We start from the raw sequence: 72089 nt of genomic DNA, 5'->3' as shown, positions 1-72089 counted from the left end.
TGAGACTGGTTTGTAGTTCATTGCTCATTCCCAGTCTCTTTTCTTACCTGTAAGTATGATATTTGCCCTTTGCCATTTCCCTGGTACTTTTCCTCTCTCCAGTGACATCTTGAACAGTAATTCATTTGGTTTATCTAGTGTATTTGCACACATCTTTAGCAAATATGTTGAAATCTCATCAGGACCATGAGCCTTGTATGGGTTGATATCTCAGATACTTCCCAAGCATCATCCCCATTCCATCTCACTGGTGTTGAGGCTATAGTATTTTCCACTGTAAAGGCACTTTTGAACTTGGTATTCAGATCCTCACATATCCTTACATCACTGTTTACAAATTTTCCCTCTGAAGCCTTTAGCCTGATTAGCTTCTCCTTAACTGACGACTGACTCCGGATCATTTTATGGAATGGTTTTGGGTTTTCACCTGCCTTGTCCACTGGTCCACTGTAGTCTTATCAAAGTTTCTCTTTTCCTCCTTTCTTATACTTCTGTAATCATTTTATGCTGTCTTTTCTTTCTTACACTGCTGTAATCATTTCATGTTCTATTATACCTTGCAAATGTAACCTGGCTAGAATGCAGTCTATATCTTTACCACTGAACATCTCATATTAAACCATTCTTTCCTCTTTCTTACCATTTCCTCTAAATCTGAAACTCGAGACACCCATTCTCTCCTCCTTCATTGTAAATTTCACAGATCCTCTCACCACAAAGCCCTGGTTCTTGCTATTGAACCCCTTTTCCCAATCTACTGTGATTATATCTCCTCTTTATGTCCTGTCTCACCTCTGTGCTTTAAATGTACTTATTTCCCATTGAGTCAAATATAAGCATTTTATTATTACTTTTTCTAATTGGTGTATCATACATAATGTTCCAAATATCCATGCTAGTATATGTGAAGATAAGATCTAGCAATAATGGTGTATCAGTCCTTCTCATACCAGTAGTGTGCTCCCTGACATGCAAGTATAGGAAATTTAATTGTGTACACTCTAATGTGTCTCCATGACTACCTGTTGTCTTGAGAATCCAAAGTCCCCTAATCTCTCTCTTTATAATTATAATCCCCCATCATCAGTACCATCTCTAATAGGAATTGAGTGTTTCACCGCATCATGTACTATCCTAATTGTTTCTTCATAGTTATCATTGTATGTTTACTCTGAATTGTTGCAGTTCTTTGGAGAATTATATAACAGTAACACCCATATGCACTTTTTCCCTGCAGTTACTCATCCCTTTATGTATTGCTTGAATGACACATCTTTCACTGTTTCTTAAAACATCAGGCTATCTTTTATCAAAAGGGCTAATCCTCCCCATCCTTCGCCTTCTCTTTCCATTCTTGCTATCATGTACTTCTCTGGGCAGAACAAGTGAGATTTTATCCCTTTAGTAAGCTTGGTTTCCACAGCTCTCAACAACATTAGATCCACTTTCCCTTACATGACCCTTGAATTCCAGCTCTTTACCACTGACTAAATAATCTGTCAACATTTGATTACATTATATTGTCTGACACCGATGCATTTTCCCTTATTTGATCCTTGAATTCCAGATCTTTACCACTAAATATCAATCCATCAACATAACTCTCAGTCTGACATTACCATCTTTTAACAGTCTTACTCTCTCTGCACTGCTAGTAGGACTGCTCCATTCTCTTGCCACATGTGGTACCTTCAGTTCTTTTGTCTTCTGACAGTATTGTATGATTTATCCCTCTCTTCCTTTGATTTACCACATTTGATGAATATCACACTAAATTCCACCTTGTTTTTAATTTCATAACTTTCTTAGTACTTTCTGGCTTGATGACTGCAAGTCGGACATAACTGTAAATGGTTGCCCCTTATATATTTATTTATTTTGCTTTGTCGCTGTCTCCCGCGTTTGCGAGGTAGCACAAGGAAACAGACGAAAGAAATGGCCCAACCCACCCCCATACACATGTATATACACACACGTCCACACACGCAAATATACATACCTATACATCACAATGTACACATATATATACACACACAGACACATACATATATACCCATGCACACAATTCACACTGTCTGCCTTTATTCATTCCCATCGCCACCTCACCACACATGGAATACCATCCCCATCCCCCCTCATGTGTGCGGGGTAGCGCTGGGAAAAGACAACAAAGGCCTCATTCGTTCACACTCAGTCTCTAACTGTCATGCAATAATGCCCGAAACCACAGCTCCCTTTCCACATCCAGGCCCCACACAGCTTTCCATAGTTTACCCCAGACGCTTCACATGCCCTGATTCAATCCACTGACAGCACGTCAACCCCGGTATACCACATCGATCCAATTCACTCTATTCCTTGCCTGCCTTTCACCCTCCTGCATGTTCAGGCCCCGATCACTCAAAATCTTTTTCACTCCATCTTTCCACCTCCAATTTGGTCTCCCACTTCTCCTCGTTCCCTCCACCTCCGACACATATATCCTCTTGGTCAATCTTTCCTCACTCATTCTCTCCATGTGCCCAAACCATTTCAAAACACCCTCTTCTGCTCTCTCAACCACGCTCTTTTTATTTCCACACATCTCTCTTACCCTTACATTGCTTACTCGATCAAACCACCTCACACCACACATTGTCCTCAAACATCTCATTTCCAGCACATCCATCCTCCTGCGCACAACTCTATCCATAGCCCACGCCTCGCAACCATACAACATTGTTGGAACCACTATTCCTTCAAACATACCCATTTTTGCTTTCCGAGATAATGTTCTCAACTTCCACACATTCTTCAAGGCTCCCAGGATTTTCGCCCCCTCCCCCACCCTATGATTCACTTCCGCTTCCATGGTTCCATCCGCTGCCAGATCCACTCCCAGATATCTAAAACACTTTACTTCCTCCAGTTTTTCTCCATTCAACCTTACCTCCCAATTGACTTGACCCTCAACCCTACTGTACCTAATAACCTTGCTCTTATGCACATTTACTCTAACTTTCTTCTTTCACACACTTTACCAAACTCAGTCACCAGCTTCTGCAGTTTCTCACATGAATCAGCCACCAGCACTGTATCATCAGCGAACAACAACTGACTCACTTCCCAAGCTCTCTCATCCACAACAGACTGCATTCTTGCCCCTCTTTCCAAAACTCTTGCATTCACCTCCCTAACAACCCCATCCATAAACAAATTAAACAACCATGGAGACATCACACACCCCTGCCGCAAACCTACATTCACTGAGAACCAATCACTTTCCTCTCTTCCTACACGTACACATGCCTTACATCCTCGATAAAAACTTTTCACTGCTTCTAACAACTTGCCACCCACACCATATATTCTTAATACCTTCCACAGAGCATCTCTATCAACTCTATCATATGCCTTCTCCAGATCCATAAATGCTACATAGAAATCCATTTGCTTTTCTAAGTATTTCTCACATACATTCTTCAAAGCAAACACCTGATCCACACATCCTCTACCACTTCTGAAACCACACTGCTCTTCCCCAATCTGATGCTCTGTACATGCCTTCACCCTCTCAATCAATACCCTCCCATATAATTTACCAGGAATACTCAACAAACTTATACCTCTGTAATTTGAGCACTCACTCTTATCCCTTTTGCCTTTGTACAATGGCACTATGCACGCATTCCGCCAATCCTCAGGCACCTCACCATGAGTCATACATACATTAAATAACCTTACCAACCAGTCAACAATACAGTCACCCCCTTTTTTAATAAATTCCACTGCAATACCATCCAAACTTGCTGCCTTGCCCCTTATGTCTTGGCTATATACAACAATTCTCCTTTCCTTTATCTGGAAATTGCATCTAGCAATCCCATAGCCCTAACAATCTTTTAATATGCATTTCCTCCTTTCCCCTTTCCTCCTCATCTGGTGCATGATCTTTTTCAAAGCCAAAACAGTTAGTGATATACCTCTTTCAACCTCATTCTTTACTAATCTGTAATTTTGGTTCCACCCAATTTCTTCATGTTAGATCCCTCAATTTAAAAGTCTGGTTTTGTATCTCCTAAATCCCCTCCACTAAATTTTGTCTGCATGTTTTTTAGCACCATAGCTCTATGATGATGACAGCTAGAAACTTGAAACTTTGTATGCCTGCTAAGGGGACCTCAAAGGTGTGCATCTTAGTATGATTTTTTTTTCTACATTTTTTGTGTGTAATTACCTATTTGTACTGCATGGGGAGGGAGTGGTACAGTCAACTCTTGAACATTCTCTACTATCATACAACATTTTAAACTTTTGTATGCTTTCCCCATTAACCACTTCCCCTTTCGGTTTATTCTATTCCTTTCATACTCCAATTCTCTAAAAGTACTTTTTTTACATCTTTTTTTAAAAAATTTCTAGCTTTTATTTCATGGTATGTCCTCTGGTTGTCCTATTCCTACATCTCTCAAAGAACTTTTTCATGTCTTGATCATCAGTCTGGTATAGAATGTAAAAATTGTAATCAGGTTGACCCTCTCTCTTCTCCCTTCCATGTTGGGCAGTTTTATGGCTTCTAGCCTTCCCATGTAATTTAGATCTCTTGATCTTGGAACCTTCTTTGTTATATTCCTCTGGAATTTTTCTGTTAGCACTTTGTGCTTCTTTAGTGCAGTGACCAAACTTAAGAAGCATATACTAGTTTCAGCCTTATGCAAGACATGAATAGCTTGCTAAATATTTCTTTATCTGTATACTTGAATGCTATTTTAGTATTTGCCAGCAGGCCATTTGTCTCCTTTACTGTTCTTGTAATGTGGGACTCTGGCAACAGGTTAGGGTTGTTGTTAACTCCCAGGTTCCACATCCACAAAGAATCTTGTACCTTATTTCCTGCTTGGTAATTATCATACTGAGGCCTTTCTTTGCATCTCATCCTCATTACATTTGCTCAGGATGAATTTTATCAATCTTGTATTAGCCCAGCTCTTGAGTGTGTTTAGGTTCCCATTTAAGGTGATGCAATCCTGTTTGCCTTTCACTTCTTTCATGACCTTAGCATCATACGTATGTATACTAAGGGGACCCCAAGAGTGTGCACTTGAGTATGATTCTTTAGATTTGGTATCTTTGTAATTAATTACCTATTTGTAATTACCAATTTGTACTGTACAATGAGGGAGTTTTACACTTACGGGGCCAAAAAAACCTCTCAATTACAGTCTTATATAAGGCCAGACAGGAAAAGCAGTTACAGAGAGGTGTTACTGGCACTATCTTTCACTATGCAGGGATGACCACAAAAATGTTATCGCTAAACATTGTCATGAAAATGGTCACCTCATAGATCTTGAAAATTCCATTATTCTATACCCCTCTCCTGATTATGCCACATATATCGTCATTGAGTCTGTCTAAATTGCTAATATTAAGAACTTTCATTTGTCCCCAGGCAATTTTAAAGCCCATCCAGGCATTAATCAGATCATTAAGAGAGAATTGACAAAACACGAAAACATAAAAAAAAGTTGTTCAAGAAATGCCCAGCTACCCAGGTCAACCCCTGCCACGTGACCCCCCCTTAATCACTCTCCCTTACAATGGTTACTACCAGACAAAGCATTCTATACAGATTGGTGTTGGAGGGTGGGAATCAAGTGTCATGTTGGGATTTAAACAACTTTGTTAAGTACTTGCACCTGATGAGGTGGATTTTCTCCACGAAATATGTCGTGCCATGTATAGAAAAATTAAGATTTCAAATAATTTTGTATGAACTCCTACTGAAGTGCAATTTCCCCTTCATATATATATATATATATATATATATATATATTTTTTTTTTTTTTTTTTTTTTTTTTTTTTTTTTTTTTTTTTTGCTGCTGTCTCCCGCGTTTGCGAGGTAGCGCAAGGAAACAGACGAAAGAAATGGCCCAACCCCCCCATACACATGTATATGCATACGTCCACACACGCAAATATACATACCTACACAGCTTTCCATGGTTTACCCCAGACGCTTCACATGCCTTGATTCAATCCACTGACAGCACGTCAACCCCGGTATACCACATCGCTCCAATTCACTCTATTCCTTGCCCTCCTTTCACCCTCCTGCATGTTTAGGCCCCGATCACACAAAATCTTTTTCACTCCATCTTTCCACCTCCAATTTGGTCTCCCTCTTCTCCTCGTTCCCTCCACCTCCGACACATATATCCTCTTGGTCAATCTTTCCTCACTCATTCTCTCCATGTGCCCAAACCACTTCAAAACACCCTCTTCTGCTCTCTCAACCACGCTCTTTTTATTTCCACACATCTCTCTTACCCTTACGTTACTCACTCGATCAAACCACCTCACACCACACATTGTCCTCAAACATCTCATTTCCAGCACATCCATCCTCTTGCGCACAACTCTATCCATAGCCCACGCCTCGCAACCATACAACATTGTTGGAACCACTATTCCTTCAAACATACCCATTTTTGCTTTCCGAGATAATGTTCTCGACTTCCACACATTCTTCAAGGCCCCCAGAATTTTCGCCCCCTCCCCCACTCTATGATCCACTTCCGCTTCCATGGTTCCATCCGCTGCCAGATCCACTCCCAGATATCTAAAACACTTCACTTCCTCCAGTTTTTCTCCATTCAAACTCACCTCCCAATTGACTTAACCCTCAACGCTACTGTACCTAATAACCTTGCTCTTATTCACATTTACTCTTAACTTTCTTCTTCCACACACTTTACCAAACTCAGTCACCAGCTTCTGCAGTTTCTCACATGAATCAGCCACCAGCGCTGTATCATCAGCGAACAACAACTGACTCACTTCCCAAGCTCTCTCATCCCCAACAGACTTCATACTTGCCCCTCTTTCCAAAACTCTTGCATTCACCTCCCTAACAACCCCATCCATAAACAAATTAAACAACCATGGAGACATCACACACCCCTGCCGCAAACCTACATTCACTGAGAACCAATCACTTTCCTCTCTTCCTACACGTACACATGCCTTACATCCTCGATAAAAACTTTTCACTGCTTCTAACAACTTGCCTCCCACACCATACATTCTTAATACCTTCCACAGAGCATCTCTATCAACTCTATCATATGCCTTCTCCAGATCCATAAATGCTACATACAAATCCATTTGCTTTTCTAAGTATTTCTCACATACATTCTTCAAAGCAAACACCTGATCCACACATCCTCTACCACTTCTGAAACCACACTGCTCTTCCCCAATCTGATGCTCTGTACATGCCTTCACCCTCTCAATCAATACCCTCCCATATAATTTACCAGGAATACTCAACAAACTTATACCTCTGTAATTTGAGCACTCACTCTTATCCCCTTTGCCTTTGTACAATGGCACTATGCACGCATTCCGCCAATCCTCAGGCACCTCACCATGAGTCATACATACATTAAATAACCTTACCAACCAGTCAACAATACAGTCACCCCCTTTTTTAATAAAGTCCACTGCAATACCATCCAAACCTGCTGCCTTGCCGGCTTTCATCTTCCGCAAAGCTTTTACTACCTCTTCTCTGTGTACCAACTCATTTTCCCTAACCCTCGCACTTTGCACACCACCTTGACCAAAACACCCTATATCTGCCACTCTATCATCAAACACATTCAACAAACCTTCAAAATACTCACTCCATCTCCTTCTCACATCACCACTACTTGTTATCACCTCCCCATTTGCGCCCTTCACTGAAGTTCCCATTTGCTCCCTTGTCTTACGCACTTTATTTACCTCCTTCCAGAACATCTTTTTATTCTCCCTAAAATTTAATGATACTCTCTCACCCCAACTCTCATTTGCCCTTTTTTTCACCTCTTGCACCTTTCTCTTGACCTCCTGTCTCTTTCTTTTATACATCTCCCACTCAATTGCATTTTTTCCCTGCAAAAATCGTCCAAATGCCTTCCTCTTCTCTTTCACTAATACTCTTACTTCTTCATCCCACCACTCACTACCCTTTCTAATCAACCCACCTCCCACTCTTCTCATGCCACAAGCATCTTTTGTGCAATCCATCACTGATTCCCTAAATACATCCCATTCCTCCCCCACTCCCCTTACTTCCATTGTTCTCACCTTTTTCCATTCTGTACTCAGTCTCTCCTGGTACTTCCTCACACAGGTCTCCTTCCCAAGCTCACTTACTCTCACCACCCTCTTCACCCCATCATTCACTCTTCTTTTCTGAAAACCCATACAAATCTTCACCTTAGCCTCCACAAGATAATGATCAGACATCCCTCCAGTTGCACCTCTCAGCACATTTACATCCAAAAGTCTCTCTTTCGCACGCCTGTCAATTAACACGTAATCCAATAACGCTCTCTGGCCATCTCTCCTACTTACATAAGTATACTTATGTATATCTCGCTTTTTAAACCAGGTATTCCCAATCATCAGTCCTTTTTCAGCACATAAATCTACAAGCTCTTCACCATTTCCATTTACAACACTGAACACCCCATGTATACCAATTATTCCCTCAACTGCCACATTACTCACCTTTGCATTCAAATCACCCATCACTATAACCCGGTCTCGTGCATCAAAACCACTAACACACTCATTCAGCTGCTCCCAAAACACTTGCTTCTCATGATCTTTCTTCTCATGCCCAGGTGCATATGCACCAATAATCACCCACCTCTCTCCATCAACTTTCAGTTTTACCCATATTAATCGAGAATTTACTTTCTTACATTCTATCACATACTCCCACAACTCCTGTTTCAGGAGTATTGCTACTCCTTCCCTTGCTCTTGTCCTCTCACTAACCCCTGACTTTACTCCCCAGACATTCCCAAACCACTCTTCCCCTTTACACTTATATATATATATATATATATATATATATATATATATATATATATATATATATATATATATATATATATATATATATATATATTTTTCTTTTTTCTTTTAAACTATTTGCCATTTCCCGCGTTAGCGAGGTAGCATTAAGAACAGACGACTGGGCCTTTGAGGGAATACCCTCACCTGGCCCAATTCTCTGTTCCTTCTTTTGGAAAAAAAAAAAAAAATATATATATATATATATATATATATATATATATATATATATATATATATATATTTTTTTTTTTTTTCCAAACTATTTGCCATTTCCCGCGTTAGCGAGGTAGCGTTAAGAACAGAGGACTGGGCCTTTTTTGGAATATCCTCACCTGGCCCCCTCTGTTCCTTCTTTTGGAAAATTAAAAAAAAAACGAGAGGGGAGGATTTCCAGCCCCCCGCTCCCTCCCCTTTTAGTCGCCTTCTACGACACGCAGGGAATACGTGGGAAGTATTCTTAATCCCCTATCCCCAGGGATATATATATATATATATATATATATATATATATATATATATATATATATATATATATATATATATGTTCTGGAAGGAGGTAAATAAAGTGCGTAAGACAAGGGAGCAAATGGGAACTTCAGTGAAGGGTGCAAATGGGGAGGTGATAACAAGTAGTGGTGATGTGAGAAGGAGATGGAGTGAGTATTTTGAAGGTTTGTTGAATGTGTTTGATGATAGAGTGGCAGATATAGGGTGTTTTGGTCGAGGTGGTGTGCAAAGTGCGAGGGTTAGGGAAAATGAGTTGGTACACAGAGAAGAGGTAGTAAAAGCTTTGCGGAAGATGAAAGCCGGCAAGGCAGCAGGTTTGGATGGTATTGCAGTGGAATTTATTAAAAAAGGGGGTGACTGTATTGTTGACTGGTTGGTAAGGTTATTTAATGTATGTATGACTCATGGTGAGGTGCCTGAGGATTGGCGGAATGCGTGCATAGTGCCATTGTACAAAGGCAAAGGGGATAAGAGTGAGTGCTCAAATTACAGAGGTATAAGATTGTTGAGTATTCCTGGTAAATTATATGGGAGGGTATTGATTGAGAGGGTGAAGGCATGTACAGAGCATCAGATTGGGGAAGAGCAGTGTGGTTTCAGAAGTGGTAGAGGATGTGTGGATCAGGTGTTTGCTTTGAAGAATGTATGTGAGAAATACTTAGAAAAGCAAATGGATTTGTATGTAGCATTTATGGATCTGGAGAAGGCATATGATAGAGTTGATAGAGATGCTCTGTGGAAGGTAGTAAGAATATATGGTGTGGGAGGCAAGTTGTTAGAAGCAGTGAAAAGTTTTTATCGAGGATGTAAGGCATGTGTACGTGTAGGAAGAGAGGAAAGTGATTGGTTCTCAGTGAATGTAGGTTTGCGGCAGGGGTGTGTGATGTCTCCATGGTTGTTTAATTTGTTTATGGATGGGGTTGTTAGGGAGGTGAATGCAAGAGTTTTGGAAAGAGGGGCAAGTATGAAGTCTGTTGGGGATGAGAGAGCTTGGGAAGTGAGTCAGTTGTTGTTCGCTGATGATACAGTGCTGGTGGCTGATTCATGTGAGAAACTGCAGAAGCTGGTGACTGAGTTTGGTAAAGTGTGTGAAAGAAGAAAGTTAAGAGTAAATGTGAATAAGAGCAAGGTTATTAGGTACAGTAGGGTTGAGGGTCAATTCAATTGGGAGTTGAGTTTGAATGGAGAAAAACTGGAGGAAGTGAAGTGTTTTAGATATCTGGGAGTGGATCTGGCAGCGGATGGAACCATGGAAGCGGAAGTGGATCATAGGGTGGGGGAGGGGGCGAAAATTCTGGGAGCCTTGAAAAATGTGTGGAAGTCTAGGACAATAACTTCGAAAGCAAAAATGGGTATGTTTGAAGGAATAGTGGTTCCAACAATGTTGTATGGTTGCGAGGCGTGGACTATGGATAGAGTTGTGCTAGAAATGAGATGTTTGGGGACAATGTGTGGTGTGAGGTGGTTTGATCGAGTAAGTAACGTAAGGGTAAGAGAGATGTGTGGAAATAAAAAGAGCGTGGTTGAGAGAGCAGAAGAGGGTGTTTTGAAATGGTTTGGTCACATGGAGAGAATGAGTGAGGAAAGATTGACCAAGAGGATATATGTTTCGGAGGTGGAGGGAACGAGGAGAAGAGGGAGACCAAATTGGAGGTGGAAAGATGGAGTGAAAAAGATTTTGTTTGATCGGGGCCTGAACATGCAGGAGGGTGAAAGGAGGGCAAAGAATAGAGTGAATTGGATCGATGTGGTATACCGGGGTTGACGTGCTGTCAGTGGATTGAATCAAGGCATGTGTATGGGGGTGGGTTGGGCCGTTTCTTTCGTCTGTTTCCTTGCGCTACCTCGCAAACGCGGGTGACAGCGACAAAGCAAAAAAAAAAAAATATATATATATATATATATATATTTTTTTTTTTTTGCTTTGTCGCTGTCTCCCGCATTTGCGAGGCAGCGCAAGGAAACAGACGAAAGAAATGGCCAAACCCTCCCCCATACACATGTATATACACACACGTCCACACACACAAATATACATACCTATACATCTCAATATACACATATATATACACACACAGACACATACATATATACCCATGCACACAATTTACGCTGTCTGCCTTTATTCATTTCCATCGCCACCTCGCCACACATGGAATACCATCCCCCTCCCCCCTCATGTGTGCGGGGTAGCGCTAGGAAAAGACAACAAAGGCCTCATTCGTTCACACTCAGACTCTAGCTGTCATGCAATAATGCCCGAAACCACAGCTCCCTTTCCACATCCAGGCCCCACACAGCTTTCCATGGTTTACCCCAGACGCTTCACATGCCCTGATTCAATCCACTGACAGCACGTCAACCCCGGTATACCACATCGATCCTATTCACTCTATTCCTTGCCCTCCTTTCACCCTCCTGCATGTTCAGGCCCCGATCACTCAAAATCATTTTCACTCCATCTTTCCACCTCCAATTTGGTCTCCCACTTCTCCTCGTTCCCTCCACCTCCGACACATATATCCTCTTGGTCAATCTTTCCTCACTCATTCTCTCCATGTGCCCAAACCATTTCAAAACACCCTTTTCTGCTCTCTCAACCACGCTCTTTTTATTTCCACACATCTCTCTTACCCTTACATTACTTACTCAATCAAACCACCTCACACCACACATTGTCCTCAAACATCTCATTTCCAGCACATCCACCCTCCTGCGCACAACTCTATCCATAGCCCACGCCTCGCAACCATACAACATTGTTGGAACCACTATTCCTTCAAACATACCCATTTTTGCTTTCCGAGATAATGTTCTCGACTTCCAAACATTCTTTAAGGCTCCCAGGATTTTCGCCCCCTCCCCCACCCTATGATCCACTTCCGCTTCCATGGTTCCATCCGCTGCCAGATCCACTCCCAGATATCTAAAACACTTTACTTCCTCCAGTTTTTCTCCATTCAAACTTACCTCCCAACTGACTTGACCCTCAACCCTACTGTACCTAAATACCTTGCTCTTATTCACATTTACTCTTAACTTTCTTCTTTCACACACTTTACCAAACTCAGTCACCAGTTTCTGCAGTTTCTCACATGAATCAGCCACCAGCGCTGTATCATCAGCGAACAACAACTGACTCACTTCCCAAGCTCTCTCCTCCACAACAGACTTCATACTTGCCCCTCTTTCCAAAACTCTTGCATTCACCTCCCTAACAACCCCATCCATAAACAAATTAAACAACCATGGAGACATCACACACCCCTGCCGCAAACCTACATTCACGGAGAACCAATCACTTTCGACAAAAAAAAAAAAATATATATATATATATATATATATATATATATATATATATATATATATATATATATATATATATATATATATATATATATATATTTTTTTTTTTTGCTTTGTCGCTTATATATATATATATATATATATATATATATATATATATATATATATATATATATATATATATATATATATATGTATATATATATATATATCTTTTTTTTTCTTTCATACTATCCGCCATTTCCCGCATTAGCGAGGTAGCGTTAAGAACAGAGGACTGGGCCTTAAGAGGGAATATCCTCACCTGGCCCCCTTCTCTGTTCCTTCTTTTTGGGGAAAAAAAAAAAAAAAAAAAAACGAGAGGGGAGGATTTCCAGCCACCCGCTCCCTCCCCTTTTAGTTGCCTTCTACGACACGCAGGGAATACGTGGGAAGTATTCTTTCTCCCCTATCCCCAGGGAGAATATATATATATATATATATATATATATATATATATATATATATATATATATATATATATATATATATATATATATTTTATCCCTGGGGATAGGGGATTAAGAATACTTCCCACGTATTCCCTGCGTGTCGTAGAAGGCGACTAAAAGGGGAGGGAGCGGGGGGCTGGAAATCCTCCCCTCTCGTTTTTTTTTAATTTTCCAAAAAGAAGGAACAGAGGGGGCCAGGTGAGGATATTCCAAAAAAGGCCCAGTCCTCTGTTCTTAGCGCTACCTCGCTAACGCGGGAAATGGCGAATAGTTTAAAAAAAAGAAGGAAAAAAAAGATTTTTTTTTTTTTTTTTTTTTTTATACTTTGTCGCTGTCTCCCGCGTTTGCGAGGTAGCGCAAGGAAACAGACGAAAGAAATGGCCCAACCCCCCCCCCCCCCGTACACATGTACATACACACGTCCACACACGCAAATATACATACCTACACAGCCTTCCATGGTTTACCCCAGACGCTTCACATGCCTTGCTTCAATCCACTGACAGCACGTCAACCCCTGTATACCACATGACTCCAATTCACTCTATTTCTTGCCCTCCTTTCACCCTCCTGCATGTTCAGGCCCCGATCACACAAAATCCTTTTCACTCCATCTTTCCACCTCCAATTTGGTCTCCCTCTTCTCCTCGTTCCCTCCACCTCCGACACATATATCCTCTTGGTCAATCTCTCCTCACTCATTCTCTCCATGTGCCCAAACCATTTCAAAACACCCTCTTCTGCTCTCTCAACCACGCTCTTTTTATTTCCACACATCTCTCTTACCCTTACGTTACTTACTCGATCAAACCACCTCACACCACACGTCCTCAAACATCTCATTTCCAGCACATCCATCTTCCTGCGCACAACTCTATCCATAGCCCACGCCTCGCAACCATACAACATTGTTGGATCCACTATTCCTTCAAACATACCCATTTTTGCTTTCTGAGATAATGTTCTCGACTTCCAAGCATTCTTCAAGGCTCCCAGGATTTTCGCCCCCTCCCCCTCCCTATGATCCACTTCTGCTTTCATGGTTCCATCCACTGCCAGATCCACTCCCAGATATCTAAAACACTTTACTTCCTCCAGTTTTTCTCCATTCAAACTTACCTCCCAGTTGACTTGACCCTCAACCCTACTGTACCTAATAACCTTGCTCTTATTCACATTTACTCTTAACTTTATTCTTTCACACACTTTACCAAACTCAGTCACCAGCTTCTGCAGTTTCTCACATGAATCAACCACCAGCGCTGTATCATCAGCGAACAACAACTGACTCACTTCCCAAGCTCTCTCATCCCCAACAGACTTCATACTTGCCCCTCTTTCCAAAACTCTTGCATTCACCTCCCTAACAACCCCATCCATAAACAAATTAAACAACCATGGAGACATCACACACCCCTGCCGCAAACCTACATTCACTGAGAACCAATCACTTTCCTCTCTTCCTACACGCACACATGCCTTACATCCTCGATAAAAACTTTTCACTGCTTCTAACAACTTATATATATATATATATATATATATATATATATATATATATATATATATCCCTGGGATAGGGGAGCAAGAATACTTCCCACGTATTCCCTGCGTGTCGTAGAAGGCGACTAAAAGGGGAGGGAGCGGGGGGCTGGAAATCCTCCCCTCTCGTTTTTTTTTTTTTTTTTTTTTTTTTTTTTTTTTTTTTCCAAAAGAAGGAACAGAGAATTGGGCCAGGTGAGGGTAGTCCCTCAAAGGCTCAGTCCTCTGTTCTTAACGCTACCTCGCTAATGCGGGAAATGGCGAATAGTTTGAAAGAAAAAAGAAAGAAAATATATATATATAAAAAGGGGAAACAGAAGAAGGAGTTAAGCAGAAAGTGTTCATCCTCCTCAAAGGCTCAGTTTGGGGTGTCTGAATGTGTGTGGATGTGAACAAGATGAGAAGAGAGAGAAGTAGTATGTTTGAGGAAAGGAACCTAGATATTTTGGCTCTGAGTGAAATGAAGCTCAAGGGTAAAGGGGAAGAGTGGTTCGGGAACGTCTTAGGAATAAAGGTAGGGCTTGGTGAGAGGACAAGAAGAAAGGAAGGGGTAGCGCTTCTCCTGAAACAGAAGTTGTGGGAGTTTGTGATAGGACTTAAGAAAGTAAATTCTAGATTGATGTGGGTGAAACTGAAAGTGGATGTAGAGAGATGATTATTGTTGCCTATGCACCTGGTCATGAGAGGAAAGATCATGAGAGGCAAGTTTTTGGGAGCAGATGAGTGAGTGCGTTAGCAGCTTTGATGCACAAGACCAGGTTATAGTGATGGGTGATTTGAATGCGAAGGTGAGTAATGTGGCAGTTGAGGGTTAATTGGTGTACATGGGGTGTTCAGTGTTGTAAATGGAAATGGTGAAAAGCTTGTGGATTTGTGCACTGAAAAAGGACCGGTGATTGGGAATACCTGGTTTAAAAAGAGAGATATACATAAGTATACATGAGTAGGAGAGATGGTCAAAGGGTGTTATTGGATATTGTGTTAATTGACAGGAGTGTAAAAGAGAGACCTTTGGATGTTAATGTTCTGAGGCATGACTGATTACTATCTTGTGGAGGCAAAGGTGAAGATTTGTAGAGGTTTTCAGAAAAGAAGAGAGAATGTTGGGGAGAAGTGAGTGGTAAGAGTAAGTGAGCCTAGAAAGGAGACTTGTGTGAGGAAGTACCAGGAGAGATTTAGAGTAGAATGGCAAAAGGTGAGAGCAAATGATGTGAGGGGAGTGGGGGAGGGATGGGATGCATTTAAGGAAGCAGTGATAGCTTGCTCAAAAGATCCATGTGGAAACAATGCTCAGCTTATATAAATATAAGTCTGGAGATGTTAAGAGGTTAAAAGACCATGGCGACACCACGACTTGACACAAATCCACCTTCACCCAATAACCAATCTTCTTTCTCCACACTTAATCATTCACATGCCTAATTGTCTTAGTAAAAACTCCTCACTACATTTAGTAACATTCTGTTTGCCCCGTATATTCATTGTACCTTCCATAAGGTCGATGTCAGCCTTCTAAAAAATTTTCCCTGATCTGTGTATGGAACATACAGTTCACTCTCTTTCTCCAAGTATTTCTCACACAGATTCCTCATAGTGAACATCTGGTCCATACATACTCTGCCTCCCTTGAAGCCACCACTGCTCCTTCCCATCAGCTATTCTGTGCATGCCACCACCCTCTCAAATGCCTCTCACCTCTATAATCAACAGACTTATACCTCTGTCATTCAAGCACTCATTGTTGACCCTCTTGCCTTTATATCAGGGCACCATACATGCATTCTGCTAATCTTCAGGCTTTTTGCTTTGGGCCATACAGTTACTGAATAGCCAGGCTAACAAGTCAAAAACACTGTCACCACTTTTCTTGAGAAACTCATTAGCAATCCCATCCATCCCTGCTGCTTTACCACAATTTACCTTGTGTAAGGCTTTGTAACTTCCTCCTTCCTTTTCACCAAACAATTTAGCAGAACTCTCTCCTTAATACAAAGCTTTGGTATAAACAAACAACTATACATCTTTGTACTCAGTAAAAGCATGCAGCCACAACTTCTAGCTCACCATAATGACATATGAAACACTACTTGCAGGGAAGTAGTGCAAATGATTGGGAGATATATAAAAGAAAGTGGCAGGAGGTCAAGAGAAAGGTGGAAGAGGTGAAAAAGAGGGCAAATGAGAGCTGGGGTGAGAGAGCATCATTAAATTTTTAGGGAGAATAAAAAAATGTTTTGGAAGGAGGTAAATATAGTGCGTAAGACATGAGAACAAATGGGAACATTGGTAAAGGGGACAAATGGGGAAGTAATAACAAAAAGTGATGAAGTGAGAAGGAGATGGAATGAATATTTCATAGGTTTGTTGTATGTGTTTGTGGATAGAGTGGCAGATATAGGGTGTTTTGGTTAGGGTGGAGTGCGAAGTGAGAAGGTCAGGGAGAATGGTTTGGTGAACAGAGAAGAGGTAGTGAAAGCTTTGCTGAAGATGAAAGCCGGCAAGGCTTGGATGGTATTGCAGTGGAATCTATTAAAAAAGGGGGTGACTTTATTGTTGACTGGTTTGTAAGGATATTCATTGTATGTATAGCTCATGGTGAAGTGCCTGAGGATTGGCAGAATGCATGCATAGTGCCATTGTACAAAGGCAAAGGGGATAAAGATGAGTGTTCAAATTACAGAGGCATAAGTTTGTTGAGTATTCCTGGGAAAATATATGGGAGGGTATTGATTGAGAGGGTAAAGGCATGTACAGAGCATCAGATTGGGGAAGAGCAGTGTGGATCAGGTGTTTGCTTTGAAGAATGTATGTGAGAAATACTTAGAAAAACAAATGTATTTGTATGTAGCATTTATGGATTTGGAGAAGGCATATGATAGGGTGGATAGAGATGCTTTGTGGAAGGTTTTAAGAATATATGGTGTAGGAGGTAAGTTGCTATAAGCCATGAAAAGTTTTTACCAAGGATGTAAGGCATGTGTATGAGTAGGAAGAGAGAAAAGTGTTTAGTTCCCAGTGAATGTTGGTTTGCGGCAGAGGTGCATGATGTCTCCATGGTTGTTTAATTTGTTTACGGATGGGGTGGTTTGGGAGGTGAAATCAAGAATTTTGGAGAGAGGGGCAAGTATGCAGTCTGTTGGGGATGAGAGGGCTTGGGAAGTGAGTCAGTTGTTGTTCGCTGATGATATAGCACTGCTGGGTGATTCAGGTGAGAAACTGCAGAAGTTGGTGACTGAGTTTGGTAAAGTGTGTGAAAGAAGAAAGTTGAGAGTGAATGTGAATAAGAGCGAGGTTATTAGGTTCAGTAGGGTTGAAGGACAAGGTAATTTGGAAGTAAGTTTGAATGGAGAAAAACTGGAAGAAGTGAAGTGTTTTAGATATGTGGGAGTGGATTTAGCAGTGGATGGAACCATGGAAGTGAGTCACAGGGTGGGGGAGGGGGTGAAGGTTCTAAGAGCACTGAAGAATGTGTGGAAGGTGAGAACATTATCTCAGTGAGCAAAAATAGGTATGTTTGAAGGAATAGTGGTTCCAACAATGTTATATGGTTGCGAAGCATGGACTATAGATAGGGTTGTGCAGAGGAGGGTGAATGTGTTGAAAATGAAATGATTGAGGACAATATGTGGTGTGAGATGGTTTGATCGAGCAAGTAATGAAAGGGTAAGAGAGTGTGGTAATAAAAAGAGGCGTGGTTGAGAGGGCAGAAGAGGGTGTATTGAAATGGTTTGGACACATGGAGAGAATGAGTGAGGAAAGATTGTCAAAGAGGATATATATGTCAGAGGTGGAGGGAACAAGGAGATGCGGGAAACCAAACTGGAGGTGGATGGATGGAGTGAAAAAGATTTTGAGCAATCAAGGCCTGAACATACAAGAGGGTGAAAGGCGTGCAAGGAATAGAGTGAATTGGAACGATGTGGTACACTGGAGTTGAAGTGCTGTCATTGGATTGAACTAAGGCATGTGAAGCGTCTAGGGTAAACCATGGAAAGGTCTGTGGGGCCTGGATGTGGAAGGGGAGCTGTGGTTTTGGTGCATTACACATGACAGCTAGAGACTGAGTGTGATTGAATGAGGCCTTTTCTTCTCTGTTCTTGGTGCTACCTCGCTGGAGGGGATGCTATTTCATGTGTGGCGTGGTGGGGATTGGAATGGATGGAGACAGCAAGTATAAATATGTACATGTGTATATATATTCCTAAGAGTCCACGGGGAAAATGAAACATGATAAGTTCCAAGTGCACTTTCTTGTAATAATCACATCATCAGGGGAGACACAAGAGAGAAATATAAGTCACTTGATATACAATGAAGAGACGTAGCTAGGATGTCATTTGGTAAACCAAATGGCATCCTAGTTACGTCTCTTCGTTGTATATCAACTGACTGTTATATTACTCTCTTGTGTCTCTCCTGATGATGTGATTATTACATGAAAGTGCACCTGGGAACTTATTGTGTTTCATTTTCCCCGTGGACTCTTAGGAATATACTTGATCACACGCAAAATTGTGATCCTTTCTAAAATGTGTATATATGTATATATCTGTGTATATATATGTGCGTGTGTGGGCATTTATGTACGTACATGTGTATGTTGATGGGTTTGGCCATTCCTCGTCTTGTTTCTTTGTGCTACCTCACTAACACGGGAGACAGCGGTTAAGTATAATAATTAATGAAAAAATACTTCATTATTAAGAAAATATTCTTTTAGACATTTGGAATATGTAGATCACTTTTTCCAGTCTTTCACAAGTCGAAGCATAATAGGTCAGTACAATGCACCCAATTCTAAAGTGTTGTAAGTCTGGAACATTTCTTGAAGGCTTGCAATAATCATGATAATGGCTATAGATAAGTAAGTATCAAAAAGTGCAGTCAGATGTTTTGCAGATGACATAAGAGTATGTAAAGCAGAGGAAAACGGGAGAGGCCAAGAAAAACTGAAAAAAGACTGATAATATTTACAAATAGGGAGGAAACCTAATGGAATCTGATGAAGTGAAATTTGAACGATTAACTAATAGGGCACCTAATAGTTGTAAATCTTACATAAAGATGCCCTATAGGAAAAGACAGAGAACAGAGTACACACCAAGGATTTGGAAATTATTATAATTGAAAAACTTAAATTCAAGTAGCACACCAATAAGACAGTGCTCTTATGCCAAATTATGAAGGGAATGATTTTGAAAACATTTGTAAAAAGAGAAAGAACGCTAATGATGAAATGTTTAATGTATACATACATATGAAGCAAGACTGAAAACTACTGTGTTGAATAGTTGCAAGTAAAGCAGACAGAAATGGACAAGATAGAGGAGGTTGCAATTATTTTTGTGGTATAATGTTTGTCAGATTCTATGAGCCTGTAATATAAAGAGCTTTAATAATAGATTATTTTATTAGTTTTAGCCATAGATAACATTTATTTTGAGTCAGAGAATATTCTGAATGACCAGGAAAGTACATATATTATCAGTACTACCCACTAGGGCATCTGGAGATCAGTAATGGCTGCGTAGTGAGCCAGCACTTCAGTGGTTGTCAAGTTGCACTCTTCTGACTTAGGTAACTGTCTTTTATTTCTGCCTAACCCACACGTGGACTACTGGCATTCTGTCCACAAACATGTACTCTCTCCTAATCATACATAACACTTGAACTCACACAGCTCGTTCTTCATTACTCTAGATCTTCCTACAGTGAGCACTATACACCAACCTTGCCTTTTGGCAAAATGGTAGGAGCAGTAGATAAAGTTGGTATGTAGGAACATTTAGGCAGAGGAATTAGGTAGAAGTAGTTGGTAGGAGCAGTCAGTAGGAACATCATTTAGGAGTCTCAGCAAACACTGTGCTAATGACAGAGACTGAGCGAGAAACATGGTAATTCATGTCTGGCAACAAATAGAAAGCATAAAAACAATGTTTTAAATCAGAAAGCAACCCAGGAGGGAAAGTACAGAATTAGAAAGTGTCTTTCCTGGAAATACACCAAAAAGATATCAGAAAAAATAAAATACAAAATTGAGGAAGCTGGAATGATTATCTAATGCAAAACCTGGTAAACTGAGGAACATACCTGGAGTGACTACATAAACTATCAAAAGAAGATAAGACTTGGTTGAAAACAAAATTGAATGAACTTTGAAATGAGAGCTACACCAAAGGAGTTGCTGCAGAAATAAATAGGATTATACAAAAAGCAAGAGAAGTAATGAAAAGAAGAGAGGTGGTTGAGAAAAGCAGCACTGTTCAACATTTAAGTGGTGAGTGCTCAACACAAACCCTGTCATCATGGCAAAATCTCATTATAGGTACCTGTAGGTAGGCACACTTTGGGTCCTAACTTCTCCTATACACGCCAGCTCTGCTGTCTTATCATGTAACATATTCATCATATACCCTTTACAATATTCAAAACAACAAGTTCAGTTTAAATTAGATGTAGAAAGTATATCTACTTATTTCCCATGGCAAGCCTTCATACATTCATTATAGGTGAATTAAAAAAACACTGCAACACAAATTTTATTTTTAACAGAAAAATTATAATATATTTTCATTGCACAATTTAATGTTTTTCAATCTAATTAGATCAAACTGACTACTTCTAGTAAGCTGTTATTTTTCATTTGAAAAATGATTACCCGTATATTAATTTCTCAAAACAATAATTAGGCATGTGAATTATCACATAACTTTCTTGCATCTGACAACAAAATAACAAACATATCCAGAACTCTTCAGGCTGGTTAGAAATTTTCTTGGGTAGAGTATCTGCTTTCTCCTGCACTACAGGAATTTGTTTAGCATATGGAGAAAATAAGAATCACATGAAACCAAATCAAGCAGTCTGTAGTACTAGATAAGCAAGAACTTTTTATTAGTGTTACTCACAGTGCACCCAATTGTCTACTCTATTTCTTCATGTTCCACACAGTCCTTCTGAGAATACCATTTTCCATCTTTTACTGAATCCCTTTACCTGTACTTTAATTTTCCAGTTTTCTTATTACTCTTCTTTGGCCCATGTGCATCATAACTGAGGGAATTCATGATTTATGTCATCTTTATTTCACAGTGCAAGTATCTGATGAATTCTTCACTCTTTGGATGACCAAACCAGCAAGCTAAATTTTTTGTTTTAAGTTTTGAGCACTCCTTTTTGTCTTTCAACACTTGAAAGCATGACATAGAAGCTAAAGTACTGCATTCATAGAAGAGACTACATGCACCACTCTGATCCATATAGGGGGAAATGGCAACAAAGTATGAAAAAGAAAAGAAGAGCTAAACAATTATATAGTTTTAAACATTATCTCCATACTATACTGAGAGCATTTTTATTATGTTGAAGAACAGCTTGATAGAATGCTATGCCAACAAACAAAGAGGTAGCTACATATCTTCTGTGGATTTTGTCAGTTGAAAAGTATAATTCTTGAACATTTTCTTCCATCAGCAAGGGTGGGAGCCATTTTAACTCTTGTCCACCTTCCATTAACCTGTCTGCAAGGTTCAGGCCAGAAATTCTCTCTTCACCTATCTGTATGACGAAAAAGAAAGATAAAGAGAAGGTTTTTTACTGTTACTGTGCAATGCATTCCTCCTCCTTCAAACAAAATTTTAGCATCAGTAATTTTAAGATGGGTGATAACAAGTAAGAGTACACATTTGCTAAGTTCAAAAAAGTAATCATGAAATATAAAACATTTTTCTCTGAGTTATCCTAAAGAGAGCCTGAAAATGAAATATCGTATATCTCATCAGACTTTTGGACAACCTCACAATGTCACTACTGGTTAGCCTTTAACATCAAGAACTTTGTTCATGAATAGTTGTTTGAAAAAAAAAAAGTAGGATTAAAAGACTGAAAAACCTTTTCTTTCGAAGGTGGTGTCCCCTGAGTAAAAGAGACATTCCCTGTGTTTGCAGAAATATCAGGGATAGAAACTTCAAAGCCTCAGTTTTTTTATGGGGAATCACTGGTTTTCTCTACCAGTTGCTGTCTTCCCAATTAGAAAGCAGCAACTTGCTTGTTCGGGGCTCGCCCTTGGCCAAAGGCTACCATAATGATAATGTCATTGACCCACCTCAAAAAGAAAAAGTTTTCCAATTTTTAAGAACCTTCATTTCTCTCCTTTGTGATCTGTTTCATGAGCATAAGAGCATATATACTCACTTTGAAAGAGGAAGGTTTAGAGGAGAACTTTCAAAAAAGAAGACTAAAACCAAAGATAGAAGTATTTTAAAAGGTGATTCAGTAACACAACTAAAACCTGTCTATTATGAGTGAGGGAATCGACAGGGTCTCAAGTGGTGGATCCACAATGTCTCCATTAAGGTACTGTCTGACAAAGGTGGTAGATGAATGCCGAATACCACTTTTTGTTAATTTTTCCAACAAAGCATTTCTGATGGTTAACTCAGAAACCAATACCTTCACATCATGTGTCCTGGGTGAGGCAATGAAATGAGTTTCTTAATCAATGTAGAGCTATTCCTTGCCAAAAGGGGTTTCAGGGTTCAAAGGGACACAAATAATGTTCCCCTTGATAATCTTTTGAGTAGTTCAAAAGTCTTGGTAAGATTTAACTGGATTTTGATTTACAATAACCCATATGATGTTATTAAAAAAAAAAAAGCAGCTCCCATTTGGGTTGTAACATAAACAACTAGTCTCCTAAGATGTGTGGTGGGGTGGCGACGGGAATGGATGAAGGCAGCAAGTATGAATATGTAAATGTGTTTATATGTATATGTCTGTGTATGTATATGTTGAAATGTATAGGTAGGTATATGTGGGTGTGTATGTATATACATGTGTATGTGGGTGGGTTTGGCCATTCTTTCATCTGTTTCCTTGCGCTGCCTTGCTAACGTGAGAGACAGCGACAAAGTATAATAATAATATAATAAATGTTTTTTTTCTAAAAACACTATCCTTTTCCTGCATTAGTGAAATAGGATAGGTTATAGACATCTGAGCCTTTGAGAAAAAACCCTCCCTTGGCTCCGTCAATTCCTACTTTCAGAAACTGGTGATACAAAAGATGGGAATTTCCAGCCCCTTGCTTCCATTCCTCTTAGTCACCTTCGACACACAAAATGTATGGGTAGTATTTTTTCTCCCCTAACCTCAGAGAAAAAAATAAGAAAAAAAATATATTGTGGATTTACCTGAAGCTTGAATAATTTGGACACTAAAATATCTCGTACATGGATGAGCCTGCTACCTTCATCTTCATGTCGGGAATTTAATAAGGCAGTCAATATTCCTTTTATCTGTAAAGAAAAGAATTAAATGGTTAGGATGAAGCAGTAAACAAACACTCATTCAGTGTATGCACTTTTATGTTGACTGGCACACCTTTCACATTTCTTTGCCTTTTGTTGCTCCACCCTACTTTAACATTTCTCATTTTTTCTTTTTCCTTTGTATATTCTTACAGAGATAATTTACTCCTTTGTATATTCTTACAGAGATAATTTACTGTACACTTCTATTTTTTTGTGCAAGCCTGGCAGGTGGCAAATGTCTATTATCTGACAGTTAAGCCAACATGCAAAACCCATCAATAGATGTTTTAAGCACTGCATTTTGGTGTTTAACTCTTTGAAATATCTAGTAAAAATTTTGTAAGGGCCATCCTTCTGTGAATACAAGATATTCATAGAACAACTAAAAGATGTACCTCTGTACTTAGAATTAAGAGACCTGAGCTACATTGAGAGGCTGTGGGCTACAAATCTGGCCACCATGGAAGATGAGATGCCAAAGTAACCTGAGGCTTCGACAAGAAGCTTGGCAAAAAGCATGTTAGAAAGAATGTGAAGTACTGTGATTGCTGGTAGTATGATAGAGTTTAAAAGTCTACTTGATGGTAAAGAAAGGTCAAGATAGGGCCCCACAAGTGTAGTCTTCCAGAACTGTGCAAACAGGTAATTACAAGACAGCTGTTTACTGAAGATATTTGCTATCAGTAAGCTGTCTTTTATCAGGTGGGGAACAAATATTATTAGAAAATCAGACTTCTAGATCAAAATAGCTATTCCCTTTTTAGTTGATCATCTTTGAGATTATGCCAGGAGGAAAGACAATTACACCAAATTCAGCCAGCTGCAAGCTACTGAAGGTTCAGGTGACCTAACATTAGTTAACAGTGCACACAATTATCATTGTTCCCTCTGCCCAAACAGTACCTGATTAACCTAGGTTATTATGACATTTATATTCAAGATGTGGTTTTCGGTGCATTACACGTGGCAGCTAGAGATTGGATATGAGCAGATCCTACCTCACTAAAATGGGAAATGGCAATCAAGTATGAAAGAAAGAAATATTCAAGATAAAAATATTCATATACACCTGATGAGTGGAATGGCAGCTTTGTATTTGTGCACCTGCCTGTTTTTTGGAACAGATATGAGTCACATGCACACAACTGCTATGTTTTTACTTGAAGACCACTACATATATTTGTTAGAATTATGCATTAAGATAGTATCCCCTAGAAAGCTGGCCATTTATTTTTTTTATATAGCCAATTACAATCTTTGTAAACAAAAGATGGACAGGAAAATAAAATTTGGACCATCATCTAGTCACCTAGGTAACTGATTCACCCAGCCAAATTTATAAATCATACGGAATGGCTCCTAATAAAACAAGCTTCTTCAAACTGCATGCAATGATGACCATTTTCATGATTGAAAAAAATACAGTGATTTAAATCCTACATTTTTTTATAAGTGAGGCTAATTTTCAATCTCCACAAATTATAGATGATGTTTAAAAACAAAGATGCACATTAATCTGGTTATCAGATGAAAACATGAGCTTAAAAGGCACACCTTATAATCTATAGCTATTCAAGAGCTGAAGAGTAACCAAATCAAAGCATAAATGACTGTGAATCCTGTCACTGTTATATCTTTGATGATCTATTGTTCTTCACATGTACTTTTCTGAAAGTCTGATGTAAAAAGCGGCTTCTCTGAATCATATTTATTCATTTATTATACTTTGTCGCTGTCTCCCATGTAAGCGAGGCAGCGCAAGGAAACAGACGAAAGAATGGCCCAACCCGCCCACATACACATGCATATACATACACGTCCACACACGCACATATGCATACCTATACATCTCAACGTACATATATATATATATATATATATATATATATATATATATATATATATATATATATATATATATTTTTTTTTATTTATTTATTATGCACACACACTCAGATATAGACATATATACACATGTAAATAATTCATACTGTCTGCCCTCATTCATTCCCATCACCACCCCGCTACACATGAAATGATAGCCCCTACCCCCTCATGTGCGCGAGGTAGCACTAGGAAAAGACAACAAAGGCCACATTTGTTCACACTCAGTCTCTAGCTGTCATGTATAATGCACTGAAACCACAACGCCCTTTCCTCAACTAGGCCCCGCAAAACTTTCTATGGTTTACCCCAGACGCTTCACATGCCCTGGTTCAATCCATTGACAGCACGTCGACCCCAGTATACCACATTGTTCCAATTCACTCTGTTCCTTGCACGCCTTTCAACCTCATGCATGTTCAGGCCCCGATCACTCAAAATCTTTTTCACTCCATCTTTCTACCTCCAATTTGGTCTCCCACTTCTCATTCCCTCCACCTCTGTGACACATATATCCTGTTTGTCAATCTTTCCTCACTCATTCTCTCCATGTGACCAAACCATTTCAACACACCCTCTTCTGCTCTCTCAACCACACTCTTTTTATTACCACACATCTTTCTTACCCTTTCATTACTTACTCGATCAAACCACCTCACACCACATATTGTCCTCAAACCTCTCATTTCCAGCACATCTACCCTCCTCCACACAACTCTATCTATAGCCCATGCCTCGCAACCATACAACATTGTTGGAACCACTATTCCTTCAAACATACCCATTTTTGATTTCCAAGATTACATTCTCCACTTCCACACATTCTTCAACGCTCCCAGAACTTTCGCCCCCTCCCCCACCCTATGATTCACTTCTGCTTCCATGTTTCCATCCGCTGCCAGATCCACTCCCAGATATCTAAAACACTTTACTTCCTATTTTCCTTCATTCAAACTTACCTCCCAGTTGACTTGTCCCTCAACCCTACTGTACTTAATAACCTTGCTCTTATTCACATTTACTCTCAGCTTTCTTCTTTCACACACTTTACCATCTCAGTCACCAGCTTCTGCAATTTCTCACCCGAATCAGCCACCAGCGCTGTATCATCAGCGAACAACAACTGACTCACCTCCCAAGCTCTCTAATCCACAACAGACTGAATACTTGCCCCTCTTTCCAAAACTCTAGCATTCACCTCCCTAGCTACCCCATCCATAAACAAATTAAACAACCATGGAGACATCACACACCTGCTGCAAACCAACATTCACTGAGAACCAATCACTTTCCTCTCTTCCTTCACATACACATGCCTTGCATCCTCGATAAAAACTTTTCACTGCTTCTAACAACTTGCCTCCCACACCGTATATTCTTAATACCTTCCACAGAGCATCTCTATTAACTCTATCATATGCCTTCTCCAGATCCATAAATGCTACATACAAATCCATTTGCTTTTCTAAGTATTTCTCACATACATTCTTCAGAGCAAACACCCGATCCACACATCCTTTACCACTTCTGAAACCACATTGCTCTTCCCCAATCTGATGCTCTGTACATGCCTTCACCCTTTCAATCAGTACCCTCCCATATAATTTCCCAGGAATGCTCAACAAACTTATACCTCTGTAATTTGAGCACTCACTTTTATCCCCTTTGCCTTTGTACAATGGAACTATGCAAGCATTCCACAAATCCTCAGGCACCTCACCATGAATCATACATACATTAAATAACCTTGCCAACCAGTCAACAATACATTCACCCCCTTTTTTAATAAATTCCACTGCAATAACATCCAGACTCGCTGCCTTGCCAGCTTTCATCTTCTGCAAAGCTTTTACTACCTCTTCTCTGTTTACCAAATCATTTTCCCTAACCCTCTCACTTTGCACACCACCTCAACCAAAACACCCTATATCTGCCACTCTATCATCAAACACATTCAACAAACCTTCAAAATACTCACTCCATCTCCTTCTCACATCACCACTACTTGTTATCACCTCCCCATTAGCCCCCTTCACTGATGTTCCCGTTTGTTCCCTTGTCTTACGCACTTTATTTACCTCCTTCCAGAACTTCTTTTTAATCTTCCTAAAATTCAATGATACTCTCTCACCCCAACTCTCATTTGCCCTCTTTTTCAACTCTTGCACCTTTCTCTTGACCTCCTGCCTCTCTCTTTTTTTATACATCTCCCAGTCATTTGCATTATTTCCCTGCAAAAATCGTCCAAATGCCTCTCTCTTTTCTTTCACTAATAATCTTACTTCTTCATCCCACCACTCACTACCCTTTCTAATCTGCCCACCTCCCATGCTTCTCATGCCACAAGCATCTTTTGCGCAAGCCATCACTGCTTCCCTAAATACATCCCATTCCTCCCCCACTCCCCTTACGTCCTTTGTTCTCACCTTTTTCCATTCTGCTCTCAGTCCCTCCTGGTACTTCCTCACACAACTCTCCTTCCCAAGCTCACTTACTCTCACCACTCTCTTCACTCCAACATTCTCTCTTCTTTTCTGAAAACCTCTACAAATCTTCACCTTCACCTCCACAAGATAATGATCAGACATCCCTCCAGTTGCACCTCTCAGCACATTAACATCCAAAAGTCTCTCTTTCGTGTGCCTATCAATTAACACGTAATCCACTAACGCTCTCTGGCCATCTCTCCTATTTACATATGTATACTTATGTATATCTCTCTTCTTAAACCAGGTATTTCCAATCACCAGTCCTTTTTCAGCACATAAATCTACAAGCTCTTCACCATTTCCATTTACAGCACTGAACACCCCATGTACCCTAATTATTCCCTCAACTGCCACATTACTCACCTTTGCATTCAAATCACCCATCACTATAACCCGGTTTCGTGCATCAAAACTGCTAACACACTCACTCGGCTGCTCCCAAAACACATGCCTCTCATGATCTTTCTTCTCATGCCCAGGTGCATAAGCACCAATAATCACCCAACTCTCTCCATCCACTTTCAGTTTTACCCATAGCAATCTAGAGTTTACTTTCTTACACTCTATCACATACTCCCACCACTCCTGTTTCAGGAGTAGTGCTACTCCTTCCCTTGCTCTTGTCCTCTCACTAACCCTTGACTTTACTCCCAAGACATTCCCAAACTACTCTTCCCCTTTACCCTTGAGCTTTGTTTCACTCAGAGCCAAAACATCTAGGTTCCTTTCCTCAAACATACTACCTATCTCTCCTTTTTTCTCATCTTCTCTACATCCACACACATTTAGACACCCCAGTCTGAGCCTTTGAGGAGGATGAGCACTCCCCGCATGACTCCTTCTTCTGTTTCCCCTTTTAGAAAGTTAAGATACAAGGAGGGAAGGGTTTCTAGCCCCTGCTCCCGTCCCCTTTAGTCGCCTTCTACGACACATGAGGAATGCGTGGGAAGTATTCTTTCTCCCCTATCCCCAGGGATAGGGGAGAAATCTGAATCATTAATGGTAAAATAAAATAAAATAAAATATGATATGGCAAATACTCTACATCCATTCCTTGATCTGGATCCTGTTATACAAAACAAAAAGATTTCTTGATCTAGTTACTTTAAAGCATATGAAGATACACATATATGTTAAGAGTCCTCCTTCCTGAAGTTACTAATAACAAAAGAACCTTTGTGTTAGTTTTTCAGAATTAATGTATTCGAATTTAAATTACCCAAAAGCTGTCACAGGAAAATATCAGGCTTTAATAGGGGCACTATAGTTAAAGTTTTCCTTTCATCCATTTTTTTGAAGGGACTGATGTTGCTTCCAGGGAAGGGTCTACTTTACTGCACTGTATATTATTTTTTTTCTTAAGATTACAGAACTGGGGACATGAATGCAAATAGTGATTATTAATTGAAATACAGACTTCATACAAAAAAAATGCTACTGAAAGACATGTCACTGCAGACAGCAAATTAAGTGATGGTAGATATGTTAGACTTGTACAGTCAGTGTAGTAATTATACCTTAGAAAGCTGTTGTTCCTTATAACTTTTTCTCATACTTACACCTACCACTTTGGCGAAGTAGAATCAAGAAAGAAGGAACAATGACCTCATCTGATCTACATACATTTGCTCTCTAGCTGTTATGTATCATGCATTGAAACCAGGACCAACCATCCACAGTGAAGCCCCACAAACTATTCTATGGTTTACCTTGACATCATGTCACCCTCATATATTACTTTGTTCCAGTTAATTTTATCCTGTGCATACCTCTTGCCCTCCTGAATATTCAGATCCTAACATCCCAAAGCTTCTATCACACTATTTTCCATCTCCTCTTTGGCCTCTTCTGTTAAAAGCAAACATACCTAAGCTGCAATCCATGCAAAACAAGGCTTACTAAAAGATCACTGGCTGCCTTGCAACCACAAACAATTAGCTCCTACTCAGTGAACTAAAAATTCTTCCAATACAGTCTCACTTCAATAGGTGACTTTTTCAGTCATGGTGTAACTTCATGCAGGCAGTCTGATGACACCTGAAAAATATATACACACAGTAATGACTTGCAGACACCAAACATTGCTGGCAGAGCAAAGTTTTAAACTGTGTTGGAAGGACAGTAATTAAATGTTTAGTGAGATAACATATACACACTGCAATGCTTCAACAAATGCTAAACAGCCACCCTGCCAACCCAGTCTTAAACTTTGCTCTACCAGACATATCTGAAACTATACTTCCTTGAGTTATATTTTTTCACATGTGTTGTAGACACTACCCATATCTTCATCATTACAGATAGCATTTCAGCATATTGCAAAACTTCTCATGCCCAAGATGCAACTTCCTTGTTGAAGAAATTAAATAAGCATTACTCCTCAGTTCTCTTGCACTTGCCTTACACAGACATACACATATGGTCAAATTCTTACCTGGGGTACTACTCACTGGACATGGCCACCTTCCTGGATGCTGTGGAAGCCCCATAACTAGGGTTTCTTTGGCAGGGAAGTAAACTTAAGTGTTTTCCTAAGTAGGGGGCCAACAACAAGGAAGGCACTACTGCCAGAGCATCAGGATGGTTAGGGATGGCATGGCAGTTAGCCAACAGGTAAAATACTTTCAAGTTCCTCACCTTGGTCCTGGTTGTTGTACAGCATTTTCTCTCTGCCTCACCCCCATGTGGGTTGCTGGCATTCTTTCCATAAACACACACACACTCCATCAACCAAATAATATTTGACAAAATACAACAACATACGGCATTATTTTCAACTCTAAATTTTTGCTTAGTAAGCACAGAGTGCTGACCCTGCCTTCGGAAAAAATCTTGTCATTGGTTTTTCTTGATATGCTTGCTCCCTTCACTTCTGATATATAGAGCCTTTAAGTCAGCCTTTCTTTGCTCATTCTTTCCATATGTCCAAACCATTTCTGTACAAAAAGGTCAGCCCTCTTCAACTGTGCATATTACCACACCTGTCTTACACTGTCATTCCTTACATGATCAACCTGCATCACATCAAACAAGGCATTTCATTTCCAACACAACCATCCTCTTAATTTCTATTAATTCAGGATAAGCTTAATATGGTAGGTCTAGCAACTACCTTACATGGTAATAAATTGCTCTCTGGTGAACTTGTACCGCACCACTGATAGATCAAATAGTTCTTGTAAATCAGTATTTACCTCCCTTTTCTCTTGAAAATATTAGTGATTTTCTGCTCAAATAGCTCTTGTAAATCCATTTTTACCTCCTTTTCTCTTGAAGACATTACAGTGATTTTCTGCTCAAATATCTCTTGTAAATCCATATTTACCTCCCCTTTCTCTTGACAACATTACAGTGATTTTCTGCTAACACAACCATACTTTTGTTTCATCTTATTCTTTACCAGGTGTTTTTACCTTTCACTTACCCCATGACCCTTCCTGCAGTACAGTACTGTAAGATCCAAATGGAACAAAACTAATATCCCTCTCTTTAGAAACTAATAAAGCACATGCATGAGATGATAAATCTCCATTCCCCCTTTATATATCCTACGAGACTGTGCCTAAAACTTTGCACCTGTACTTGTTTTGTCAGTTTCATCTTGGCCTAAATATCAGTACTTTCCTTCCATTTGAAAACTTGCTCTAGTTCAGCCCATCCCAAAATTAAGAGAATGGCTCTTATTCTTTGATCATCTTACAGTTTTCACTTCACCTACAGTAGGTTTTTGCTTTGAAGAAATTTTGAGATATACTTGGAGAAAGTGAAATGCATTAGGTGTAGGAGAGGTCAGCATTTCATCAGGGAATGATGAATATCTTTGAAGATACAGTAGTCCTGACACTGTTGGACAGAAGTAAGTCTTGTACCTTTACTGCAAAACGAAGAATGAGGGTAGACATGTTGGAAATTAAATGTCTGAGGACAATATGTTTTGTGAGGGGTTGATTGTGTCATGAATAACAGCATAAAGCAGAGGTAGTAGTAAGCATTTTCAGACTGAAAGAGCTGACCAAAGTCAAATGACATGTTTCAAACATATTAAGAGGATAAGAACAGACTGCCTACTTATCAAGATTTACTTTCTAAAGATGGGGGGGAACATGGGGAATAAGAAAATCAAGATGAAGAAGAGATAGAAAGAAGGAAGCTTTGGGTTGTCAAGGCTTGAACATTCATGAAAGTGACAGGTATGCATGGAACAAAATATACTATACTGGTGTGGTGTATGGGGGGGTAATGTGTGTTAGTTATAGGCTGAACTATGGCATATACAGGTCAATTTGGGGCCTGGCTTTGGGTGGTAGGTGTTGATGTGAGTACTTATAAATGATAGCTAGAGAGCAGATGTTTGAGAATGAGACCATTGTTCATTTGTTGCGGATGCTTCCTTACTAGAGCAGAAGAAACGCTTATGTATAAAAAGGAATGAGAAATCTTCGAACCTCTTCTTGATTCCGTCTTTCTCAAGCATATCTCATCTTATTTATCATCACTGATTTATATTGGGTGAGATCTGTTAATGAAATCCTTTCCTGATGTATATCTTGTCATCTGGGGAAATTTTATAGCACAACTACTGACATTTTAAAACTCCTGGCAGGGTCTGGCATAAACCTCCTATTTCTAAATTTACATCCTTTAAAATTTTGTTTGGCTCTGTAATCTAGTTTCCAATTTTATTTCCAAGAGATTCATCACTGTAAATGCTGACAAATTAATAATTTGTTCCTTTCGTAACACCAGTAGAGTAGATGTCACATGTAGAAAAAGATAAAAGGACAAAAAATTGCATGCAGCATTCATGGATCTGAAAATGTCATAAGCAGGTAGAATGGGATTCACAGATGCAGCTTAAATCAGGTCAAAGGATGTACTTTTCTAATAAAAAAAAAATATCCCAGATATTACTTCATGGACTAGTTCCATAACTTAAGTACATGGTCCAGTCTGACAACATTACATTTACAACTCAAAAGAACATGCTTTATTCCTGGATGACAACCAGGTTATTGTACATGTTAAGAGAAAGATAATCCTTCTTGCCACGAAAGGTAACATTCCAGATATTTGAAAACAACAATTAGATCTTTCTTCTTTTCATTCAAAGGTTAGTTTTAAGTATGGTAAGATTTAAAATTATCAGAACTAAGTATGGTAAGATTTAAAATTATCAGAACTATTACTGAAACCTTACTTGAGCCAACTGCAGAGAAATGATGATAACACCAAGTGAAGCTTTATGCAGATGTCCATGGCTATTTTTATCTTCCCACACATAAAGATCAGCCAGAGGAATCCTTTTTGCCACTCCAGCTACCTATTAATTTTTTATCTATTAGTATTTGTGCATTAAAGATAATCTATTTGAAAACTTTTTTTTATCAAGCTAGTCTAGTTATTTATTGTGATTACTAAGATACAGTCATTAACAGAGTATATGAATACCTTGGAACCTAGAGATGTCCAGATAATAAAAGTTTAGACACCAGAATGATGCCCAGGTACAGCACAGTTGTATCCAGAAAAAAAGGATCTACTTTTACCAAAATTTTACTGACACAAATTAGCCTAATACTTTAGCATCATATACTCATTTAAAAAGATGCAGAGGTGCCCCTTCCCATGAAGTGTGGTAGTATTAGTAATAAGATTTTCCCACCTTAGCAGTGCTAAAACATGAAGATCACTCCATGTCTTGACTGATGAATAATACTGTTCCGCTCTGTTGCCACCTGCATTACATCTACCCATTTCAGGTTCATTTGGGTCTTAATTTCAACCAAGGACTGATTTCTTTTAAATGTACTTGTAGTTGTTCAATGCCTGTTTCTTATTGCTCCTGGAAAAATACTGATAGTCATTTTAGCTTCCTGGTTCTTTAGTATCCTTGGAGATTCAGTATCTCTATTCTTCCTTGTTTAAATGCTTTTAGATTTAAAATATTTTCCTTTATACCTTCAATTTTTTTTGCCAAGAATACATTATCATACATCTTCTCTTCTTTCCAGGCTATAAAGTTCCAGTTATTTCTGCCTTATAAGGTAAGTCATATGTGCCATCCTCTCACTCTAGTTCATTAAGTGCTTCTGAATGCTCCAATTTGTTCATGTCTTATTGTTTTGTTTGTGAACATATGATACAGCAGTATTCAGTTTTGCATTTTATGTAAACAGTAAACATTTTCATTAATATTTAATTTTCTGTCACATAGTAAAAGACCTCAAAATGATACCACTCATTACTTGGGTCAGTAGTGCTATATTCTCAACATCATCACTGAATTTAAGTTTCTCACTTATAATGAAAGCCAGATCTTTTACATATCTCTTACTTCATGTTCCTTTCTGTGTTGGGCATTGAAACAGCATCACCAAAATATTATTTGTTCTATAATTTATTTGCTCAACCTTGAACCTTACATTGCTCAAGTTTATCTGTTAAATTCCAACAAGTTCACTTTCCCATTTGTATAATGTCTAAGACTTTCCATTTCCATCTGATTAGCTTCTGATACAATCATTTTGCTTACTCTAGTGTTATTAGCAAAGCTTCTTAGTCTGTTTTCTTTTACTTCAATGCCAGTGTCTATCAGTCTTTATGAATAACACTTGTGACAACAGTGTTTCATGAGGTACCCTTGATAGAATATCATTTAACAAAGCTCTGTTTGCTGTTACTTTGAACACTCTTTTAGGTAAGAACTTTTTCATCAATCTTCTTATTTTACCCTAAATGTTAAAGTAACTATTTTCTATAGTAAAATTCTATGATTTATTATGTCAAATGCCTTTGTAAAATCAAGAAAAACTGTATTCATTCTTTTTCCTTATATTTCATTTTCATTTATGTCACTGTAAGGAGCCAACAAATGGGTTTATACTTTGCTTGATACTACTCTGTGTTGCCCTTAATTTATGTGGCTGCTTTTGACCAGATGTTGTAATATAAATAATTCCATCACTTTTTCAAAGACTTTTATTACATGCTAAGCTAACTGGTCTGTACTGAATAGATATCAGCTTGAACCTTCCTGTATGTGGTAGTGTTGTATATATCATATTGTGAATGTCTGCAAATTTGCTTTCATCCAGACAGTGAATTGACTCATTAGTAAATTAGAAAAAGAAAGAGATGGCTGGAATTACATCAGACCATAAAACTGAATTTTCTCTGAGCTCATCAACCATCCAATAAAGTCATTTTCTGATATGTCAGTACTTATGAATACATTTTCATCATGTTGGTTGAACACTTCATAATATTTAATTTATTGTTGCAATTTTTGCAGAAAACCAGTTTCTGTTGTTCAGTTAATCTCCTGCATACTTCTCCCACTTTAAAGGGTCCAGTATTTGACTTATTCTTTTTTGCTTTGTTCATGTGTGTGAATAGTAATTTGGGGGTTACTTTCCATGTTTTGTGTAACTTTCTCTTCAGTCAATTTTGTTCACTTTGATGGAATTTTATTAATTCTGCATATGCAATCTTTATCTTCTCATCAGGCTGCTTGCTTCTCTCAATGCTAATATTTTCATTTCTATTATGTTCTTCTATGCATCCAATGTTTTCTTTCTCTTGATATCTTCCCTTTTGCATTATCTTTTTTATTAATTATTTTCTTATAGGATACCCTTCAGGTGTTATAAACCTCAAAAGTCTCTTTCCAATTCATGTCTAAAATCCTTTCAATAATCACTTTCATGTCTGACTTTTCATTGTGAAAATTCATGTGTCTATTTGTTGTTAATCTCATTTCTCTGATACTGTGACCTGTTAGACTTGTTCACATTGGATGATTTAGTCATTTCTCTGATACTGTGACCTGATAGACCTGTATTATTCTTTTCTTTATCTTAAAGTAATTTCATATCGTTTGTAAAGATGCAATCTACTGTGTCACTCTCTCTTGTTGGTCTGTTACTTTCACAGTACACAGTTGAATGATTCACATAGATTTAATAACTTTTGGAACTACCTTCTTTCTTCTGCTGCTCCATTACTTCATTTCCTGTATCTGTATCATCATCTATATTCTACTTCTTCTTGCCATTAAATAAAGGGAAAGTAAAGTCCATATATTTATCTCTAATCCTTTCAATATTTCTTCAACTTTTGTTAGTATTTCTTTAAAGTCATTTACCTTGCTTTCTGGTGGTCTGTTTGATAAATGATATATTGTAATTATGGCTAGGATGCTCATTATAGTCATTTCACATTTATTGTGGCTTATCTTCATTATCTGTTTTCCCTCTAGCTTATTATGAAAATACAACGCTCCATCACCTTGTTTGAGCTTGGTTTGGGAAAGGGAGGGAAGCTATAGTATGGTGATGCCAGTAGTGATGGGCATGGGGAAGTGAGAGGAAGTATGCATAAGGACAAGGGATTTGGGGAGAAGAGAGGTTTTGCCCTTTCTCTAGTCTCTTTCAGAAATATGCCTAGGATTCCATCTGGCCTTGGTGCTGAGTTCTCATGTAGGTGATCAATTGCCTCAATTATGTTTCCTTCAGTTAAACTTATAACTGTTCATAATGGTCATCAAATACTTTTTTGTAAATTTTTTCATGCTTGCACTAAATACTGACTTTTATTGATTGATTAATATTTAGTATATATTCTTGGATCGTTTGCATAACTGTCACCTGCTTTAAAAGGTCCAGTCTCTGATCATTTTGTCCTTTTCTTTGTATTTCTGTCCATGTTCTAAATTATTTTTTTGTCATTTAATATTTGTTCATTTTTAAGTGACATTTTAGTGTCACATTTATTGTTTTTTTCTTCAAGTTGTTTTACTGTTTCTCTGGTTGTTCAGTATCTTAACTTTTTCTACTATTCTCTTTTTCTATTCATCCACTGTTTTCTATTTATTTATTTATTTTGCTTTGTCGCTGTCTCCCGCGTTAGCGAGGTAGCGCAAGGAAACAGACGAAAGAATGGCCCAACCCGCCCACATACACATGTATATACATACATGTCCACACACGCACAATATACATACCTATACATCTCAATGTACACATATATATACACACACAGACATATACATATATACACATGTACATAATTCATACTGTCTGCCTTTATTTGTTCCCATCGCCACCTCGCCACACATGGAATAGCAACCCCCTCCCCCCTCATGTGTGCGAGATAGTGCTAGGAAAAACACCAAAGGCCCCATTCGTTCACGCTAAGTCTCTAGCTGTCATGTAATAATGCACCGAAACCACAGCCCCCTTTCCACATCCAGGCCCCACACACTTTGCATGGTTTACCCCAGACGCTTCACATGCCCTGGTTCAATCCATTGACAGCACGTCGACCCCGGTATACCACATCGTTCCAATTCACTCTATTCCTTGCACGCCTTTCACCCTCCAGCATGTTCAGGCCCCGATCACTCAAAATCTTTTTCACTCCATCTTTCCACCTCCAATTTGGTCTCCCACTTCTCCTCGTTCCCTCCACCTTCGACACATATATCCTCTTGGTCAATCTTTCCTCAATCATTCTCTCCATGTGATCAAACCATTTCAAAACACCCTCTTCTGCTCTCTCAACCACACTCTTTTTATTTCCACACATCTCTCTCACCCTTACATTACTTACTCGATCAAACCACCTCACACCACATATTGTCCTCAAACATCTCATTTCCAGCACATCCACCCTCCTGCGCACAACTCTATCCATAGCCCACGCCTCGCAACCATACAACATTGTTGGAACCACTATTCCTTCAAACATACCCATTTTTGCTTTCCGAGATAATGTTCTCGACTTCCACACATTCTTCAAGGCTCCCAGAATTTTCGCCCCCTCCCCCACCCTATGATTCACTTCCGCTTCCATGCTTCCATCCACTGCCAGATCCACTCCCAGATATCTAAAACACTTCACTTCCTCCAGCTTTTCTCCATTCAAACTTACCTCCCAATTGACTTGACCCTCAACCCTATTGTACCTAATAACCTTGCTCTTATTCACATTTACTCTTAACTTTCTTCTTTCGCACACTTTACCAAACTCAGTCACCAGCTTCTGCAGTTTCTTACATGAATCAGCCACCAGCGCTGTATCATCAGCGAACAACAACTGACTCACTTCCCAAGCTCTCTCATCCACAACAGACTGCATACTTGCCCCTCTTTCCAAAACTCTTGCATTCACCTCCCTAACAACCCCATCCATAAACAAATTAAACAACCATGGAGACATCACACACCCCTGCCGCAAACCTACATTCACTGAGAACCAATCACTTTCCTCTCTTCCTACACGTACACATGCCTTACATCCTCGATAAAAACTTTTCACTGCTTCTAACAACTTGCCTCCCACACCATATATTCTTAATACCTTCCACAGAGCATCTCTATCAACTCTCTCATATGCCTTCTCCAGATCCATAAATGCTACATACAAATCCATTTGCTTTTCTAAGTATTTCTCACATACATTCTTCAAAGCAAACGCCTGATCCACACATCCTCTACCACTTCTGAAACCACACTGCTCTTCCCCAATCTGATGCTCTGTACGTGCCTTCACCCTCTCAATCAATACCCTCCCATATAATTTACCAGGAATACTCAACAAACTTATACCTCTGTAATTTGAGCACTCACTCTTATCCCCTTTGCCTTTGTACAATGGCACTATGCAAGCATTCCGCCAATCCTCAGGCACCTCACCATGAATCATACATACATTAAATAACCTTACCAACCAGTCAACAATACAGTCACCCCCTTTTTTAATAAATTCCACTGCAATGCCATCCAAACCTGCTGCTTTGCCGGCTTTCATCTTCCGTAAAGCTTTTACTACCTCTTCTCTATTTACCAAATCATTTTCCCCAACCCTCTCACTTTGCACACCACCTCGACCAAGACACCCTATACCCTATATCTGCCACTCTATCATCAAACACATTCAACAAACCTTCAAAATACTCACTCCATCTCCTTCTCACATCACCACTACTTGTTATCACCTCCCCATTAGCCCCCTTCACTGAAGTTCCCATTTGCTCCCTAGTCTTACGCACTTTATTTACCTCCTTCCAAAACATCTTTTTATTCTCCCTGAAATTTAATGATGCTCTCTCACCCCAACTCTCATTTGCCCTCTTTTTCACCTCTTGCAGCTTCCTCTTGACCTCCTGCCTCTTTCTTTTATACCTCTCCCACTCATTTGCATTTTTTCCCTGCAAAAATCGTTCAAATGCCTCTCTCTTCTCTTTCACTAACAATCTTACTTCTTCATTCCACCACTCACTACCTTTTCTAATCAACCCACCTCCCATGCTTCTCATGCCACACGCATCTTTTGCGCAAGCCATCACTGCTTCCCGTAATACATCCCATTCCTCCCCCACTCCCCTTACCTCCTTTGTTCTCACCTTTTTCCATTCTGTACTCAGTCTCTCCTGGTACTTCCTCACACAAGTCTCCTTCCCAAGCTCACTTACTCTCACCACCCTCTTCACCCCAACATTCTCTCTTCTTTTCTGAAAACCCCCACAAATCTTCACCTTCACCTCCACAAGATAATGATCAGACATCCCTCCAGTTGCACCTCTCAGCACATTAACATCTAAAAGTCTCTCTTTCGTGCGTCTATCAATTAACACGTAATCCAATAACGCTCTCTGGCCATCTCTCCTACTTACATACGTATACTTATGTATATCTCGCTTTTTAAACCAGGTATTCCCAATCACCAGTCCTTTTTCAGCACATAAATCTACAAGCTCTTCACCATTTCCATTTACAACACTGAACACTCCATGTATACCAATTATTCCCTCAACTGCCACATTACTCACCTTTGCATTCAAATCACCCATCACTATAACCCAGTCTTGTGCATCAAAACACTTGCCTCTCATGATCTTTCTTCTCATGCCCAGGTGCATATGCACCAATAATCACCCATCTCTCTCCATCCACTTTCAGTTTTACCCATAGCAATCTAGAATTTACTTTCTTACACTCTATCACATACTCCCACAACTCCTGATTCAGGAGTAGTGCTACTCCTTCCCTTGCTCTTGTCCTCTCACTAACCTCTGACTTTACTCCCAAGACATTCCCAAACCACTCTTCCCCTTTACCCTTTAGCTTCGTTTCACTCAGAGCCAAAACATCCAGGTTCCTTTCCTCAAACATACTACCTATCTCTCCTTTTTTCTCATCTTGGTTACATCCACACACATTTAGACACCCCAATCTGAGCCTTCAAGGAGGATGAGCACCCCTCGCGTGACTCCTTCTTCTGTTTCCCCTTTTAGAAAGTTAAAATACAAGGAGGGGAGGGTTTCTGGCTCCCCGCTCCCGTCCCCTTTAGTCGCCTTCTACGACACGTGAGGAATGCGTGGAAAAGATACTGTTTTCTATCTTTTAGTATTTCTCTCTTCTCATTACTAGATTTTCTTCTGTGAGCATCAATTCTGTTATCATTTGATTTATCTTCCGGTAGAAAGCAACTGTGTTTTTTGCAATTCTTTAAATTAAGAAACTCATTCAAGGGTTGTTCTCTGTTTTACAGTTTGCATTGTTCCATTCTGTTCTGCCTGAGTAAAAACTAAAACTGTTCCTAAAAATTTTCTTTCATTACATTCTTACTGTCTTTATTTCTGCTTCATAATTTGTAGACACTTTTATTATGTCATGATCTGAGATACTCATTTTGGATACTTCGTGATATATCCTTTTTAAACATTAAATCAATGGTGGTATTATAAATCAATGATGTATGCATAAACTGAATCAATTTATATGCCTCATATATAGCCCATAGCTTGTTTAACTGTTTTGTTGCATCTGCTAATGCCTTGTGATCTTGTATGAATTCAATTCTGCACCTTTTTCCATTCTGTGAAACCAAAATTGAAATTACTGAACCAAACGATTATTGATTTTGGTATGTTTGTGTTTTTCAGTATCTCAATTTCTGTTACTAAACTGTGGGAGTATGTGATAGAGTGTAAGAAAGTAAACTCTAGGATGATATGAGTACAACTGAAAGTGGATGGAGAGAGATGGACGATTATTGGTGCCTATACACCTGGGCATGAGAAGAAAGATCATGAGAGGCAAGTGTTTTGGGAGCAGCTGAGTGACTGTGTTAGCAGTTTTGATGCACGGGACCGGGTTATAGTGATGGGTGATTTGAATGAAAAGGTGAGTAATGTGGCAGTTGAGGGTATAATTGGTGTACATGGGGTGTTCAGTGTTGTAAATGGAAATGGTGAAGAGCTTATGGATTTGTGTGCTGAAAAGGGACTGGTGATTGGGAATACCTGGTTTAAAAAGAGAGATATAGACAAGTATACATATGTGAGTAGGATAGATGGCTAGAGAGCATTATTGGATTACATGTTAATTGATAGGTGTGTAAAAGAGAGACTTTTGGATGTTAATGTGCTGAGAGGGATAGCTGGAGGGATGTCTAATCACTATCTTGTGGAGGTGAAGGTGAAGATTTATAGAGGTTTTCAGAAAAGAAGAGAGAATGTTGGGGAGAAGAGAGTGGTGAGAGTAAGTGAGCTTAGAAAGGAGACTTGTGTGAGGAAGTACCAAGGGAGATTGAGTGCAGAATGGCAAAACGGGAGAGCAAATGATGTAAGGGGAGTAGGGGAGGAAAGGGATGTATTTAGGGAAGCAGTGATGGCTCGCACAAAAGATGCATGTTGCATGAGAAAGGTGGGAGGTGGGCAGATTAGAAAGGGTAATGAGTGGTAGGATGAAGAAGTGAGATTGTTAGTGAAAGAGAAGAGAGAGGCATTTGGACAATTTTTGGAGCGAAGTAGTGCAGATGATTGGTATATGTATAAAAGAAAGAGGCAGGAGGTCAAGAGAAAGGTGCAAGAGGTGAAAAAGAGGGCAAATGAGAGTTGGAGGGAGAGAGTATCATTAAATTTTAGGGAGAATAAAGAGACGTTTTGGAAAGAGGTAAATAAAGTGTGTAAGACGAGAACAAATGGGAACATTGGTGAAGGGGGCAAATCGGGAGGAAATAACAAGGAGTGATGAAGTGAGAAGGAGATGGAGTGAGTATTTTGAAGGTTTTGTTGAATGTGTTTGATGATAGAGTGGCAGATGTGGGGTGTTTTGGTTGGGGTGGTGTGCGAAGTGAGAGGGTCAGGAAGAATGGTTTGGTAAACAGAGAAGAGGTAGTGAAAGCTTTGTGGAAGATGATGTTGGTAAGGCGGCAGGTTTGGATGGTATTGCTGTGGAACTTATAAAAAAAAAAATGGGGTGACTGTGTTGTTGATTGGTTGGTAAGGATATTCACTGTATGTATGAATCATGGTAAAGTGCCTGAGGATTGGCAGAATGCATGCATAGTGCTATTGTACAAAGGCCAAGGGGATAAAGGTGAGTGTTTAAATTACACAGGCATAAGTTTGTTGAGTATTCCTGGGAAATTATATGGTAGGGTATTGATTGAGAGGGTAAAGGAATGTACAGATCATCAGATTGGGGAAGAGCAGTGTGGTTTCAGAAGTGGTAGAGGATGTGTGGATCAGGTGTTTGCTTTGAAGAATGTATGTGAGAAATATTTAGAAAAACAGATGGATGTGTACCTAGCATTTATGGATCTGGAGAAGGCATATGATAGGGTTAATAGAGATGCTTTGTGGAAGGTTTTAAGAATATATGGCATGGGAGGTAAGTCGCTAGAAGCAGTGAAAAGTTTTTACCAAGGATGTAAGGCATATGTATGAGTATGAGGAGAGGAAAATGATTTGTCCCAGTGAATGTCTGTTTGCTGCAGGGGTGTGTGATGTCTCCATGGTTGTTTAATTTGTTTATGGATAGGGTGGTTAGGGAGGTGAATTTAAGAGTTTTGGAGAGAGGAGTAAGTATGAAGTCTGTTGTGGATGAGAGGGCTTGGGAAGTGGGTTAGCTGTTGTTTGCTCATGCTACAGCGCTGGTGGCTGATTCGAGTGAAACTGCAAAAGTTGGTGACTGCGTTTGGTAAAGTGTGTGAATGGAGAAAGTTGATAGTAAATATGAATAAGAACAAGGTTATTAGATTCAGTAGGGTTGAGGGACAAGTTAATTGGGAGGTAAGTTTGAATAGAGAAAAACTGGAGGAAGTGAAGTATTTTAGATATCTGGGAGTGGACTTAGCAGTGGATGGAACCATGGAAGCAGAAGTGAATCACAGGGTGGGGGAGGGAGCAAAGGTTCTGGGAGCATTGAAGAATGTGGAAGGCGAGTTGTTATCTCAGAGAGCAAAAATGGGTATTTTCGAAGGAATAGCGGTTCCAACAAATTTATGTGTTTGTGAGGCATATGCTATTGATAGGGTTGTGCAGAGGAGGGTGGATGTGTTGGAAATGAAATATTTGAAGGCAATATGTGGTGTGAGGTGGTTTGATCAAGTAAGTAATGAAAAGGTAAGAGAGGTGTGTGGTAATAAAAAGAGTGTGGTTGATAGAGCAGAAGAGGGTGTGTCATAGTTTGGACATGAAGAGAATGAGTGAGAAAAGCTTGACAAAGAGGATGTATGTGTCAGAGGTGGAGGGAAGACGGAGAAGCAGATCAAATTGGAGGTGGAAGGATGGGCCTGAACATACAGGAGGGTGAAAGGCATGCAAGGAATAGAGAATTGGAATGATGTGGTATTCCAGGGTCAATGTGCTGTCAATGGATTGAACCAGGGTTTGTGAAGCATCTGGGGCAAACCATGGAAAGGTCTGTGAGGCCTGGATGTGGAAAGGGAGGTGTGGTTTCAGTGCATTACACATGACAGCTACAGACTGAGCATGAATGAATGTGGCTTTTTTTTTTCTTTTCTTGGTGCTACTTCGCTGGTGGTGGTGGTGGTGGTGTGTGTGTGTGTGCGTAGTGGTGTGGCTATGGGAATTAATGAAGGCAGCAAGAATGAATATGTACATGTGTGTATATATGTATATGTCTGTGTATGTATATGTTATGTATTGATTGAAATGTATATGTATATATACATGCATGTATGGGCGTTTATGTACATTCATGTGTACGTGGGTGGGTTGGGCCATTCCTCAACGTTGTTTCCTTGCGCTACCTTGCTGATGCGGGAGACGGTGATTAAGTATAAAAAAATGAAATAAAATTGATTTCTGCCATTTTTGAGTGGTCTATAAGTTACAATGGTAGTTGTGTTAAGAGTTGAGATTTTTACTGCTAGGGTTTCACATTTCTTGCGAGTCTCAATGTTAAATTTACCTCTAACTTTCTCTTAGCATAATTTACTACACCTTTGGAGATATGAAATGATGGTTAAAATTGCAGCCAAGTCAAGGCAAAAGCAGGTGTTGGTTGAAACATGGCTTTCTTCACAAGCTGAATGCCAGTGGAAGGGATATTTACCCAAAGATTTTGAAGTAATGTCATTATAAAGTGCACAACAGGTAAAATTAATAATACAATATCTTGATATACAGTATTATTAAAGAAATTAATATTTTTAGCACTATAGATATGAAAAAATTCAGTTTTGCCATAAGGATATGGGTTTCAAGACATTAAACGAATTTTTCCCTTAATTATAAAATATCCTAGGTGCAGATTGTTTCTCTGTGAGACATTGTTATAAGAGGGATGGGTATAGTACTATCCTCATAGGAGGAAAGTGACACAGAACAGCAGCAATATGTGTGTGAGAAGGAAGGAGAAAAGGATGTAACAGTGCAGCATGAAGCAGTAGTGATGTGTGTGGGGAGGAGGAAAGGAGGTGATAGTGAGATGGGAGTGGTACCGATATGTGTGGGGTTGGGGGAACAGGCAAAGCTATGGTAAGTAACTGTAGCAATGTTCATAAGAAGGAAAGAGGGAGGGAGGGAGGCAACAGTGTGATGGATATCAATAGTGATGTGTGTGGAGAGGATAGAGGTTAGCAAAAATGTGCTGGGCTATGGTAGTAATGTGTGGGGAGAAGGAAGGGAGACAAAAATATAATGAGCAGTGGTAGCAGTGTGCATGGGAAGGAGGGAGGTGATAGTGTAGCTGGCAATGATAGCATTGTGTCTGTGGGGAGGGGGAAGGGAGGCAAAATCGTGGTTACCAGTGTTAGTGACGTTTGGAGAGGAGGGAGACAACAGTGTAGCCAGAGTTGTAGTGATGTATGTGGGGAAAAGGGAAAGGGGTGAGGGGGGCACAGTGTTATGGGAAAAGGTAGTGATATGTTTGGGGAAGAAGAAAGGATAAAATAGTACTGGTGTGTGTTGGGAGGGTGGGAGGGAGGCAACAGTGTGGGGTGGTGAGAAGCTGTGGTGGGGAATGGTAATGATGTGTAAAGAGAAAATAGAAGGGTAAAAGTGACAGTGTGGCAGTGAACAGTAGCAATGCATGTATGGATGAGGAAGGGAGCTTATAGTTAGGAGGAAGTTGTAGCAATGTGCATTAAGAGGAGGGAGGGATGCAACAGTGTGATGGGACTGGTTATAAGATGAGTGGGTATGAGGATGGGAGGTGATAGCATGGCAGGGAATGGTAATGATGTAAGTTCAAAGGAGAGAGAGAGGAAGATGGCAGTAATTTAGGGAATGGTAACCGGGGTGCAAAGAGGGAGACAACAGGTATCATGGAAGAAGTAGCAATGTGTAGGAAGGAGGGAGGCAGCCAATGGTGTGGCAGGAATGATAGCATTGTGTTTGGGGAGTGAGGAAATTGGTAGAATAGTGGACAGTGGTAGTAATGTGTATGGGGAGTAGGGAGGGAGGTGACAGTGAGGTAGAAGTGGTAGTGATGCATTTGAAGGGAGGGAAGTAGGTTACAATGTGGTGGGAGTGGTAAACATGTGTGTTGGAAATAGGGAAAAAAATTCAATTTTGTCATACACATAAGGGTTACATTAAATGATTTTTTCCTTAATTGTAAATGTCATAGGTGCATATTGTTACTCTGGGAGGACGGTGACAGAGAATAGCTGCATTATGAGTGAAGAGGAAGGACAGAAGGTGACAGTGTGGCGTGAAGTAGCAGTGGTGTGTGTGGGGAGGAGGAAAGGGGGTGACAATGAAATGGGAGTAGTAGTGATATGTGTGAGGAGAGGGGATAAAGGCAAGAGGGTGATGAGTGGTTGTAGCATTGTTCATGGGAGGGAAGGAGAGAGGGAAGCAACAGTTGTGGGCATCATTAGCGGTGTGCTGAAAGGAGGGAGGGGTAGCAAAAGTGTGCTAGGCTATGGCAGTAATGTGTTGGGAGAAGGAAGGTAGACAAAAATATGATGAGCAGTGGTAGCAGTGTGCATGGGAAGGAGGGAGGTGATAGTGTGGCTGGCAACAGACAGTAGCAATGTGTGAATGTGTGTGTGGGGAGGAGAGAGGGAGGCAAGTGTGGTGGCCAGTGGTAGTAATATGCATGGAGAAGAGGGAGGTAACATTGTTATGGGAATTGACAATGATGTATATAGGGAGGAAGGAAAGGGCAAAATTGTGGCAGGGAAGTGACAACAGTGTGGTCATAAATAGTAGTGAAATATGCAAGGAGGATGAAGTGGGTGGGGAGTGGAAGCATCATAAAAATTAAATCTAAAGGCAGGTTGGTTGCAAATCACAAAAGGGTTTAATTGGCACCAGCTAGATCAGAATAATAAGGAGTGATGCCTACTCATGCCTTTAACATTTAGGAAGTGGTGTAATTTTCCAAATGATACTTTTTCCTTGATAAAAAAAAATGGATAACTGGGCTTTATGCTATTGACTATAAGTGATGCATATTGTACAAGGATGTTTGTACACCACTTTGGAAATTTGAACATACACACTGTATATACTATGGACTAAAATAACACTACCAGTTACCTTTTCATAAATTTTTGGAGCATCAAAACGCATATCAGAGTTCAGCAGTTCCTCGCTGTACAGATCCAGTACCTTCCCATTATGGTCAAATTTTGTCCATGCTAAGAATCCAGCTGTAACATGCAGTGACACCAGTGTTTGCATATTCTGTGAAGTATAGTATAATTAATCAAAGTAATTCATAATGAATACAAATGGTCTGCTAATGGCCATGTACTTCCTTCATTACATATGTGTGTGAATCTGCCATGGTAGGATCTCTAAGGCCATTGTACTCCTTTAATTACATATGTATGAATCTGTCATCGTAGGATTTCCAAGCTTACAATTTTGTAAGTACTTATGTTGAACATAGTCTGAGTCAGCAAACTGCTTTTAAGAGCAGTGCACAGTAATACCTTCCCATCCAGTATACAGATAACATTGACAGCCATACCACATTTTCAAGGAAGGTGGTCCATTCATATCCTCTTCCACACAATTCCATTGTTATACATTTCAGAACTGTAGAATGGAAGACATAACAGCAATGCTCTGAAATTCTGACGAGAATTCTACATGTGTAATTAGCTGTCAAACACAAGCCGACAGTACCGTTTACTTACGCTATTAGATATAAAGCAAAAAAAATCATGAAAAAAGTATGGATCCTAGGATCTTATGAGTAAGTGATATTCTGCAAGACACAAACATATTTTTTTCTTTCTCTTTTTAAGAACAGAGTGTGCATCTTGTTCTAAAAAGTGAATTTAAGGAGGCATCAATTCTTTTAATATAATGAACCTAGAAGTAAGTTTACAGTGTAAAATTGCAAGAAAGAACCACATCAGAAAAAAAGCTAGCTGATCTACTGCCTAAACTCGCTTGTGGACAACTAAAGTATCGGTAATTATTTACATAGTAGGAAGTATTCTATCTGAAGTATGCAAAAAAAAATTGTGGTTTTCCTGTAAATCTTCATTTTTGTCTTGTTTATACAGCACACTCTTTGCCAATCACAAATCATCTAACTGAAAATGTCAAATATTCCCAGAAATTCAGCAAAGTATCTTTATTTATAAAAAAAATAAACACCTACATCAATCAGCATACATGAAGGTGGAGGAAAATGTACGGTATTGTTACCCATGACTTGCCTTCCCATATTTTTGAGATCAGTCTTTATCTACTCTTAAGTGTAGCTACATACAGTCCTTTATATTCTAGTCATTCTTGTGATTCCAATTATTTTGGTTACTATACATGCTTATGATGGTGATTCTAATGTTTACAGATATCTAGTCCTCCTAAGAATATGAAGTGCATTGTATTAACCTGTGATATAAAAACTGATAAATCAGTATCCTTAGCAGAGTCTAACAGCACCGCTTAACTGGCAGTGCATGACATTTGAAACCAGAACTAAACTGTTAAAGTTTTACTCTGAAAGCTGAAAAAAAAACACTTTTGAACAAAAAATTCAGGGATATATGCTGCCCCTCATGGACAACCCACCTTACAAGTGGTTCAGGCAAATGTTTTCTCTTGGTAGTGCTGTGAGTGGGCCAGTTATGACTGCAAAGGTCAAGGAATTCCAACAAAAACAGGAAATTAATGAAATATGTGAAGATTCTTATGGTAAGCATATGATGGCAGTGTTTTACGAATAGTGATGATGATAGAAAGATTAATCAGACGAGTTTCATTGCATCATCAAGAATCATATTCTTAAACCAAAATAAATATACAGTGCTGATGAGATGAAGCTATATTGGCTCTGTGTACCATTATAAACCCTTGTTTGTGGTTCTAAAGCATGTTTTGTTGGATTTAAGAAAAATGAACAGACTGACCATTCTCATGTGTGCAACTGTTGTAAGGACACATCATTTGAAGTTACTCATAATCAGCAAAACTGCATGACCACAAGCAGCTGCTTTCCACAATTATGCTAACTCAATGCTTGAATGACCCATAAAATTTTTTGAGTTCAAAATTTACACTACTCAAGAAATCAAGATAAACTCAAAGATTGATAAACACCCTGCTTTGGAATTCCAAGGCTATTCTACTAGATGATGCTAAGTCACAACTTGCAGAGATCCAGCTGTATAATAGTATTATTCTGACAACTTCTGCCAGTAAATGTAACTTCTCTGATCCAGCTAATCGATCAGAAGGTCATTATTAGCCTCACGAACCAGTACAGGAGTAAAGTTATGATGCTTGTTATGAATGGTAACTAAAAAGCTGATGTACAAGCCCACACCTTCAGTATAAAGGATGGATTCTGGGGTGTAGGTGAAGAGGAAGTTTTGGCCTAAAGTCATGTTTGACATGAGGATGACTTTGATGGTTTTAATGTGTGCCAGTGGAGGACAGTGCCATCATGTTTAAGGAAAGCCAGTTAAAGGACACTGATGAGTAGGTCATGGTTGTTAAGTGCATTTATTGATGGGGTTATGAGGAAAGTGAATGCAAGGGTTTTGGGGAGAGGGGTAAGTCTCTAGTCTGGCAGGGATGGGGATGCTTGGGAAATGGGTCAGTTATTGTTAGCTGATAACACAGTGATGATTATGAATTACAGCAAGAAACTGCAGAAACTGCTTTTTGAGGTTGGGCGAGTGTGTGAAAGGTGAGTTTTAAGTAAATATGAAACAAGTTAAGGATGTTAAATTTCGCACTCAAGAATTTTTTATAGTTGGGGTGTGGATTTCAATGGTGAAAACCTGGAGGAAATGGAGTTTTCAGTACCTGGCAGTGGATGTGGCAGCGAATTGAACCATGGAAGCTGAAGTGAGCCATAGGGTGGGTAAAGGATGAAGGCCCTGGGAGCATTGAGGAATGCATGGAAATGAAGGTCACTATCTGAGAGGGCAAAGACGGGCATGTTTGAAGATATAGTAATCCCTGTGGTGTTATATGGATGCAAGATATGGGCCATAGATTAGTAAGTATGGCAGTGGGTGAATATATTGGAAATTAAATGTTTGAGGATAATATGTGTTGCGAGGAGGGTTGATCAAGTAAGAAAAGATAGAATAAGAGAAAGGTGTGGTAATATGAGGAGTATGGTAGAAAAAGCTGAAGAGGGTGTTTAGATATATGGAGAGAATGAGTGAGGAAAGGTTGAGAAAGAGGATATGTGTGTCAGAAGTGGAGGGGCTAAGGAGAAATCAGAGTTAAAAGGATGGAGTGAATGCGATTTTGAGTACTCAGGGCCTGAACATGCAGAAAGGTGTATGGCATGCACAGGATAGAGTGAATTGGAGCAGTTTGATATACAAGGGGCAGTGTACTCTCAGTGGATTGAACTAGTGCACATCAAGCAGCTGGGAGAAACCACAGAGAGAAGTATGGAGCCTGGTTGTAGATTGGGGGCTGTTCCTTCAATGCATGGCACATGACATACAGAACAGATGTGAGCAAATGAAGCCATTTTTTTTCCCTGGCCAGGAGTAGCTGAAGATATCTATCTGTGCTTGAATTGAAAATGGGCCTCTAGTGTTTTATGAGAAAGTTTGGTAAGTTGTTGAGGCCTGGTGGAGGAAATTTCTTGAAGGTTTTAATTGCATGGTATGTATCAATGTGAGTGAAGCGTGGGTGGGCAATTATTTCTGAATGGATTTTGTGCAGGTTTTTCATGACTCATCTTTCTGGATGAGGTTGGTTTGAGGCAGATTTTTTAAGTGTGTTGAGTATATTTGTGTTTTATGGGAGAAGGGAAGTCTGGGCTGCATTGGTGCAGCAGGTGTGGATCTTCTTTAATGTATAACAGAGTTGGTTACTGTTAAGTCTTTTAGTTCATAATTTGGAGGAAGGGGTGCCAGTCTGCAGATGTCTCTCTGTGATTAGATTAGTGATGGTATTGTGTAGAGTTTGGTTTTTTCCCTGATTTTGTATTGATGGTGAGTGGGTTCCTCTGTTTTATGAGATGTGTAACTTGTGGAGAGAAGTTTGGATTATATTTCTTTCTATATATACTTGTACATTTTTTGCTGGCTTGTTTGGTGATAATAAGTGACACTCCATGATTTAGGTATGGGATATCACCTTTACCAGTCTCAAAGCTTTATTTCCATAAACTGTGTGTTCTGGCTGCCAGGTTTACTTTCCTGTGGTTTATGTTAGTCTTTCTGGTGGTTGTATGGGTTGGGCAGGCAGAGTGGAGTGTAATCATGATGGGCAGGTTGTCAAATAGTTTGTGCAGTGTGCTCCAGGTGGTCCTTGTATAGCAATGCTGGTGAGAAGAAGGTGATGTCTGGTGAGGTTGACTGCCAGAAGAGGTGGGTTGGGAGTCAAGTTAGCTGGTTGCATAGGCTGAGGATATTGAAAGGATGCTGTTGTTTTCCAAAGAGTTCACCTTGGGGATCTTGGGTAAGTGTGTTGAGCCAAGTGGGATGGTGGACATTAAAGTCTTCATAGAGATTTGTGTTGGGTTTGTTCGTCAAATCATGCAGTTGAAGATTATATCTGGAGGCACATGTGGTGGGGAAAGCACATAGGTGCTGATTATGTTGAGTCAGTCACATGAAGTTTCAGTTTTATATATCATATTTCTAGCCTATGGCTGTCCCTGGCCATTGTGCCGGACTATGGATCAATATCAAACAGCTTACACATTTATACACACTGGGACAAGATGGCCCAGTCATCAGCCTTCAACTGCTAATGCAAGCTGGTGACAACAACCTTAACACTATGCCACTAAAGTACCTCTACCCACAGCACTACTGTATCAGATGTTCCAACTGCCTTCTGCAGTATCATCTCAACTGCACATACTATCCATTATAAGAGACTACTCAGAGCATTGGTTATACAACAGCCATTCATACTGAAACTCCCAAAACTGCCTCACCTCCAGCACATACACAGAAAACATCAAATACACAATCCCACTATTATCAAATAAACTTGACTATTCCAAAAAACCCTCATCACAAACTAAACATCCTACAATCCAGTGCCAATGACTTTGAAAACAAACACATGAAAATACTCAGCTAACTCTAAAAACACATTATCCACATGAAAAATCACCCTCCTTCCTTCCTACAACTACACAACCTAAACAAAAGACAGACAAGAAAAGGGAAGAGGATTCATATCACTTGTCTCCCAAACAGTACCATTTCCCAACACCAGTGAGACTACAAAATTGTTCGTAAAGAATGGCAGTACCTTAGGATTACAATTAATATGAAACATAAATACAACATACATTTAAAAAAACACATCCATATACACACACACTGGGATGGAAAAAGACAGTCTAGTAGCTTTTCTTGACAATGCATAAGCTAGGAGAATTTTGAATGGCTAGCAGCTGAAAGTGAGTGCGTTGATGACTTCATCTTTGTGCTAGTCTCTAAATGGCTAAGGGTAGGCCTGAAACAAGTGATCTCTTGCTACCTACTGTAGTTGAGATTACAGCAACAGGTGGGGAAAGCCAGTGTTTCCCAACCAGAAAGACAAAGGATAGCCTCAGTTTCTTGAAGCTATGCTTTTTTTTTTTTTTAGAGAGAGAGAATTTCCTTTATGTTTGCAGGACAGGCCACACAGGTGAAAAAACAGAAACAATTTAGAGTGCCATTTAGTTACTATAGTCACTGAAATATCTCATTATTCCTTATTATATTAAAACTTTCAAAACCTTTTCAAATTTATGATGTTAATCTAAACAGTATAGCATTTTAATTCATGTGATACTGTTTACACATTTTAATTCAACCTCAGAGGAGTCATTTGAATTATGAAGAGACTGTAGTCCATCACATACAAACAAACAAACTTTTTTCACTTTAAAGACCAGTAGATACCCCTATAGATAATGAGTCCATTATACCCAGAAAGAGCTTACCCTCTTGAGCACAACAGGATGATCTCTGAGCAAAAGGTTGTCAAAGTTTATACTACCTCGCTAACACAGGAGAAAGCGACAAAGCAAAATAAAAAAAAATATTTAAGAATTGTGCCATCATGCTCAATGAGTGTATGTACCACTGTGCTCAAGATATTGAGGCTTATGTTGTGTACACTTCTTATGCAGAATATAAAAAAATATTTACCTTAATTATATGTGGATTTAACTTTGGCTTCACTAGACGTCTCTTGTACACAATGCTTTCCAACTCGTCCTCATGAGGATCATCACTGACATGGTCTATATCTTTATTCTTTAATACTAATGAACATAAATTTTCAACTGCTTTTATTCCCATACCATCAGTGTAAAGAAGTTGTGATAAATCGTCATAACTGCCATGATGAAACTTGTTTTTTATTAACTTCTTAATAACGCCCTTTGTCAGTTTCATTTTTGCAAGGTCATCTGCAGTGGCATCATTTATTTTTTCCAATATAATGTCTTTTTCTTTCTCAGAATAAGGTAACTCATAATAAGACAAGTCATATAATTTTCCACTTTCTTCTTCTTTTTCATCACTACTTATAGATGTACAGTATGTACCAAACTGTAAAGAAAACAAAAATCAAACCATTAGTCCAGAATATGTGTATGTTTGATTTATAAGACACATAGGGTAACACAAGTAGAGGCAAATTATCACTAGACAAGAAGCTATTTCTTTGACAGTCAATAGATTTGTAAGGAAAAACTGCTTTGGATACTCTCATACCATTACAGACCCAAAAATAGTGATAAGAATATTTTAATATTTTTGTATGTTGTGTTGGACAAATATATTCAGCCAAACAATTTAATAAAAGCAGTTAGGAGCCAAACTTTAGTCTTCAGCCATAACTTGTCTCAACATTTTTATTACTGAATGAAATGCAGTAGATGCTGTTTTTTGGTCTAGGATTTCAACAAAAGAAGAAAGCACTAAGGAGCTAAACCTGTTGTTTTCAGTAAATGATATTACTTGTCATTTAAGAAAATGAATAAGTTGCTTATGACATATTATCAAAAAGCTTTCTAAATATTTCTGCTTGTAGATAGAGTGCTGTCAGTACAAATGTTTCATATGTTTATTGATGGAGTGGAGGGAGGTACATGTGAGAGTTTTGGGGAAAGGAGTGGCTGTGTGATGTCACCACGAATGTTTCATTTGTTTATTGATGGAGTGGAGGGAGGTACATGTGAAAGTTTTGGGAAAAGGAGTGAGTATGCATTCTGTTGGGATGAGAGGAAGTAGGAAGTGCCAGTTGTTGTAGCACTGGTGGCTGATTCCAGTGAGCAACTGCAAAAGTTGGTGACTGAGTTTGGAAGTGTGTGAAAGGAGCAAGTTGAGAGTAAATGTGAATAAAAGTAAGGTTATTTATTAGGTTCAGCAGGGTTGAGGGACAAATTAATGGGATGTAAGTTTGAATGTAGAAAAATTGAAGGTAGGGAAGTGTTTAAGATATCTGGTAATGTACTTGGCAGTGAATGAAACCATGGAAGCAGAAGTGTCATAGGGTGGGGAAGGGGCGAAGGTTTGGGAGCAAAAAAGAGTGTGTGGAAAGAGAAAATGTTATCTTGGAGAGCAAATATGGGTATGTTTGAAGGAATAATAGTTCCAACAATATTATATGTTTGCGAGGCATGGGCTATTGATAGCATTGTGCAGAGGAGGATGGAAGTGTTGGAAATGAAATTTTTAAGGATAATATGTGGTGTGAAGTGGTTTGATCAAGTAAGTAGTGAAAGGGTAAGAGAAGTGTGGTAAAAAGAACGAGTGTGGTTGAGAGAGCAGAAGAGGATGTGTTGAAATGGTTTAGATATATGAAGAGAATGAGTGAGGAAAGATTGATAGAGAATATATTTGTCAGAATTGGTAGGAACAAGGAAAACGGGAGATCACGTTGGAGGAGAAAGGATGAGGTGATAAAGATTTTGAGCAATCAGGGCCTGAACATGCACGAGGGCAAAAGGCATGCAAAGAATAGAGTGAATTGGAACAGTCTGGTATCTGCCATCAGTGAACTAAACCAGGGCATGTGAAACACTTTTATTTTTGAATGAAAGGAAAGGTCTTTGGGGCCTGAATATGGATAGGGAGTAGTGGTTTTAGTGCATTACACATGACAGCTCGTGTATGGATGTGAGCAGATGTGGCCTTATCTTTCCTGGCACTACCTCGCTGACATGGGGTGGTGATGCTGTTTCCTCTGGGGTGAGGTGGCACCAGGAATGCATTAAGGCGAGCAAGTATGAATATTTACATTCAAATATATGCATATGTATTTGCATATGTATGTATGTTGGGAGTAAATATGAATAAGAGCAAGGTTATTAGGTTCAGCAGGGTTGAGGGACAAGTTAGTTGGGATGTAAGTTTGAATGGAGAAAAATTGGAGTAAGATAAGTGTTTTAGATCTCTGGGAGTGGACTTAGCAGCGAATGGAACCATAGAAGTGGAAGTGAGTCACACGGTGGGGGAGGGGTAGAAGGTTCTGGGAGCGATGAAGAATGTATGGAAGGAGGGAACATTATCTTGGAGAGCAAAAATGGGTATGTTGGAAGGGATATGGTTGCAAGGCATGGGCTATAGGTAGTGTTGTACAGAGGAGAATGGATGTGTTGGAAATTAAATGTTTGAGGACAATATGTGGTGTGAGATGGTTTGATCGAGTAAGTAATGAAAGGGTAAGAAAGATGTGTGGTAATAAAAAGAGTGTGGTTGAGAGAGCGGAAGAGGGTGTGTTGAAATGGTTTGGTCATATGGAGCGAATGAGTGAGGAAAGGTTGACAAAGAGGATATATGTGTCAGAGGTAGAGGGAATGAGGAGAAGCGGGAGACCAAATTGGAGGTGGAAGGATGGAGTGAAAAAGATTTTGAGTGATCGGGGCCTGAACATGCAGGAGGGTGAAAGGCGTGCAAGGAATAGAGTGAATTGGAACGATGTGGGGCATTTCGTGTGTGGCACGGTGGTGGCGGGAATGGATGAAAGCAGCATGTATGAATATGTACAGTGTATGTATGTATATATCTGTGTGTGTATTCATTGAAATGTATAGGTATGTATATGTGCATGTGTGGGCATTTATGCTTATACAGGTGTATGTGGGTGGGTTGGGCCATTTTTTTGTGTTTCCTTGTGCTACCTTGCTAACCTGGGAGACAGCAACATAGTATAATAAATAAATAAATATACATAATGTGTGTGTGTGTGTGTGTGTGTGTGTGTGTGGGTTTTTGTAACTGTATGCTGCCTCCCACAGAGCATGGCAGGACCAAGACAAGATGGAGAATTATTTCAGTCACCCACATCCACTTTCTAATTGTTGTGTACAGGGTAAAGATCCAGAGCCCCTTATACACATACAAGCCCTACAGACCTTTCCATTTTTTCTTTTGACTGCTTCACATGCCCTAATTCTTCCACCCCTTGTAAGCTACATCAATCCAGTTTGCTTGGTCCCATGCACATCAGACTCTTATGCATATTTAGACCTTTAGCACTCATCTTTCACTCCAGCTTTCTGTCTGCAGAAAAAGTTATTTCTTTTATCAAGAAACAAAAATTTAAGAAGAGATAATGTCAACTTTGATACTGAATTCCTAGAGAAAAATATCATTAAGCTCATCAAAAGTCTGTGACACCTCTCTTTATTTTACTAATGTTCCTGGCCTATGTATCATCAAGGCTGAACAGGAACATTCTTTTACAGATATTTATGAGTTTATGATTACAAAGGAGGTAAGGGGAGTGAGGGAGGAATGGGATGTATTTAGGGAAGCAGTGATGGCTTGCGCAAAAGATGCTTGTGGCATGAGAAGCGTGGGAGGTGGGTTGATTAGAAAGGGTAGTGAGTGGTGGGATGAAGAAGTAAGATTATTAGTGAAAGAGAAGAGAGAGGCATTTGGACAATTTTTGCAGGGAAAAAATGCAAATGAGTGGGAGATGTATAAAAGAAAGAGACAGGAGGTCAAGAGAAAGGTGCAAGAGGTGAAAAAGAGGGCAAATGAGAGTTGGGGTGAGAGAGTATCATTAAATTTTAGGGAGAATAAAAAGATGTGTTTGAGGACAATGTGTGGTGTGAGGTGGTTTGATCGAGTAAGTAACGTAAGGGTAAGAGAGATGTGTGGAAATAAAAAGAGCGTGGTTGAGAGAGCAGAAGAGGGTTTTGAAATGGTTTGGGCACATGGAGAGAATGAGTGAGGAAAGATTGACCAAGAGGATATATGTGTCAGAGGTGGAGGGAACGAGGAGAAGTGGGAGACCAAATTGGAGGTGGAAAGATGGAGTGAAAAAGATTTTGTGTGATCGGGGCCTGAACATGCAGGAGGGTGAAAGGAGGGCAAGGAATAGAGTGAATTGGATCGATGTGGTATACCGGGGTTGACGTGCTGTCAGTGGATTGAATCAGGGCATGTGAAGCGTCTGGGGTAAACCATGGAAAGCTGTGTAGGTATGTATATTTGCGTGTGTGGACGTATGTATATACATGTGTATGGGGGTGGGTTGGGCCATTTCTTTCGTCTGTTTCCTTGCGCTACCTCGCAAACGCGGGAGACAGAAAAAAAAAAAAAAAAAAAAAAGATGCTCTGGAAGGAGGTAAATAAAGGGCGTAAGACAAAGGAACAAAAGGGAACTTCAGTGAAGGGGGCTAATGGGGAGGTGATAACAAGTAGTGGTGATGTGAGAAGGAGATGGAGTGAGTATTTTGAAGGTTTGTTGAATGTGTTTGATGATAGAGTGGCAAATATAGAGTGTTTTGGTCGAGGTGGTGTGCAGAGTGAGAGGGTTAGGGAAAATGATTTGGTAAACAGAGAAGAGGTAGTAAAAGCTTTGTGGAAGATGAAAGCCGGCAAGGCAGCAGGTTTGGATGGTATTGCAGTGGAATTTATTAAAAAAGGGGGTGTCTGTATTGTTGACTGGTCGGTAAGGTTATTTAATGTATGTATGATTCATGATGAGGTGCCTGAGGATTGGCGGAATGCGTGCATAGTGCCATTGTACAAAGGCAAAGGGGATAAGAGTGAGTGCTCAAATTACAGAGGTATAAGTTTGTTGAGTATTCCTGGTAAATTATATGGGAGGGTATTGATTTAGAGGGTGAAGGCATGGGGAAGAGCAGTGTGGTTTCAGAAGTTTCAGAAGCTTGGGAAGTGAGTCCGTTGTTGTTCGCTGATGATACAGCGCTGGTGGCTGATTCATGTGAGAAACTGCAGAAGCTGATGACTGAGTTTGGTAAAGTGTGTGAAAGAAGAAAGTTAAGAGTAAATGTGAATAAGAGCAAGGTTATTAGGTACAGTTGGGTTGAGGGTCAAGTCAATGGGAGGTAAGTTTGAATGGAGAAAAACTGGAGGAAGTAAAGTGTTTTAGATATCTGGGAGTGGATCTGGCAGCGGATGGAACCATGGAAGCGGAAGTGAATCATAGGGTGGGGGAGGGGGCAAAAATCCTGGGAGCCTTGAAGAATGTGTGGAAGTTGAGAACATTATCTCCAAAAGCAAAAATGGCTATGTTTGAAGGAATAGTTGTTCCAACAATGATGTATGGTTGTGAGGCGTGGGCTATGGATGGAGTTGTGTGCAGGAGGGTGGATGTGCTGGAAATGAGATGTTTGAGGACAATATGTGGTGTGAGGTGGTTTGATCGAGTAAGTAATGTAAGAGTAAGAGAGATGTGTGGAAATAAAAAGAGCGTGGTTGAGAGAGCAGAAGAGGGTGTTTTGAAATGGTTTGGGCACATGGAGAGAATGGGTGAGGAAAGATTGACCAAGAGGATATATGTGTCGGAGGTGGAGGGAACGAGGAGAAGTGGGAGACCAAATTGGAGGTGGAAAGATGAAGTGAAAAAGATTTTGAGTGATCGGGGCCTGAACATGCAGGAGGGTGAAAGGTGGGCAAGGAATAGAGTGAATTGGATTGATGTGGTATACCAGGGTCGACGTGCTGTCAGTGGATTGAATCAGGGCATGAGAAGCATCTAGGGTAAACCATGGAAAGTTCTGTGGGGCCTGGATGTGGAAAGGGAGCTGTGGTTTCGGGCATTATTGCATGACAGCTAGAGACTGAGTGTGAACATATGGGGCCTTTGTTGTCTTTTCCTAGCGCTACCTCGCACACATGAGGGGGGAGGGGGATGTTATTCCATGTGTGGCGAGGTGGCGATGGGAATGAATAAAGGCAGACAGTGTGAATTGTGTGTATGTGTCTGTGTGTGTATATATATGTGTACATTAAGATGTATGGTTATGTATATTTGCGTGTGTGGACGTGTATGTATATACATGTGTATGGGGGTGGGTTGGGCCATTTCTTTCGTCTGTTTCCTTGCGCTACCTCGCAAATGCGGGAGACAGCGACAAAGCAAAATAATAATATAATAATAATACTGCATTGATGAATATTTACAATCATTCCAGTTTTATTTTCTGCATATCACCAAAACAGAGTAACCATAAAACGAGGCTTACAATTTTGGTTGTCTTGTGCACACTATGTTTCAGATTTGTTGATTTGCCATGGCCATGTTCCTTTCAGCTGTAAATTGCATCATTGTTCTTTGAATTACTTTGATTTCTCAGCCATCTTTGCATTGCTACTCAGTATGTATGAGGTGACGAAAGCTTTTGAACATCACCCTATGTTCTATAAATAAGAGAATTCTTTTTACTTAAAAATCACATTAATTTATTTGTGATGAATGGCAGAAACTTTATAGTACATCATACCCCATGTCTATTCAGTTTAAATGCTTTATTGGAAGTTCGTATTCATTGCCATTAAAAAAAAAAACAGTTTTCCTGAAGCATTTGCTTGCTGTCACAGCCCTCCATCCACACAAATAAAGCATTAAACATTCATTCAACCCCATAAATACTCCAAATGGGTATTTACATGACACAGGCAGCTTCTCTAGACAGATATCTGTGCACTGAGTTTTGTACCTTTATTTCTGGGCTGTGCACTGAGCCTTAGTGTTGACTGAGATGGCACCGAATAATAATTTCCCCCACTATCAGCCATGCTCCAGCCATGCCAATAATGATACGTTTTTGAGAGTTTTATAGATAGGAAACAGAGTGGCTCCACTAGATTTATAGAACCAGGCAGATGATCACAAATTACTTGATAATGATGATCTGTCTTCTGATTATGTGGGGTTTGGATGTGGATAGGGAGCTGTGGTTTCAGTGCATTACACATGACAGCTAGAGAATGAGTGTGGGCAGATGTGGCCTTTTTTTTTTCGTCAGTTTCCTGGCACTACCTCACTGACGCAGGAGGTGGCGATGCTGTTTACTGTGGGACAGGGTGGTGCCGGAAATGGACAAAGGCGAGCAAGCATGAATATGTACATGTGTATCATTGCATATGTATGTGTATGTATATATGTTGATATGTATATGTATGTACATGTACGTGTGTGGATGTGAGTGGATGGGTCTTTTTTTTGTCTGTTTCCTGGTGCTACCTCGCTATCGCAGGTAAAGGCGATCAGATATTATAATAATAATCATAATTGATAATAATAATTTTTTTTCATACATATCCGCCTTATCCCACGTTAGCGAGGTAACATTATGAACAGAGAAGTGAGCCTTAGAGGGTACATCCTCACTTGGCTTACCTCTCCGTTCCATCTGGAAAATTATAAATGGGAGGGAAGGATTTCCAGCCCCACGCTCCCTCCCCTTTTAGTCGCCTTCTACAACACGCATCCCAAGGGATAATTAATAATAATAATAGTTATAATAATAACTCTTCCATCATTGAGAGTTGACCAAGAAGAGACAGAAAAAGGTGTTTCTAGAAAAATGGTTCAAGGAAAGTAGAAAGTTGTCTCAAAGACACCCCTAGAAACCAACAAAACCTATGAAAACATCACCTAACTTCCCTTACAGGTTAAGATTACCTTAAATCTTTAATGTTACATTCACAGTGTATCAATATTATTGTGAGCAGCAGTGCTGTGTCCTATCCCATGATGAAGGATAAGTGCTGGCAGGCACATGTGTGCATCTGCACACACTCCAGCACAAAAAACTATCATGAAAAATGACTTTCCATAGTGCAGTGGTTAGCGCTTAAATTCAAGTCCTTGACAAGGCAGCCAGCTCACAGCTAACCCATTTGTTTCAGCCTCGCCTTTAGGATTGTTCAGTGTGGATACGTGGCAAAAGCTAAAGTATTTTATTTATTTATTTTATTTTGCTTTGTCGCTGTCTCCCGCGTTAGCGAGGTAGCGCAAGGAAACAGACGAAAGAATGGCCCAACCCACCCACATACACACGTATATACATACACATCCACACACGCAAAATATACATACCTATACATCTCAACGTATACATATATATACACACACAGATTATACATATATACACATGTACATAATTCATACTGTCTGCCTTTATTCATCCCCATCGCCACCTCGCCACACATGAAATAACAACCCCCTCCCTCCTCATGTGTGCAAGGTAGCTCTAGGAAAAGACAACAAAGGCCACATTCGTTCACACTCAGTCTCTAGCTGTCATGTAATAATGCACCGAAACCACAGCTCCCTTTCCACATCCAGGCCCCACAGAACTTTCCATGGATTACCCCAGACGCTTCACATGCCCTGGTTCAATCCATTGACAGCACGTCGACCCTGGTATACCACATTGTTCCAATTCACTCTATTCCCTGCACGCCTTTCACCCTCCTGCATGTTCAGGCCCCGATCACTCAAAATCTTTTTCACTCCATCTTTCCACCTCCAATTTGGTCTCCCACTTCTCCTCGTTCCCTCCACCTCTGACACATATATCCTCTTTGTCAATCTTTCCTCACTCATTCTCTCCATATGACCAAACCATTTCAAAACACCCTCTTCTGCTATCTCAACCACACTCTTTTTTATTACCACACATCTCTCTTACCCTATTATTACTTACTCGATCAAACCACCTCACACCACATATTGTCCTCAAACATCTCATTTCCAGCACATCCACCCTCCTGCGCACAGCTCTATCCATAGCCCACGCCTCGCAACCATACAACATTGTTGGAACCACTATTCCTTCAAACATACCCATTTTTGCTTTCAAAGATAATGTTCTTGACTTCCACACATTCTTCAAGGCTCCCAGAATTTTCGCCCCCTCCCCCACCCTATGATTCACTTCCGCTTCCATGGCTCCATCCGCTGCCATATCCACTCCCAGATATCTAAAACACTTCACTTCCTCCAGTTTTTCTCCATCCAAACTTACCTCCCAATTGACTTGACCCTCAACCCTACTGTACCTAATAACCTTGCTCATATTCACATTTACTCTCAACTTTCTTCTTTCACACACTTTCCCAAACTCAGTCACCAGCTTCTGCAGTTTCTCACATGAATCAGCCACCATCGCTGTATCATCAGCGAACAACAACTGACTCACTTCCCAAGCTCTCTCATCCACAACAGACTGCATACTTGCCCCTTTTTCCAAAACTCTTGCATTCACCTCCCTAACAACCCCATCCATATACAAATTAAACATCCATGGAGACATCACACACCCCTGCCGCAAACCTACATTCACTGAGAACCAATCACTTTCCTCTCTTCCTACATGTGCACATGCCTTACATCCTCGATAAAAACTTTTCACTGCTTCTAACAACTTGCCTCCCACACCATATATTCTTAATACCTTCCACAAAGCATCTCTATCAACTCTATCATATGCCTTCTCCAGATCCATAAATGCTACATACAAATCCATTTGCTTTTCTGAGTATTTCTCACATACATTCTTCAAAGCGAACACCTGATCCACACATCCTCTACCACTTCTGAAACCACACTGCTCTTCCCCAATATGATGCTCTGTACATGCCTTCACCCTCTCAATCAATACCCTCCCATAAAATTTCCCCGGAATACTCAGCAAACTTATACCTCTGTAATTTGAGCACTCACCTTTGTCCCCTTTGCCTTTGTACAATGGCACTATGCAAGCATTCCGCCAATCCTCAGGCACCTCTCCATGAATCATACATACATTAAATAACCTTACCAACCAGTCAGCAATACAGTCACCCCTTTTTTAATAAATTCCACTGCAATACCATCCAAACCCGCTGCCTTGCTGTCTTTCATCTTCTGCAAAGCTTTTACTACCTCTTCTCTCTTTACCAAATCATTTTCCCTAACCCTCTCACTTTGTACACCACCTCGACCAAAACACCCTATATCTGCCACTCTATCATCAAACACATTCAACAAACCTTCAAAATACTCACTCTATCTCCTTCTCACATCACTACTACTTGTTATCTCCTCCCATTAGCCCCCCTTCACTGAAGTTCCCATTTGTTCCCTTGACTTACACACTTTATTTACCTCCTTCCAAAACATCTTTTTATTCTCCCTAAAATTTAATGATACTCTCTCACCCCAACTCTCATTTGCCCTCTTTTTCACCTCCTGCACCTTTCTCTTGACCTCTTGCCTCTTTCTTTTATACATCTCCCACTCATTTGCATTATTTCCCTGCAAAAGTCGTCCAAATGCCTCTCTCGTCTCTTTCACTAATATTCTTATTTCTTCATCCCACCACTCACTACCCTTTCTAATTTGCCCACCTCCCATGCTTCTCATGCCACAAGCATCCTTTGCGCAAGTCATCACTGCTTCCCTAAATACATCCAATTCCTCCCCCACTCCCCTTACCTCCTTTGTTCTCACCTTTTTCCATTCTGAACTCAGTCTTTCCTGGTACCTCCTCACACAAGTTTCCTTCCCAAGCTCACTTCCTCTCACCACTCTCTTCACCCCATTTTCTCTTCTTTTCTGAAAACCTCTACAAATCTTCACCTTCGCCTCCACAAGACATCCCTCCAGTTGCACCTCTCAGCTTATTAACATCCAAAAGTCTCTCTTCTGCGTGCCTATCAATTAACAGGTAATCCAATAACGCTCTCTGGCCATCTCTCCTACTTACATATGTATACTTATGTATATCTCTCTTTTTAAACCAGGTATTCTCAATCACCGGTCCTTTCTCAGCACATAAATCTACAAGCTCTTCACCATTTCCATTTACAACACTGAACACCCCTTGTACACCAATTATTCCCTCAACTGCCATATTACTCACCTTTGCATTCAAATCACCCATCACTATAACCCGGTCTCGTGCATCACATCCACTAACACACTCATTCAGCTGTTCCCAAAATACTTGCCTCTCATGATCTTTCTTCTCATGCCCAGGTGCATATACACCAATAATCACCCATCTCTCTCCATCAACTTTCAGTTTTACCCATATCAATCTAGAGTTTACTTTCTTACACTCTATCACATACTACCACCACTCCTCTTTCAGGAGTAGTGCTACTCCTTCCCTTGCTCTTGTCCTCTCACTAACCCCTGACTTTACTCCCAAGACATTCCCAAACCACTCTTCCCCTTTACCCTTGAGCTTCGTTTCACTCAGAGCCAAAACATCCAGGTTCCTTTCCTCAAACATACTACCTATCTCTCCTTTTTTCTCATCTTGGTTACATCCACATACATTTAGACACCCCAATCTGAGCCTTCGAGGAGGATGAGCACTCCCCGCGAGACTCCTTCTTCTGTTTCTCCTTTTAGAAAGTTAAAATACAAGGAGGGGAGGGTTTCTAGCCCCACGCTCCCATCCCCTTTAGTCACCTTCTACGACACGTGAGGAATGCATGGGAAGTATTCTTTCTCCCCTTTCCCCAGGGATAGTGTGTATGTATATGTATAAATTAATTCATGGAACATGTATAAAGTCAAGACATCCGGCAACATCTGAAGTCTGTTGGGGATGAGAGAGCTTGGGAAGTGAGACAGTTGTTGTTCGCTGATGATACAGCGCTGGTGGCGGATTCATGTGAGAAACTGCAGAAGCTGGTGACGGAGTTTGGTAAAGTGTGTGGAAGAAGAAAGTTAAGAGTAAATGTGAATAAGAGCAAGGTTATTAGGTACAGTAGGGCTGAGGGTCAAGTCAATTGGGAGGTGAGTTTGAATGGTGAAAAACTGGAGGAAGTGAAGTGTTTTAGATATCTGGGAGTGGATCTGTCAGCGGATGGAACCATGGAAGCGGAAGTGGATCATAGGGTGGGGGAGGGGGCGAAAATTTTGGGAGCCTTGAAAAATGTGTGGAAGTCGAGAACATTATCCCGGAAAGCAAAAATGGGTATGTTTGAAGGAATAGTAGTTCCAACAATGTTGTATGGTTGCGAGGCGTGGGCTATGGATAGAGTTGTGCGCAGGAGGATGGATGTGCTGGAAATGAGATGTTTGAGGACAATGTGTGGTGTGAGGTGGTTTGATCGAGTAAGTAACGTAAGGGTAAGAGAGATGTGTGGAAATAAAAAGAGCGTGGTTGAGAGAGCAGAAGAGATTGTTTTAAAATGGTTTGGGCACATGGAGAGAATGAGTGAGGAAAGATTGACCAAGAGGATATATGTGTCGGAGGTGGAGGGAACGAGGAGAAGAGGGAGACCAAATTGGAGGTGGAAAGATGGAGTGAAAAAGATTTTGTGTGATCGGGGCCTGAACATGCAGGAGGGTGAAAGGAGGGCAAGGAATAGAGTGAATTGGAGCGATGTGGTATACAGGGGTTGACGTGCTGTCAGTGGATTGAATCAAGGCATGTGAAGCGTCCGGGGTAAACCATGGAAAGCTGTGTAGGTATGTATATTTGTGTGTGTGGACGTGTGTATGTACATGTGTATGGGGGGGGTTGGGCCATTTCTTTCGTCTGTTTCCTTGCGCTACCTCGCAATACGCGGGAGACAGCGACAAAGTATAAAAAAAAAAAAAAAAAAAAAATCCGGCAACATGAAATTCAAAAATTTATTTAGTTTCAGCTCCTAAAGTAAATCATGTGGGGTTTTCATTGACTCAATTGATTTATTCAAATGTTTCACATACTTGTATACATTACTTAATCTCACATTTTCTTTAATCTTTATAGCCCTTTCTACTGTTGAGCTATGAGTGTAGGATAAAAAATATCATAAGTCCATGGATAAGTATGACACAGAAGACAATACCAACCCCAGAGATCTAACCTAACCTTTGAAGTCATCATCTTAGCATGTAGGATGTATTCTGTTAACTATTTTCGACAAATCCAATCATACTTTCATCAGTATTGTCAAATAAAAATTGCCTCATCCCCAGTATAGAGAAGCACACACACATACTGAACATTTACAAATAAGATGGCCAAAATTAAAAAGAAAAAATATCCTATATAAGTCTACTTTAGCTCCCAACAATATTAGCTTTGGATATTGGGTGATTTTTTTTCTGCAGTGCAAGTGTAGTGTTTAGAGTATCCATTAATAGTTGTAGAGATTGATTTAGAGTAATATATTTTATTGACCGATCTAAAATAAGAAATGACACAGTATCCGGGAAAATGTGGAGGTAATTACTGTAATAGTAGGTAAAACATCTATGAAAGTTCAACATAATCTATGAAAACCTCACCCACAAGCTAAAATGTATGGAAGAAATATATCAACATTGCACTGGTCTGCTAGCACTGTTTATTTGTTAACTTTTGGCAGCATATGTGCAATGCTGAGAGCATGTTTATGATTGGTATATTTCGACCAGAATATTAGATATCAAAATACAACTTGATGATTCGTAAAGGTAGGTGAGCTTTTCACACGCTCTGTTGATTTTATATGTGTACTACCAAATTTGATATTATCACCACATTTACCATGATATACAAAATCCTTACAATTATGATTTTATCTGATATCGTCGAGTTAAATATAATGCTCAATATCAAGTTATGTAGGAGTTGTGCTTTCTTGACCAGCTCATACCGATACAGAGATAAACCAGATTTTACCACATCCAAAGACCTGATTTGCCGTAATCAAGAAAATACCTGGCAGCGTAACGATAAAATACCTGATTATACACATATAAGAGAAACATAGACTATACTGAAACAAAATAGCGAGTCTACTGACTCTTGGTAATGCAGAGTGCAGTGAGAGTATCCTACGGTGCAGTGAGCAGTAGCGGACCAGCATATTGTGTATTGAAGTAGGCACTGGCGGATATTGCACTGGCGTTCTCTTAGCTTTCTCTTCTGCCCCCTCCTCCTCCAGGAAAATACTCTACTGTAGAATCAGAGTGAAATTCTTACGAACAATAAAGAAGTCTCTTTCGTTATCCCAATTAGGCGGTAACTTTATATCTTGGTTTGCTTCTGCTCCATCTTGGTTTGCTTCTGCTCCTTCCTTCTGTATTGTTCTGTCTGTTTAGTTTCATAAGTTTTGATGACTGAATATATCCTTCATCGTCATTTCTTCGTTATATTCGACTTGGATAAATGCTTTTTATCATGCAGGAAATTCTGCGACCTACATACAGTATTGTTATGCTGTTATGAAATTTGTTTTTGCTCGTTCTTGAATTACCTATGCTACCCGCTTTCCCTTTTACGGGTATTTATTTTCATCAGTAAATATTACTTTTCTTTGATAATGCTTTTCAAGCTAACTATAATAATATAGTAAATTTATATTGATTACAAGGGAGAAGTTATTTTATCAGTGACACGGTTATGTCATTTAACCAATGACTGGTCAGATTTCTAAATGAATGTATGACTTTGACGTTTTTGAATGTCGCAGTATTTAGATGTTCTCAATTTTTTTTATCTAAAACTGAAAAATATGGGACCTAAGGAAGTTATATGCCATCCCACAGTACCGATGAACAACCAGTATGTAGAGATATTTGAAGACCAGGATGCTGAACGTTGGTTTGATACTCCCAAATGTGATAACTGAGGGACACAGCACGAGTAACACGACAGTGTTTTATCAGTATGTATAGGGAACTAAGCTCACGGGAGAGATGCGATTGCTGGTGCAGGATAAGGAAAAGAAGTGGGGTCCCAAAATGTTGCTGTAGAAGAGTCGTTGAATGATTTTTTGATGTTCCTTCGGTAGGGAGGAGGTGTTGCCGAGGTCCCGTGGTTGTCTTTTAGGAAGAAGGAAGAGTTACCGAAGTTCTATGGCTGAACTTCAGGAGGGAATCGTTGCCGAGGGTCCATGTTTGTGCTGCAGGAGGAAGTAGACGTTGCTGTGCTGAGAGAGAGAGAGAGAGAGAGAGAGAGAGAGAGAGAGAGAGAGAGAGAGAGAGAGAGAGAGAGAGAGAGAGAGTTGATGTTGTCAAGGGTCCTGTTGCTGTGCTGTAGTAGGGTGCAGCCGTTGTTGGGCTTTAGGAGGTAGAAGCTGTTGCCGAAGTCCCATGGTTTCCCTGCAAGAGGAGGGAGGCGTTGCTGATATCCAATGGCCGTGCTGTAGGAAAGAAGCATTGCGAGGTCTCGTGGCAGTACTTCGGGTACTGCAGAGAGGAAGATATTGCCGTGGCAGTGCTTCAGGAGGAAGGAAGCGTGCCAAAGTTCTGTAACCCTGCTTCAGGAGTGAGTAGGCGTGGTTATGTCACGTTGAAGGAAAGAGGCGTTGCCGAGTTCCATGGGTGTGCTGCAGGTAGCGTTACCGAGTCCCTGTATTTGCACTATAAGAAGTAGGTAGTGTTGCGGAAGTCCTATGGCTATATTGCACGAAAGAGATGTCGCTGAGATCCCATGGTGGTACTGCGGGAGGAGGAGTTGCTAAGGTTCTAATACTGTCCCGGAGGAGGGAAGGAGTGTGCCAAGGTTTCGCGATTGTGCTGCAGGAGAGGCGTTACCGAAGTTCCATGTTACTGCAAGAGGAACGAGGCGTGGCCAGAGGTCAAGACTTTTAGGCGATGTGCTCCTTGACGTCGTACCCTATCGACTGACTAATATGGCAACTGTGCATGGGAGGATTGTAACAGGATTATGTTTCAGGCCCCATGCTTGAGAGGGACTCAACAATTTATTTTCGTAGAAATAGCTTGAATATATTGAGAGTGTGTTGTGTTACGGCCGACTGTTAAGCCTAAATATTGGTTAAAGTCGCTAGTGACGACGTATGTATAATTGGTACTTGATAAATAGAATTTCGTCAGTCACTGTGTTTACGTCAGTTGGGTTGTGATATTCGAGTTTGGCGATGGAGAAAGTGTTTCAGCTTAACGTATGTATTGTCTAATTACTTTGTTGCTGTTTTCCTTCGACTTAGTTGGTTTTGAGCTCTCTTCCAGTTTAATTTGTTAACATTGACGTCGACGAACACTGTTTTACTGTATTTTCGTAAAGAGATATCGCACCTCCTTTCTAGTGTTACTGTACGACAGACTGTAATATCAAAATATCAAATGAAATAATGATAAAATATATTCTTTATATTTTTTACTAAATTGTTTCTTACATTTTTCATATGTATATATATGTATGTGTGTGTGTGTGTATATGTGCGTGTGTGTGTGTATGTGTGTGTATGTGTATATATATATATATGTATATTATCCCTGGGGATAGGGGTGAAAGAATACTTCCCACGCATTCCTCGCGTGTCGTAGAAAGCGACTAGAGGGGACGAGAGCGGGGGGCCAGAAATCCTCCCCTCCTTGCATTTGTTTAACTTTCTAAAATGGGAAACAGAAGAAGGAGTCACGCGGGGAGTGCTCATCCTCCTCGAAGGCTCAGATTGGGGTGCCTAAATGTGTGTGGATGTAACCAAGATGTGAAAAAAGGAGAGATAGGTAGTATGTTTGAGGAAAGGAACCTGGATGTTTTGGCTCTGAGTGAAACGAAGCTCAAGGGTAAAGGGGAAGAGTGGTTTGGGAATGTCTTGGGAGTAAAGTCAGGGGTTAGTGAGAGGACAAGAGCAAGGGAAGGAGTAGCAATACTCCTGAAACAGGAGTTGTGGGAGTATGTGATAGAATGTAAGAAAGTAAATTCTCGATTAATATGGGTAAAACTGAAAGTTGATGGAGAGAGATGGGTGATTATTGGTGCATATGCACCTGGGCATGAGAAGAAAGATCATGAGAGGCAAGTGTTTTGGGAGCAGCTGAATGAGTGTGTTAGTGGTTTTGATGCACGAGACCGGGTTATAGTGATGGTTGATTTGAATGCAAAGGTGAGTAATGTGGCAGTTGAGGGAATAATTGGTATACATGGGGTGTTCAGTGTTGTAAATGGAAATGGTGAAGAGCTTGTAGATTTATGTGCTGAAAAAGGACTGATGATTGGGAATACCTGGTTTAAAAAGCGAGATATACATAAGTATACTTATGTAAGTAGGAGAGATGGCCAGAGAGCGTTATTGGATTACGTGTTAATTGACAGGCGCGCGAAAGAGAGACTTTTGGATGTTAATGTGCTGAGAGGTGCAACTGGAGGGATGTCTGATCATTATCTTGTGGAGGCTAAGGTGAAGATTTGTATGGGTTTTCAGAAAAGAAGAGTGAATGTTGGGGTGAAGAGGGTGGTGAGAGTAAGTGAGCTTGGGAAGGAGACTTGTGTGAGGAAGTACCAGGAGAGACTGAGTACAGAATGGAAAAAGGTGAGAACAATGGAAGTAAGGGGAGTGGGGGAGGAATGGGATGTATTTAGGGAATCAGTGATGGATTGCGCAAAAGATGCTTGTGGCATGAAAAGAGTGGGAGGTGGGTTGATTAGAAAGGGTAGTGAGTGGTGGGATGAAGAAGTAAGAGTATTAGTGAAAGAGAAGAGAGAGGCATTTGGACGATTTTTGCAGGGAAAACATGCAATTGAGTGGGAGACGTATAAAAGAAAGAGACAGGAGGTCAAGAGAAAGGTGCAAGAGGTGAAAAAAGGGGCAAATGAGAGTTGGGGTGAGAGAGTATCATTAAATTTTAGGGAGAATAAAAAGATGTTCTGGAAGGAGGTAAATAAAGTGCGTAAGACAAGGGAGCAAATGGGAACTTCAGTGAAGGGCGCAAATGGGGAGGTGATAACAAGTAGTGGTGATGTGAGAAGGAGATGGAGTGAGTATTTTGAAGGTTTGTTGAATGTGTTTGATGATAGAGTGGCAGATATAGGGTGTTTTGGTCGAGGTGGTGTGCAAAGTGAGAGGGTTAGGGAAAATGATTTGGTAAACAGAGAAGAGGTAGTAAAAGCTTTGCGGAAGATGAAAGCCGGCAAGGCAGCGGGTTTGGATGGTATTGCAGTGGAATTTATTTAAAAAGGGGGTGACTGTATCATTGACTGGTTGGTAAGGTTATTTAATGTATGTATGACTCATGGGGAGGTGCCTGAGGATTGGCGGAATGCGTGCATAGTGCCATTGTACAAAGGCAAAGGGGATAAGAGTGAGTGCTCAGATTACAGAGGTATAAGTTTGTTGAGTATTCCTGGTAAATTATATGGGAGGGTATTGATTGAGAGGGTGAAGGCATGTACAGAGCATCAGATTGGGGAAGAGCAGTGTGGTTTCAGAAGTGGTAGAGGATGTGTGGATCAGGTGTTTGCTTTGAAGAATGTATGTGAGAAATACTTAGAAAAGCAAATGGATTTGTATGTAGCATTTATGGATCTGGAGAAGGCATATGATAGAGTTGATAGAGATGCTCTGTGGAAGGTATTAAGAATATATGGTGTGGGAGGCAAGTTGTTAGAAGCAGTGAAAAGTTTTTATCGAGGATGTAAGGCATGTGTACGTGTAGGAAGAGAGGAAAGTGATTGGTTCTCAGTGAATGTAGGTTTGCGGCAGGGGTGTGTGATGTCTCCATGGTTGTTTAATTTGTTTATGGATGGGGTTGTTAGGGAGGTGAATGCAAGAGTTTTGGAAAGAGGGGCAAGTATGAAGTCTGTTGTGGATGAGAGAGCTTGGGAAGTGAGTCAGTTGCTGTTCGCTGATGATACAGCGCTGGTGGCTGATTCATGTGAGAAACTGCAGAAGCTGGTGACTGAGTTTGGTTAAGTGTGTGAAAGAAGAAAGTTAAGAGTAAATGTGAATAAGAGCAAGGTTATTAGGTACAGTAGGGTTGAGGGTCAAGTCAATTGGGAGGTGAGTTTGAATGGAGAAAAACTGGA

General features: G+C 40.0%; 1 protein-coding gene across 2 annotated transcripts; it reads right to left on the bottom strand.

Annotated features, from left to right (window-relative positions):
- Positions 1-21264: 21264 nt before the first annotated feature.
- On the bottom strand, positions 21265-67548 carry LOC139754671 (transcription elongation factor, mitochondrial). 2 transcript variants are annotated; one of them, XM_071672218.1, is made up of 6 exons: positions 67117-67546; positions 53275-53679; positions 47225-47371; positions 33620-33742; positions 23930-24034; positions 21265-22295 (listed from the first exon to the last, which is right to left on the bottom strand). In XM_071672218.1, the coding sequence occupies exons 1-6, from the start codon at positions 67177-67179 to the stop codon at positions 22065-22067; spliced, it is 1074 nt and encodes a 357-aa protein (XP_071528319.1). In that variant the 5' UTR covers positions 67180-67546; the 3' UTR covers positions 21265-22064. The 2 variants fall into 2 exon arrangements, with proteins under 2 accessions (XP_071528319.1, XP_071528320.1); XM_071672219.1 differs by lacking the exon at positions 33620-33742 and having other exon boundaries at positions 67117-67548.
- Positions 67549-72089: the final 4541 nt, after the last annotated feature.

This window comes from Panulirus ornatus, chromosome 17, assembly GCF_036320965.1.
Source record: "Panulirus ornatus isolate Po-2019 chromosome 17, ASM3632096v1, whole genome shotgun sequence".
Lineage (NCBI taxonomy): Eukaryota > Metazoa > Arthropoda > Malacostraca > Decapoda > Palinuridae > Panulirus > Panulirus ornatus.
The sequence above is the reverse complement of the archived record's forward strand: the minus strand, read 5'-3'. Positions and strand labels throughout refer to the sequence as shown.

Coding starts and splice junctions, on each gene's coding strand:
- LOC139754671 (XM_071672218.1), bottom strand. CDS start 67,179: ATGCTGGTCCGCTACTGCTCACTGCACCGTAGGATACTCTCACTGCAC. Junction 53,680..67,116: donor TGCACTCTGCATTACCAAGA/GTCAGTAGACTC, acceptor TTTTCTTTACAG/TTTGGTACATACTGTACATC. Junction 22,296..23,929: donor CCAAATTATTCAAGCTTCAG/GTAAATCCACAA, acceptor TTCGTCATACAG/ATAGGTGAAGAGAGAATTTC.